Here is a 70628-nt window from a genome sequence, read left to right on the forward strand (position 1 = left end):
AACATCAGAGCTAGAGCTAGGAGGAGGTCATCTGCTGCCCCTAGGCCTCTTGATATCAACAGTGACAACACAGGCTCAGGAAAACAGAACCCTAGATAGAATGAGGCCTCAGCTATAGGCTCAGAAGCAAAAGTTTTTCTCTGACCTTCTCCTGCCCTCCTGTCCCTGCCCGTCATTCTCCTCTGAGGCTAGCCAGAGAAACTAGAATCCCTCTTCCCTTAGGCACGTCATAGAAACCAGAACCCCTTTCCCCCAAATAATTACTCTAACTCCCTGTGCCCCAACACCCGAAAATCCAAAATTCTCCATGCTACCTAACACACCATATGCTATATCGAGGTCAGCTAAATAAGCTGACCCCACCTTTCCTATGTAAAAACACAGAACCCAACACCCCACCTTTTCTCTGTTAAAAACTGGCCACAGGCCAGACATGGTGGTTCACGCCTGTAATCCCAACACTTTGGGAGGCCAAGGCAGGTGGATCACTTGAGGTCAGGAGCTCAAGACCAGCCTGGCCAATGTGATAAAACCCCATCTCTACTGAAAATACAAAAAATTAGCCTGGTGTGGTGGCGCATGCCTGTAATCACAGCTACTCGGGAAGCTGAGGCAGGAGAATTACTTGAACCTGGGAGGTGGTGGTTGCAGTGAGCTGAGATCATGCCACTGCACCCTAGCCTGGGTGGCAGAGCGAGACCCCATCTCAAAAACAAACAAATAAACAAAAAAACTGGCCAAAAAGAAATGTTCTGACCTATCTTGCTTGAGTGTAGTTCATAAGACCCCATTCCAGAGAGGGTCTTGCTCCTTTACCCAGAAGGAAGGAGGCTGCACAGAGCCCAGGAGGAATCTCAACACCAGACCGGCCTTGCTGGCTTCTCCCAGTCAGTTCTTTTTAAAAGACAAAACACAAAGTCATATTTATTAGCGTTGTCCACAGTCAGCAATGGTGACCTTCTTGCTGGTCTTGCCATTTCTGGACCCTTATGCCTTCTTTCATCTTGCCAAAGACCACATGCTCGCCATGCAAACACTGAGTCTCGGCAGTGCAGATGCAAAACTGGGAACCCTACGTGTTGGGTCCAGCATTTGCCTGGGACAACATGCTGGGACCTGTATGCTTCAGGCTACAGTTTTCATCATCAATGCCACCAGTGCCATTACGGCGTGTGAAGCCACCACCCTAACACATAAACCCTGGAATAATCCTGTGAAAGCAGGAAAACTTACGACAAAATCCTTTTCCTCCAGTGCTCAGAGCATGCAAGTGTTCTGCTGTCTTTGGAATCTTGTCTGCAAACAGCTTGAAGGGCCGTTTGATGGCCCCAGGGCTTGCCATTGATGGCCATGTTGAAGAACATGGTGGGATTGACCATGGCTGGTAGCAGGGGGTTCCGGGGGGCGTCAGCATCTGCAAAGTCCCCAGTGAGTTCTGCTAGCATAAGAGCATACCCATTTTCTCCAATCGTATTTCTACATAACTCTCCATACTTTGTTGAACCTAAGCATAAAAATGGACAGTTTTCCCTGTATCTTTGAGTCTTCACGTGTCACGTGAAACTGTGATCAAATAAATTTGTATATCTTTTCTCCTATTAATCTGCCTTTTGTCAGTGATTTTCAGCAAACCATCAGAGGGCTAAGGAGAAGCTTTCCTGTGGCCCCTACAATAATAAACTACAAAAAGGGCGGAAATGGAAGTGTTATCTAGGAGTTTTCATAGCATTTTTTTAAAAGAGTCTACTCTGCAACTGGTTTGTGCCACTTTCAGCAAATTCCATTTAAAAGAAAAATCAGCGGGCTGGGCGCAGTGGCTCACTCCTGTAATCCCAGCACTTTGGGAGGCCGAGGCGGGCGGATCATGAGGTCAGGAGATCGAGACCATCCTGGCTAACACGGTGAAACTCCATCTCTACTAAAAATACAAAAAATTAGCCGGGCGTGGTGGCGGGTGCCTCTATTCCTAGCTACTTGGGAGGCTGAGGCAGGAGAATGGCATGAACCTGGGAGGCGGAGCTTGCGGTGAGCCGAGATTGCGCTACTGCACTCCAGTCTGGGTGACAGAGCAAGACTCCATTTCAAAAAATAAAATAAAATAAAATAAAAAATAAAAGAAAAATCAGCATTTATAAAACAGCCACATTTGAGGGGTGATTACTGCTTTTTTTTTTTGAAAAGGATTCACTATAGCACATTTCCCCTGTGCAATACAATTTCATTATTTTTTAAATGTCAAAAGCAGTCCATGCTATTGGAAAACAAGCAAATAACACAAAGAAGTGTGTAAGTCAAAGTGAAGGGCCTCCCTTTAGCTCTCCTCTGTTTCTGCTCTCTGGAGGCAAGCTCTGATAATAATTTGGGGAGCATCCTTCTGGAGACTCTTTTCTATGCACCATTCACTGATATAGTTATATGTTTTATTTACATTCAATTCCACTTAAAAGTGATAATCACAGGCCGGGCACAGTGGCTCACGCCTGCAATCCCAGCACTTTGGGAAGCCAAGGCGGGCGGATCACCTGAGGTCAGGAGTTCGAGACTAGCCTGACCAACATGGAGAAACCCTGTGTCTACTAAAAATACAAAATTAGGTGGGCGTGGTGGCGCACACCTGTAATCCCAGCTACTTGGGAGGCTGAGGCAGGAGAATCGCTTGAACCCGGGAGGCGGAGGTTGCGGTGAGCCGACATCACGACATTGCACTCCAGCCTGGCCAACAGGAGCAAAACTCCATTTCAAAGAAAGAAAGGAAAAGAAAAAAAATGATAACCAGAATGTGTATCTTGTTTTATGACATGGTATCTTTTTCTTTTTTTTGACATGGTGTCTTTTTTCCTTCCTATTGCATTCGTTTCATAGTAAACTTTAAAGTCTTATTTACATTGTTTTTAACTAAACTTTTTAGTTTAAAACAACTATAGATTCACATGCAGTTGTAAGAAATAATACAGATCCTGTGTACACTTTCTTCCAATGACAACACCTTGCAAAACTGTAATACTACAACCAGGATGTTGATATTTATAAACAATCCACTGATCATTTTCAGATTTTCCCAGTTTTACTTGTACTCGTGCACGCGTGCATGCGTGTGTGTGTGTGTGTGTGTGTGTAGTTTGTTTTTGTTTTTGTTTTTGTTTTTGAGACAGGGTCTTGCTCTGTCGCCCAGGTTAGTGGGCAGTAGCAGTGGCAGGATCATGGTTCACTGCAGCCTCCAACTCCCAGGCTCAAGTGATCTTCTCACCTCAGCCTCTCACCTACCTGGGACCACAGGTGTGAGCCACCATGCCTGATTCATTTTTTTTTTTTTTTTTTTTTTTTTTGTAGAGACTGGGTCTTCCTATGTTGCCTCGCTGGTCTCCAACTCCTCGGCTCAAGTGATCCTCCTGCCTGGGGTTTCCAAATTGTTGGGATTACAGGTGTGAGTCAGAGCGCCCAGCCAAGTTCTATACAATTTTGTCATGTTTAGTTTGTGTTCCCACCACCACAGGCAAGATACGAAATGCTTCCTCATCATTCTCCTGTTGCATTTTAAATAACACAATTTACCGTGTTCAATACCATGTATTTCTCCAGGTGAGGTATACATGTGACAGGCTCCAAAAGGCCACTTTTAATCACCACAGTAGTGCTGCCCAAGAAAATTCAAGGGCCACGAATGCAAGTTGCCTATTAAATTAGACATTTCTCAGGAGCCAAAGGTAAAAGAGGCCAATTTAAATAATATATTTCAGAAAACCCAATATATCCAAATATCCTCATTTCAACATGTAATCAATGTAAAAAGTATGAATGATATGCTACTTTTCTCGTATGAAGTCTTTGCAATCCAGTGAGCCTGGTCCTCTGGCAGCTGTTAGCACGGAGTGAGCATCTCCTATGTGTCTGACTCCTGCCCTTTAAGAACACAGGCCAATGGAGGACAAGCACAGTTCTAGAACAGAAGACAGGCCACGGTAGAAGCAAGCAAAGGGGGCCTGGGAACACCTGGCTAGTAGGGAAGGCTCTGTGGGGGCTTGGCCTCAAAGCCCAGGGACAGCAGGGGGACCAACCAGAAGGAGCCCCAAGTGTCTGGGTGGGAGCGATGGTGTTCCCTGAGATGGGAACCAAGAGGAGAGGCACTTTGGAGGGAAGGCCCAGTGTGGTTTGGGGATATCCAATAAAAGATAGCCCCTCCTCAAAGTTAATGGATGCTAGGCTCTGGGGTGCAGGGGAGGGTTCTGGGCTTGCTATTGAGGTTTCCCTGGAGGTTGATGTCACTGGGGGCATGGAGATTACTCAGGCCAGAAAGTGCGTGGGAAGCATGGGGAGTGGGGTACAGAGTACACCACATGGAGAGCCAACATCAGGGCGATTCCCAAGGGAGAAAGACAAGCCAGGGATCACCCAAGGAGGCCAGGTGGGAGGAGTGCAGGGATCTTGGAGCCAGGCCCCCAACCCAGTGGACCCACCCAGCCCCTTCTGTTCTGAGGTTACAATGGGTGATGGCTCGGTGGGGCTGCAATGAGCGGTGGCACGCGCGGAGGGCCAGGGGAGGAGGGACGCGCTGTAGGCTCCGGGTTCAGGTCCCTGGACTGAATTGGAAGCACCGTGTCTGTGTTGAAGTTCAAGATCTACCACTTCTGTTCCCAGACCTCCCTGTTCTTCCTCACCTTTATGCAATTTCATTTTTGATAATTTCAGCTTCCTAAATGTACACATCTGACTTCACTTTTCACTCACATGTCTCACCCCCACCCCTCCACCGGCCCCTTCTCACTATTACAGACCCAGGAGACACAGGAAGTGCAAGGAAGGCCTGGAGCCCCAAAAGCCAGGAGCCTCAGGAGTCAGGTGTCCTGACAGACAGGAATCCTGACACCCAGGAACCCCAAGAGCCAGAAGCCTCTACCACCAGGAGCCCTGACAGCAAGGAATCTACTACAGCCAGAAGCCCTTATAACCGGGAACCTCCATAGCCAGGATCCCCTACAGCCAGGGAGCCCCGACAGCCATGAACCCCGGGAGCCAGGAGGCCCGCAGCGGAGTGCCCAGACTTGGCAGAGTCGGAACCCCCCGGCGGGATCCGGGATCCCGAGCCCACCTCCGCGGCCCCTTCTGCGATTTCTCAGGCTCTGCTGCCTCAGCACAGGCAGAGGCGGGGCTTTCCCTCGCGCAGCCGCTCAGCTCTCCGCGGCCCCGCCCACATCCGGCCGCCGGCACTGGATTGCTCCTGTCTGGCGGCGGCAGCATGGCGGCGGGGGCGGCTGAGGCAGCTGTAGCGGCCGTGGAGGAGGTCGGCTCAGCCGGGCAGTTTGAGGAGCTGCTGCGCCTCAAAGCCAAGTAAGCGGGGCGGCCAGCGGCAGGAGTGAGGAGCCGGAACGGAAGCGGCCGCGAGACCGGGCCGGTGTGGGGCGGCGGGTGGCCCAGCCTGGCTCTTTGGCGCCCGGCTCCCTTCGGCCTCGGGGGACCGGGCCCGGCGCCACCGGTAGACTCCCCCGAGCCTCCGCGTGAGTGGCCCGAGCCGCGGGTTCCCAGCCCCGGAACAGCGAGCAGGGCGCGAGGCTCGCCTCGCAGCCCCGGCCCCAGCCCTGGCTCCGACCCCGACGGCTGTCCAAGCCCGGGGGACGCGACCTTCCCGGCCTCTGGCCGGGGCGGCCCCGCCGCAGGACGGAGGCGGTGGTGACTCAGCCGTGCCGCAGTGGCGGGGCGGGGGACGGGGCGGCGCGGAGACCCCGGCCCTCCGCGCCACGGAGCGGGGACCCACGGCTGCGGGCTCCACCTTTCCTGTGCCCGCCGGGAGGGAGCGGCAGGCTCGGCGTCGGCCCATTGCTCTTCAGCCTCCCTTCAGGAACGCCCCTGTCACAGGAAGAGCGGCCGGGGAAGGCCCCGCTGCATTAGCTAGGCCTGGCTGCATTTTGAAGTCAGCCTTTAAAGTTTGTTGGTCAGCAGGTAGCCTCAGTCTTCAGACTTAACCTGTTGCCGGAGACAGAGATTTCCTGTTCCGTGAACTGGTGTAGTGAGAGTCTGTTCAGATTTGGCGCCGGTGTCAAGTCTTCAATCCCTGGGAGGACTACAAAAGGAGATCCATAGGAATGCATAGAAAACGTTTTCTGGGTGGACTAGAAGCTCTGAACTGCAAGCATGCTTACGAGTAAATGCTTACTAGCCTGCGTGCCTTCAGGGAAAGGTCTGCACGTGGACTCTCCGTGATAATACCGCCTCACATTGTAGACTACTCCAAGGACTGAGTTGTTCTCTTAGTTGTATTGTTAGCGGTTGTTATGGGAACTCTTACGTCGGGTTGCCTGGGATCCAGTCCCACCGCAGCCACTCACTAGCCATGTAACCCCTGGGCACGTTTCATACCCAAGCCTCAGTTTCCCAACGGTGACATAGATTAGCACCTGTTAGTACCTCAGGGTTGTTGTGAGGGTTAAATGAGATGACGTATGTAAAATACAATTAATACAATGCCTAGTATGCAGGAAGCACTCAGTAGATGTTGGCCCTTAGTATTTCAGTAGGAAGTAGAATGGTTCATGGAATTCACAGGCAAAAAGCTTTGTTTTGTTTTGTTTTTGAGACAGGGTCTGGCTCTGTCACCCAGGCTGCAGTGTAGTGAAGCGATCACGATCACGGCTCCCTGCAGCCTCCGCCTCCCAGGCTCAAGTGATTCACCCACCTCATCCTCCCGGGTAGCTGGGACCACAGGTGCTCACCACCACGTCCGGCTAATTTTTATATTTTTTTATAGAGACGAGGTCTCGCCGTGTTGCCCAGCCTCGTCTCGACCTTCTGGACTCAAGCGATCTGCCCTCCTCAGCCTCCCAAAGGGTGTTGGGATTACAGGTGTGAGCTACCACGTCCGGCCAAAAATGCTTATTGATCTAAATTTTGTTTTGTTTGTTTTCGAGACAGGCTGTTGCTCCGTTGCCCAGGCTGAGTGCAGTGGCGTGATCTCGGCTCACTGCAGCCTCTACCTCCTGGGTTCAAGCGATCCTCCCACCTCAGTCTCCTGAGTATCTGGGACTACACGTGCGGTCCACCACGCTGGGCTAATTTGTGTATTTTTCGTAGAGGCAGGGTTTCCTCATGTTGCCCAGGCTGGTCTCTGGAACTCCTGAGCTCAAGTGATTCGCCTGCCCCGGCCTTGTAAAGTATCGGGATTACGGTCTTGAGCCCCTGTGACCTTCCCTGTTGATCTAAATTGAGTGAAATTTTGCTGACTGAATTTGAATTAGAGGCAAGTAGTACTCTGACTTTGCAATGGAGAGTGCAGGTGAGATGGGGTGTTGCTTTTGGAAATGGGGAGGGGTGAGAGTTACTGACTAATGGTTAGAAATGCTTTATGGGGGTGATGAAATTAAAGTGTTATTTAAACAGCTCTTTAGGCATTTCAGGTTTACCTGGGAAATTGTTAAGGAAAAAAGCGGGGGTTGGGATGGGACATGTGACATTTATTCGCTGATGGAAGCTGAGCTCTGACTCATCCAGTACAGATCAGCACAATCACGGGAGTCACCAGAAGTGGCCTCTTGAAATGAGCAGGTCTTGTGTGGACCTGCCCTAAGTAAACGTTTTGCAATTTACCATCACCTGAAAAGACTGTTTTGTCTATGTGTTTTATATGTTTGTTTTAAATGCTTCATGTTTTAAAAAGTCTTTAAACTATCAAAATGAATAAAGTTTTTTTTTTTTGGAGACAGAGTTTCTCTCTGTTGCCCAGGCTGGAGTGGAGTGCAGTGGCACAGTCTTGACTCACTGCAACCTCCGCCTCACGGGTTCACATGATTCTCCTGCCTCAGCCTTCCGAGTAGCTGGGATTACAGGTGCCCACCACGACGCCTGGCTAATTTTTGCATTTTTAGTAGAGATGGGTTTCACCATGTTGGCCAGGCTGGTCTCCAACTCCTGACCTCAGGTGATGGGCCCGCTTCCCAGCGTGCTGGGATTACAGGCATGAGCCACTGCGCCCGGCCAAAATGGATAAAAGTTTAAATGTAAATACCATTTGGATGTATCTTTGCCACTGGCCTGTACTTGAAATGACCCAGGAAACAATGTACACTTTCCTTAGTGACTAGTTTAAACGGACACATGATAAATGATGTGTGGCATCTGGGGAAGGAGCAAATTTCTGCAGCTTTTTTGGTGAAGATGGAGACATTGAAGGATATTATGGTGGCTCACACCAGCAAACCCAGCACTTTGGGAGGATGGCTTGAGGCCAGGAGTTTGAGACTAGCTTGAACAACATAGTGAGAACCCATCTCTACAAAAAATAAAAAAAGTAGCCAGGCATGGTGATGCATACCTGTAGTCCCCAGCTACTCAGGAGGCTGAGGTGGGAGGATTGTTTGAGCCCAGGAGTTCCAAGCTGCGGTGAGCTATGATCCTGCCACTGTACTCCAGCCTGGGTGACAGAGTGAGACCCTGTCTCAAAAAACAAACAAAAAGTGCCCGAATTTTAGTACTTGTGTTGATGTAATAATTATAAATCTACTTTCCAAATCATGGCTTCTCCAATTTTAAAATTTGACATAAATTGAAATTTTTTTCTTTTAAGTAGTTGAATCAGATATTTACATAAGTTGCTGAAATCTCAGCTGGTTTGTACAATGGGGTTATTAATATCCATTTGCAGAGTAATTAAGCAGGTTTAGTATATGATATGTTTAATAAGCAGTAGCTGGTATTATCTGCAGATGAATGTAGCAGAATACTATAGTAATTGAAAAACAACTATTTGCTGATGAAGAGCTGAAGTTTATTACATTGTCTAAAGTTACATTACTCAGGATTTGAATGTGGTTTTTGTCTGATGGTTTTTCTCCAACAATGCTCCAGGCATATGGGGCTATCCATTAAGATGGAAAGAATACTGTAACGTATAATCCAAAAGGGGATAACGTTTATATTTGTTTCAGATATAGTATGTCCTTATAATATTGGACATTATGTGCTTAATTGAGAAATGGAAGGTAAGCATTAAATAGGAGAATATTGTGGATAATTTCAGTTAACTAACAATATCATGTTGTAATGTTTTCGAATGTTGTATATTTTTGTTTCATCTTCTCGGCATCCCGGAGTGTTGGTCGTTGCTATTTTACGGATGTAGAAGTTAAATTACTCTTCAAAGCCGTGTTGGTAATAATGGAACTGAGATGAGTTCAGTTTCTATGGCATATACTTTCTTTTCTTTTTTACTTATTTGGGCTCATACTGTTATAAAGTTTGGTAACCTACTTTGATTTTTGAAAAACGTAGTTATATTAGTATTTTCCTGTGGCATTGAAAGTTCTTCGAAAATTTGATTTGTAATGGCTTTATAATATTTTCTTATGACCATTTAAAAACTATTATTGAGCATCAGAAATTTTTCTGATTTGCTATGTAAAATAGTGGGAAAATATCCATATACAGAAAATCTTTGTCTCTTAATTACTTCCTTAGGATTCATACTTATGTGTAAGAAATTTCTGAAAGGTCCCAATTTAATTTTTACCAGCAGGACATGAAAGTACTTCTCGTCATCCTTTTTATCATTGAATATTATGATTTAAACAGTCCTTTTGTTGGCTGGGCACGGTGGCTCATGCCTGTAATCCCAGCACTTTGAGAGGCGAATGCAGGCAGATTGATTGCTTGAGCCCAGGAGTTTGAGACCAGCCTGGGCATTGGCCAAAGCCCAACTTTACAAAGAACAAAGTATGCCTGTAGTCTGGGAGGCTGAGGTGGGAAGATCACCTGAGCCCAGGAAGTCGAGGCTGCACTTGCCTCGCACTCCAGACTGGGCATTAGAGTAAGACCCTGTCTCAAAAAAAGAAAAAAAAAATTTTTTTGGGTCAATTTGGTGGAAAATGGTATCCCAGCTTTAAAAACAAATTGAAGTATTACATACAGTAACAAAATGCACAGATCTTAATTGTCAGATGTGGTGAATTTTCACAATTGTATACACACCAATAACCACCATTCACAGGAAGACTATAGAACCCAGGAAGTTTTCTATCCCCTTTAGCCAAACGACTGATTTCTTACTGTCACTGTAGATGAGTTTTCCCTGCTCTTGGACTTTGTGTGAGTGCAATCATGCAGTTCTTTGTCTGTGACATCTTTTGCTCACATATTTTTGAGCTTCATCTGTGTCATTGCTTGTGTCTGTAGTTGGTTCCTTTTTACTGCTAAGTTACATTCCATTGTATGAATGTCTATCACTTTCTCCTATTGGCGGACATTTGGCTAATTTCCAGTTTTGAGTTATTATGTATAGGGCTGCTGTGAGCATTCTTGCATGAGGCCTCTGTGAACCTCTGTTTTGTTCTTGCCGTCCTTAGGCAATGGACAAAAAAGCCTCCCTGGATCCTCTTCATTGCTGGAGGCTATGGTGGGCAGAGGCTCCTGAGGGAGAGTTTTGAGGGGTCAGGCCTGTGGTCTAGTTTTAGGGCCAGAATTCAGTTCCAGGGCCCCAGACAACTGCAAGGAAGACTGAAAAATGTAATCTAGCTGAATGCACAGGAGGAAGATGAAACAGTGCTTGATTGAAACAGCACAGTCTCTGCCGTGGATCTGAGGCCCCACCTACTCAACCATTGAAGCTGCTGAGTTGTGCTAGATGCAAATTAACACCCAGTGACTAGGAGCTCCTACAATGTGTCCTTCCCTGCCTTAGGTGGGTCTTTATTTGGAGCTTCCTGCTTTCCTTTTGTGTGCCTGTAGACACTCTCCCTTCATCAGTCCTACCAGTGGTCTCTGCCCTCTGTTTTCCTATGCTTTGATAAAATGACCTTGCTTCCCACCTGAGAGAAAACAGGATTTCAAGTAGCATCTCCCCGAGCCCTCCTTCCACTCCCACCTCTCCCAACACCATTTATTTGTAGCCTTACCCATTCTTAATTCCTTGGCTCCTGACTCAGAGGAGACTGCCTTCTTCTTCAAGGTAAGCTCTTCTCTGCTCTGCATTTCCCCTCTCCTGCCTCTTCTGAGTCCTTGCATCCTCACCTATCTTGTGTCTACGGCCCTTCTTCTCCATTTGCACTATCCCCTGGTAAAGTAAACATATGAGGATTTTCTTGTATTAAAAAAGCCCATCCCTTGATTTTGTCTTTTCCTCTGCCTGTATAGATCTCTTAGAGTAGATCTCTGCTTCCTCATCTTCACTTCAGTCCTCAGTGGACTGCAGTCTGACCTGCGCTTCTGCTATTCCATTGAAGGTACTCTCTCTGTTAGTTGCCCTTTCCCGCTGCGTTGTATGATTGTCACTTCCTCTTGACACTCTTCTCTTGACTTCTGTGCTACCCTTTAATCTTCCAGTACCGCCCTAGGACCCCTTCTCTGCTTTACTACATGAGTTCCTTCTCCTCCATCTGTTGTAACTTAATGTTGATAAGCCCCCTGAGGCGCTGACCTTGGGTCTCCTCTGTGTCCCTCTGTATCCCTTTGCGGTGTGCTGGCACTGTTCCTTTCTTGATTCCCAAATCTGTATATCGAGTGCAGACTTCTTCTCCGAGCTCTAGACATCATACTAACAACCCATTACACTTCTTTCCTCAGGTTGGCAGCTTCTGCCCTATGATTTGAGGCACAGTGCCACCACTGGCCATCAGTCTCTAAGCCGGAACTTGAGCCAGCTGTAGACGGCCTTATCTGTCACCAAATCCTGCCCCTTCTACCTTCGAAATCCTCATGCTGCTCTTTGCTTCTGCTTTCCTGACACTTTATTGTAGGCTTATTCTCTTCTCGCTGGTATTATTTGATCAGTTTTTACAGTTTGTTATTCCTTTCTTTACCCATAGGTTAGTTGTCCTTGGTTCTTTTTGCCATGGAACATATTTCTGTTCGTGATTTTTCATATTTTTTTGGGAGGTGGTGTTATACTTGAACAGAATTCCATAAAACTGAAGGATTTTTCAGTTGGATATGACCATAGATATCTTTGCCAAGATAATTTTGTATGAAAACTAGCTAAAATAGATACTGAGTTATTAATATATTCTGTGTGTTCATACTATAAATGTTTAGAATTTTTTTTTTTTAAATGGGTCTTGCTCTGTTGCCCACACTGGAGTGTAGTGGTATGATCATGGCTCACTGCAGCCTCGACCCCCTGGGCTCCAGTAATCCTTCTACCTTAGTCTGCCAAAATGCTGAGTACAGGCATGAGCCACCTTGCCTAGAAAAATCCTTTTTTTTTTTGAGACAGAGTCTTGCTCTGCCACCCAGGCTGCAGTGCAGTGGTGAGATCTCAGCTCACCGTAACCTCTGCTTCCTGGGTTCAAACAATTCTTCTGCCTCAGCCTCCTGAGTAGCTGGGATTACAGGCATGCACCAACACACCCGGCTAATTTTTTGTATTTTTAGTAGAGATGGGGTTTCACCACGTTAGCCAGGCTGGTCTCAAACTGCCGACCTCAAGTGATCTGCCTGCCTTGGCCTCCCAAAGTGCTGGGATTACAGGTGTGAGCCACTGCGCCGGGCCTAGAAAGATATTTTGTAGCATAATATTAAAAAGTATAAAAGAATGTCTTCGTGAAAAGCAGTTCTGTTCTTTTCCTTGTTTTCCACTGGCATGCCTTCATTTTCAACACTTATTGCTGTTTCTATGGTCACGGTTATGTCTCTTCATCACTATACCACATTTAAAAAGTCAATAATGATATTATTAGTAATGTGTCTACAACCATTTTTCACAAACATTGTGCCGTTAGTACAGAAGTTCAGTTTCCACTTTGCCCAGGGGTCTGAAAATATGGTTGATTTGCCTGGCTGTTTTTTGTTTTTTTCGTTTAAGTTCTGGGATACACGTGCAGGACGTGCAGGTTTCTTACCTAGGTATGCATGTGCCATGGTGGTGTGCTGCTCCTATCAACCCATCATCTAGGTTTTAAGCCCTGCATGCGTTAGGTATTTGTCCTAATGCTCTCCCTCCCCTTGCCGCCCACCCCCTGACAGGCCCTGGTGTGTGATATTCCCCTCCCTGTGTCCATGTGTTCTCATTGTTCACCTCCCACTTACGAATGAGAACATGCAGTGTTTGTTTTTCTGTTCCTGTGTTAGTTTACTGAGAATGGTGGCTTCCAGCTTCATCCATGTCCCTGCAAGGGACATGAACTCATTCCTTTTTATGACTGCATAGTATTCCGTGGTACATATGTGCCACATTTTCTTTATCTAGTCTGTCATTGACGGGCATTTGGGTTGGTTCCAAGTCTTTGATATTGTAAATAGTGCTGCAATAACATAATGTGTGACGTGTCTTTATAGTAGAATGATTTATAATCTTTTGGGTATATAACCAGTAATGGGATTGCTGGGTCAAATGGTATTTCTGGTTCTAGATCCTTGAGGAATTGCCACACTGTCTTCCACAATGGTTGAACTAATTTACACTTCCACCAACAGTGATTTACGTGACTTTTAATTGAGGTGGATGAATATTCAGATCTACTTCAAATGGGCTTCACTCGAAATATCGACTTGAAAATTTATCTGAAAGAGTCTCAAGACCTTGCAGAGTGCTTTTATATTCCAGTGTTGTATACAACAAAATTCTAGCAATATGAAAAACTTCAGACGGTTTCTTTTTTTCCTTTTTGGTAATTTATATCAGTATTTGTTTATTTCCAAAATTGGTATGATTTTAAATAAATGCGTTTAATTGATTTACAGGTCCCTCCTTGTGGTCCATTTCTGGGCACCATGGGCTCCACAGTGTGCACAGATGAACGAAGTTATGGCAGAGTTAGCTAAAGAACTCCCTCAAGTTTCATTTGTGAAGGTATTTATCTTTCCATGTCATGTCTTTTGTGAATTTAATTCTGATTTATGGGTTAGATTAGGGCTGTGTGCGGTAGCTCACGCCTGTAATCCCAGCACTTTGGGAGGCTGAGGCGGGCAGATCACCTGAGTTCAGGAGTTTGAGACCAGCCCGGCCAACATAATGAAACCCTGTCTCTACTAAAATACAAAAATTAGCTGGGCGTGGTGGCGGGTGCCTATAATCCTAGCTGTGCAGGAGGCTGAGGCAGGAGAATCTTTTGAACTCGGGAGGCAGAGGTTGCAGTGAGCCGAGATTGTGCCACTGCACTCCAGCCTGGGTGACAGAGCGAGACGCCGTCTCTAAATAAATAAATAAATAAATAATTAGATTTTATTAACTAATATAAAGATGGAGTGGTGTGGAATTCCAAATATCTATAATTGGTGTGGGATCTGTTATTTTTGCACATTATTCTTAAAAATCTTAAAATAATTTTGCTTTTTTTTATTATTATTATTTTTTATTTATTTATTTATTTATTTTTTTTTGAGACGGAGTCTCATTCTGTCGCCCAGGCTGGAGTGCACTGGCACTATCTCGGCTCACTGCAACCTCTGCCTCCCCGGTTTAAGCGATTTTCCTGCCTCAGTCTCCCATGTAGCTGGGACTACAGGCACATGCCACCACACCCAGCTAATTTTTTGTATTTTTAGTAGAGACGAGGTTTCACTACCTTAGCCAGGATGGTCTTGGTCTCCTGACCTCGTGATCTGCCCGCCTTGGCCTCCCAAAGTACTGTGATTAGGCGTGAGCCACCGCGCCCGGCCAAATGTACACTTTTCCTTGATCATCCTCGGGTGTGGGGCATGACTACCAAATGTCAAGGTGGCTGTCGGCTGGAGTTTTGGAGAGCACAGGCAGACAAGTTAGTTCCCTGTGGGTAACTGTGGTTTTAAGGCATTTAAAATAGTAACACAGATTATGTCATTGAAAAGCTAGGTGTGCTGTGGAAAATAATTCAGGAAAGGGTATGTAAACGCTGCTAGGGACCAGGGAACAGGAAGTTGCTATCTTAGTTTAGATGAAGGCAGACTTACAGGAGAAGGTGAAAGTCTTTCTAACCTGTTCAGAATGCAGAGGAAGATGGAAGCCAGTCAGTCTCTTCCTTGCCTCTTTTGTTTTTCACTCTGGTTTTGTGTGCTCCTACATTCCTCCTGTCTCTCTTGAGTGGATGAGTGCTAGGAAAGCCGCAGTGTTGACTGTGGATTAACTCAATTGGTTTAGCACATTAAAGATATTATTCAGGGTTTAGTATTGGTTTAGGCAGTACTGGTTTAGGGCCAAAATATGTGTTGAGAGTCTTAGAAATGAATTATCAGGAGGGGAGGTGCACCTTGTATTCCAAAGCCTGAATCCTTAAGATTTAAAAATCAAATGAAAAACCAAAGTCTTATTTTTTAAAACAAGAATCTGTGAGTTCAGAGTACATGTTACCCAATATACTCATATATGGGGTTAAAAATAACATCAACTGTATTGGTCTCTTTTTATGTAAACTGAAAACACAGAATTCTGACAGGATAATTCATTCGTATAGTAGGTGATAAAATTTTCAGGAGGCTTCTGTATAAATAAGTTTGCTTTGAATAGGTATTATACTCAGATGGCTCAAAATTCCAAACAGTATAGAAAAGTGTCCGTTGAGAAGGCTCACCCCGTTCCTCCGTTGTCACCCTTGTGTCCCACCACATAAGTAACTGCTTGTATTAATTTTGTATGAATCCTTCTAGTGTTTCTTTATGCAAATAGGGCAGATGTGAATATAGTGATTAGCTTTTTAAAATTTAAGGACTTATTTAAAATTCCAATGAAATGTATAATGTAACTTTAGAGTGTAACCCTAAAATGTCCAATATAAATAATAGAAGGGGCATTAAAACTGCATGTTTGGTCAGTGATAAAAGATAATGATTACAAGTGAAATGAATGATTAAACATTTCAATCATAAGATTAATCAAGATGATGTAATTGTTCTAAGTCTGCTTTTATGTGTATCATGTTACTGGTTTAGGTAACACATTGTTCTTAGCTGCTGTCTGAATGATTTATTTAAAGTGACTATAGAATTACTTCTCACATTGGTACCAGACTTGGCAGTGAGATTTTAAGTTGTTCAAGTGCTTAAGTATCTCTGTGAGCCAAAGGTTGGAGGAGACCTCAGCGATTTTGGGTTGTGGGGGATACCTGAGCCTGACTGCACCTGCCACTCATGAGGATGATGACAGCGTAAGATTGGTCATTCTTCCAGGAGTCATCACTTTCCAGAAATTCACTCTATAACACAGTTTTTCTTTGATTAGCCATCATTAAGGGCAAAGGTACTTCGCATGGCATTTATAAGGCAGCTAATTAAAAGGCACTTGCCAGTCAATAGTAAGCAAAAGAGAAGCGGAATGAGAGATCATTGTTCTTTCCCAGTAAGAGAGGCATGCAGGCTGGGCGCCATGGCTCACACCTGTAATCCCAACACCTCTTGAGGCTGAGGTGGGAGGATTGCTTGAGGCCAGGAATTCAAAACCAGCCTGATGCACATAGCAAAACCATCTCTACAAAAGAAAAACTAAAAAAGTTAGCTGTGCATGTTGGTGTGCACCTTGTAGTCCCAGTTACTTGGGAGGATAAGGCAGAGGATTCCTTGAGCCCAGGAGGTCTCAAGGCGGTCACACCACTGGGTGACATAGAGTGATACCATGTCTCAAAAAAAAAGGAATGTAGTTCATTTTAAAACAGCTTTCTTTTTGTTAATGAGAGTTTTTGGAAAATTCTAGAGTATGAACTAATGTTCTTCTGTTTCATCTTGTGTCTATTTGATTTCTTAGTCTTTTTTTTGGAGACAAGGTCTCACTCTTATTGCCCAGGCTGTAGTGCAGTGATCTTGGCTCACTGCATCCTCTACCTCCCAGGCTCAAACAATTTCCCCACCTTAGCCTCCCGAATAGCTGGGACTATAGGTGCGCACCCCCTGCCCAGCTAATTTTTGTATTTTTTATAGCGATACGGTTTCGCCATGTTGCTCAGGCTGGTCTTGAACTCATGGGCTCAAGCAGTCTTCCTACCTTGGCCTCCCAAAGTGCTTGGATTATAGATGTGAGCCACTTTGCCCTTCAGTCTTTTTTTTTTTTTTTAAAATGATAAAATAGTTTGGCATTTTTGGCTTGTGAAGTAAAGGGATCAGTTCGTTTTTGTGACTGGGATTTATAAAATCGTTTAAATAAGTGATCATAAACTAGATATTTTTAAACATTGTAAACTTTTGTGACTACCAACAATTTCTTATTTTGTAGGAGCTGGTAAAATAGAAGAGTTAGTCACCCATTTTTGGTCAGAGTAGTTAGTTTGTGCTCATTGGAATTGAATGCTGAAAGACAAGGTTTTCATATTTGTTGCATCTGAATCCCTCATTCTCTGTATTGATAAAGGTCATAAAGTGTATTTGGGGTGGGGCACAGTGGCTCACACCTGTAATCCCAGCACTTTGGGAGGTGTGAGTGGGAGGATTGTTCAAGGACAGGAGTTCGAGACCAGCCTGGGCAACATAGCGAGACTTCGTCTCTACAGAATAAAAATTTAAAAAACTAGTTGTGTACACCTGTTGCCCCAGCTGTTTGGGAGGCTGGGGTGGGAGGATTGCTTAAGTCTAGGAGTTAGAGGCTGCAGTGAGCTATGACGGTGCCACTACACTCCAGCTTGGGTGACAGAGTGAGACCTTGTCTCTTAAAAAAAAAATTAAAAAGTGCATCTGTACTCCTTTTGGGTGCTGTGTTTATAATGGGTAGTGTTCCATTTACCTGAGTCACTGCCATGTCTAGTGGGCTCTTCTGGGCTCCATCCTGAGGCTGTCACACCTCCAAGGGCACAGAGGAGATGATGTGGTATTTCTGTCACTAAAAGGAGTTCAAGACCAGCTTGAGTAACATGGTGAAACCCTGTCTCTACTAAAAATACAAAATTTAGCCAGGCATGATGGCGCACGCCTGTAATCCCAGCTACTCGGGAGGCCGAGGCAGGAGAATCACTTCAACCCAGGAGGTGGAGGTTGCAGTGACCCAAGATCGCGCTGCTGCACTCCAGCCTGCATGACAGAACAAGATTCCGTCTCCAAAACAAAACAAAACAAAACAAAAACAGAAAAAGTCTCAGAGAAACCTTGTGTTTATTCAGAATAAAATGAAATAGTTAAAATGCTTTAGTGCCTTTTATTTTCAAATTACATAGTCAGTATCTTCTCTCATACTGATCCTTGTTTGTGTCTTTACCTAAAATAGGAGTACACCTTTGTCATTTAATTAATTGTTTGATAGAATCTTCCAAAATATGGTATCTGGCAGAAGGGGGTGGGAGAGAGGAAGAATACCACAAGGCTTTGTTGGGTGCCTGTTGCTGGTTGTATTTGAGATCCAAATCAACTATTTTGTATGAAATCATAGCTATTTTTTCCTGTAGCTTTTTTTTTTTTTTTTGTCTCTGAACTTAGTCTGTGCCATTGGTTGCTTGGATCAGGAAATGCCCTATATTTTTGTCTGTATTGTCATTTAATTCCCCTTTTCATTGCCTCCTTGACTAGATGGTGAGATACTTGAGATGGGGACCTTTACCTTATCAGGTTTTCATTAGTGAAAAAAAAAAAAAAAAAAAATAGGGCCGGGTGTGGTGGCTCACGTCTGTAATCCCAGCACTTTGGGAGGCCAAGGCGGGTGGATCACGAGGTTAGGAGATCGAGACCATCCTGGCTAACACGGTGAAACCCTATCTGTACTCAAAATACAAAAAAAATCAGCCAGGTGTGGTGGCACATGCCTCTATTCCCAGCTACTCGGGAGGCTGAGGCAGGAGAACTGCTTGAACCCAGGAGGCGGAGGTTGCAGTGAGTTGAGACCACACCACTGCATTCCAGCCTGGGTAACAGAGCAAGACTCCATCTCAAAAAAAAAAAAAAAGAAAAAAATGACTTTCCTTTGTTCGAATGGCTCCTGCTTTCCATGCAAGCCTCCCCGATCCCACTTCCAGCTTAGTACTCCCATCCTGCTAGGCCATAGTATACTCATTTTACCATATCATATGCTTCAGTGCAAACATTCTCAAAGTCAGACTTACCAGCTAGCTGGTTGGTGAGATTTTATACTATTGTATATCATTTGACATTAATTTTGTTTATATAGTAGCTGCTGTACTTGCATTTTATTTTCATTGTAATTTAAAATATACGATCAAGGGTATGGAGGAGTTATGTATTTAAAGGTATTTTTGCTTCTTAAAAAACAAGAATCTTTATAGTTTATTCTTATTTTGAAAGTGCGACTATCTTAAAGATACAGATTGCACTGTTGAATTTCTAAAGATCTGTATAATCATTATAAATGTAAATGTAGTTTATGTTTAATTTCTGAGTGTATAATTACTGTATGTAAACAGATAGTGTTGGGCAATCTTCTGAAAGGGTACCAACTAACTATATAACCAGGGGCACGCTAACTAGTGGAATTAAAATTTTTCAGTGTCAGAGAATGTTGGCCAATTTATTTGGCATCTTAAGAGAGCATATGTTGGATTTCATACTACAGGACAGAACTCTAAAAATGCTTCTCAGATAATTCTGGTAGAATTTTTTTTTTTTTTGAGACTGAGTCTCACTGTGTTGCCCAGGCTCAGAATTCCCGGGTTCAAGGAATTCTTCTGCCTCAGCCTCCTGAGTAGCTGGGATTACAGGTGTGTGCCACCACTCCCGGATAATTTTTATATTTTTAGTAGAGACGGGGTTTCACCATGTTGGCCAGGCTGGTTTCGAACTCCTGACCTTGTGATCCGCCCACCTCAGCCTCCCAAAGTGCTGGGATTACAGGCATGAGCCACCGTGCCCAGCTCTAGTAGAATTGTTAAATCTTAAAAAGACTGTAGGTTTTTATCTGTGCTATCTTGGTAATTAAAAAAACCCCAAATTAGCATGGTTTTATTAGCTGTTTCTGGGCTAAGTTTGGTAAGTCTTTAAAGAAGTTATCAAAACTTTTTTTTTTTTTAATTATTATTATACTCTAAGTTCTAGGGTACATGTGTACAATGTGCAGGTTCGTTACATAGGTATACATGTGCCATGTTGATTTGCTGTACCCATCAACTCATCATTTACATTAGGTATTTCTCCTAACGCTATCCCTCCTTCAGCCCCCCACCCTCCAACAGGCCCCGGTGTGTGATGTTCCCCTCCCTGTGTCCATGTGTTCTCATTGTTCAGCTCCCACTTATGAGTGAGAACATGTGGTGTTTGGTTTTCTGTCCTTATGATTGTTTGCTGAAAATGATGGTTTCCAGCTTCATCCATGTCCCTGTAAAGGACATGAACTCATCCTCTTTTTGTGGCTGCATAGTATTCCATGGTGTATATGTGCCACATTTTCTTTATCCAGTCTATTATTGTTGGTTTAAAGTCTGTTTTATCAGAGACCAGGATTGCAATGCCTGCTTTTTTTGCTTTCCATTTGCTTGGTAGATCTTCCTCCATCCCTTTATTTTGAGCCTACGTTTGTCTTTGCACATGAGATGGGTCTCCTGAATACAGCACACCGATGGGTCTTGACTCTGTCCAATTTGCCAGGCTGTGTCTTTTAGTCTTTTAATTGGGGCATTTAGCCCACTTACATTTAAGGTTAATTTTGTTATATGTGAATTTTTTTTTTTTTTTTTGAGACGGAGTCTCACTCTGTTGCCCAGGCTGGAATGCAGTGATGCGATCGGCTCACTGCAACCTCTGCCTTCCAGGTTCAAGCGATTCTCCTGCCTCAGCCTCCTGAGTAGCTGGGATTACAGGTACGTGCCACCACGCCCAGCTAATTTTTGTATTTTTAGTAGAGACAGGGTTTCACCATGTTGGCCAGGCTGGTCTCGAACTCCTGACCTCAAATAATCCACCTGCCTCAGCCTCCCGAAGTGCTGGAATTACAAGCATGAGCCACCACGCCCAGCCTTTTACGTGTGAATTTGATTCTGTCATTATGATGCTAGCTGGTAATTTTGCCCGTTCATTAATGCAGTTTCTTCATAGTGTTGATGGTCTTTTACCATTTGGCCTGTTTTTGCAGTGGCTGGTACTGGTTGTTCCTTTCCATGTTTAGTGCTTCCTTCAGGAGCTCTTGTAAGGCAGGCTTGGTGGTGACAAAATCTCTCAGCATTTTCTTGTCTTTAAATGATTTTATTTCTCCTTCACTTATGAAGCTTAGTTTGGCTGGATATGAAATTCTGGGTTGAAAATTCTTTAAGAATGTTGAATATTGGCCCCCACTCTCTTCTGGCTTGTAGGGTTTCTGCCAAGAGATCTGCTGTTAGTCTGATGTCCTTCCCTTTGTAGGTAACCCAACCTTTCTCTCTGGCTGCCCTTAACATTTTTTCCTTAATTTCAACCTTGGTGAATCTGACAGTTATATGTCTTGGGGTTGCTCTTCTCGAGGAGTATATTTGTGGTGGTCTGTGTATTTCCTGAATTTGAATGTTGGCCTGCCTTGCTAGGTTGGGTAAGTTTTCCTGGATAATATCCTGAAGAGTGTTTCCTAACTTGGTTCCATTCTCCCTGTCACTTTCAGGTACACCAATCAAACATAGATTTGGTCTTTTCACATAGTCTTATATTTCTTGGAGGCTTTGTTCATTTCTTTTCACTCTTTTTTGCTCTAATCTTGTCTTCTCACTTTATTTCATTAATTTGATCTTCAATCACTGATATCCTTTCTTCCGCTTGATCGAATCGGCTATTGAAGCTTGTGTATGCTTCACGCAGTTCTCATACTGTGGTTTTCAGCTCCATCAGTTCCTTTAAGCTCTTCTCTACATTGATTATTCTAGTTAGCCACTTGTCTAACCTTTTTTCAAGGTTTTTAGCTTCTTGCAATGGGTTAGAACATGTTCCTTTAGCTGGGAGAAGTTTGTTATTACCTACCTTCTGAATCCTACTTCTGTCAACTTGTCGAACTCATTCTCTGTCCAGTTTTTATTCCCTTGCTGGCAAGGAGTTGTGTTCCTTTGGAGGAGAAGAGACGTTCTGGTTTTTGGAATTTTCAGCCTTTCTGCTTTGGTTTCTCCCCATCTTTGTGGTTTTATCTACCTTTGGTCTTTGATATTGGTGACCTTTGGATAGGGTTTCTGTGTGGATATCCTTTTTGTTGATGTTGATGCTATTCCTTTCTGTTTGTTAGTTTTCCTTCTAACAGGTCCCTCAGCTGCAGGTCTGTTGGAGTTTGCTGGAGGTCCACTCCAGACCCTGTTTGTCTGGGTATCACCAGCGGAGGCTGCAGAACAGCAAATATTGCTGCCTGATCCTTCCTCCGGAAGCTTTGTTCCAGTGGGGCACCTGTCTGTATGAGGTGCCTCCCTCTCACTGGGAGGTGTCTCCCAGTGAGGCTATACGGGGGTCAGGGACCCACTTGAGGAGGCAGTTTGTCTGTTATCGGATCTTGAACGCCATGCTGAGAGAACCACCTGCTCTCTTCAGAGCTGTCAGGCAGGGACGTTTAAGTCTGTAGAAGCCTTTTGTTCAGATATACCCTGCCCCCAGAGTGGAATCTAGAGAGGCAGCAGGCCTTGCTGAGCTGTGGTGGGCTCCACCCAGTTCGAGCTTCCCTGCCACTTTGTTTACACTGTGAGCATAGAACTGCCTACTCAAGCCTCAGCAATGGCCTACTCAACCTCAGCAATGGCGGACGCCCCTCCCCTAGCCAAGCTTCAGCGTCCTAGGTCAATCTCAGACTGCTGCATTGGCAGCGAGCAAGGCTCCATGGGTGTGGGACTCACCGAGCCAGGCACGGGAGGGAATCTGCTGGTCTGCCAGTTGCAAAGACCGTGGATAAAGCGCACTATTTGGGCAGAAGTGTACCATTCCTTCAGGTACAGTCACTCATGGCTTCCCTTGGCTAGGAAAGGGAAATCCCCCAACCCCTTGCGCTTCCTGGGTGAGGTGATGCTCTGCCCTGCTTTGGCTCGCCCTCCATGGGCTGCACCCACTATCCAACCAGTCCCTATAAGGTGAACCCTGTACCTCAATTGGAAATGGAGAAATCACTCATCTTCTGCATTGATTTTGCTGGGAGCTGCAGACTGGAGCTGTTCCTATTTGGCCATCTTGGAAGTGATCTCTGCCTAAGCTATCAAAACTGTTAATTTAAATTTCTGTTTTGAAATTTATATTTGGCTGTTTGACAAATATTTTGATTTTGAAATTCTATTTTTTTTTTTTTTTTAAATATCACACATCACAGAGTAGAAGGAAGCCTCTTTTGGAGGTTTAACCAAATGTTCCTGAATAGCAGGTTTAAGTGTTCTCTCCTTACTCTTGCAGCTCAGTGCCATCATTGGCAAGTGGCCATCCCCATTCTTGGCTTAGGTATAGTGACCACCTTTGTTTAATATTCTGTCAAAATTTATCAAACACTAAATGCCACACAGTAGTCTAGGCACTGAGGATACAGAACATCACACTAAGGGTCACAGACAACAAATAGTAGACATACATGTTATCAAGGTAATTTTAGGTAGTAATAAGTTCTGCAAAAGAAAGAAATAGGCTATGAAAAATGGGAACTGGGATAGGTGGGATACTTTATTTAGATTGGGCTGGAAGGGTGTATCTAAGGAAGAGAGATCTTTTTTAAAGAGATAAGGTCTCGCTCTGTCACCCAGGCCAGGGTGCGGTGGCGTGATCATAGCTCGCTGCAACCTCAAACTTCCGAGCTCAAGCATTCCTCCCGCCTTGGCCTCCCAAAGTGCTGGGATTACAGGTGTGAGCCACTGTGCCGGCAGGGATTACAGGTGTGAGCCACTGTGCCGGCAGGGATTACAGGTGTGAGCCACTGTGCCGGCAGGGATTACAGGTGTGAGCCACTGGGCCGGCAGGGATTACAGGTGTGAGCCACTGGGCCGGCAGGGATTACAGGTGTGAGCCACTGGGCCGGCAGGGATTACAGGTGTGAGCCACTGGGCCGGCAGGGATTACAGGTGTGAGCCACTGGGCCGGCAGGGATTACAGGTGTGAGCCACTGGGCCGGCAGGGATTACAGGTGTGAGCCACTGGGCCGGCAGGGATTACAGGTGTGAGCCACTGGGCCGGCAGGGCCATTTGAAAAATGGAAAGGAGCCAGCCATTGGGGGAGCGAGGAAGAGCTTTTAACCAAAGTGCAGAGTGTCAAAGCAGAAGGCTAGTGGGGCTGGAGGGTGGCGAGAGTGTGACATGAGGTTGGAGTGGCAGGCTGGGGTCAGTGACCTTGTGGGGAACGATAACATTCAGGTCTTATTCCAAGTGCAATAGCGATGACACAGTTCCATTCCTGTCATAAGTCAGTTACTCTGGCTGCTGGGTGGAGAATGGCTTGAAGGGGGAAGGGTGCAGAATAGAAGCAGGTACCCCAGTTAGGAGGCTCCTAGGCCACGTGAGAGATGAAATGATGTCATGGTCTGAGTGGGATTATATTTTGGAGGGGAGCCCAGAACACCTGTTGATGGAGTAGGTGTGAGAGTGAGAGGAATGGATTAATCAAGGTTGTCTCCTTTTTGATTTTAGGAACTGGATGGATTTTGTGAGATAGAGATGCCTTGTGGGAGGAGCAGGTTTAGTGAGAGGTGTTTGATAGAGCTTTGAGTGCAGATGTTGAGTGTATAGTCCGGAGGTGAGGGGAGAGGCCTGGGCTGGGAAGAAGTTGGGAGTTGTAATAGCAGCATCATTTAGAGCCATAGGATTGGATGAGCCCACTCCAGGAGAATGAGTGTGGATAGGCATAGAAGAGGACTCAGAACCAAGGCTGGCACATGCCGGTGTTCAGAGGCTGCCAGAGATGACAGAAGCAGACACTGAGTCTGAGCAGTTAGGGAGGGCAGAGGAAACATGGAGAGCCAAGTGGAAGGTGTTGCAGGAAGGCGGTTGTGGTCACTGTTACTGAAGGGTACTGAAGGGTCAGTGGAATGAGGACAGGGCAGCAGCCATGAAGTGGAGCATGGTGTAGGGAGGCGCTTGGCTCCAGAGACACACTGTCTGCTTACATCACTCAACAGGTTTGTAATTGTCCTAGTCCATTTGTGCTACTATAACGGAATACCTTAGACTGAGTAATTTTTAAGCAACAGATTTATTGCTCACAGTTCTAGAGGCTGGGAAATCCAAGATCAAAGCACCAGCAGATTCAGTGTCTGGCAAGGGCTTGCTCTCTGTTCCCAAGATGACACTTTGTTGCTGTGTCCTCACTTGGCAGCAGGAGAAGAAGGGCAAAAACGGACTAGCCAGCCTCAAACTCTTTTATAATGGCACTGTTCCCATCCATGAGGGCAGAGCCCTCTTGGCCTACTCACCTCCCGAAGGCCCCTCTTAATTGCTGTCACCTTTGATGTTAATTTCCAGCATATGAATTTAGGAGGGACATATACATTCAAATCATGGCAGTGATCTAGGTCAAGTTATGGAACCTCTTTAAGTTCCAGTTTCTTCTGTAAAATGGATGTTAAAGACAGTACCTGTTATTGTGAGGATTAAGTGAGTCCATACGTGAAGCACGCTTAGAATAGTATCTGGCCCGGAATAAATTGTAGCTATTCGCCGTTACTATCACAGTGGCCTCTGATGACCCCTGCTCAATAAAAGTAGAATAGAGAGAGGATTCCCCATCTCTGGATTTACCTGATGCCCCTTGTGCTTTCTTTCCTTCTCCATAGACACATAGCAGGTGGGACTGGTCCCAAGGTTTGGATTCTTGGTATAGGAAGCAAGTGGTTCCCACTTGAGGCATTTTGCCTGGATTCTGTTTTGGAAATGTTCATGTTTGATTGGTCCTGAAGTCATGTATAAATCCTACTTTGACATGTAATCTTTCTTTTTGATTGTAGTAGTAGAAAAAATTAACCATAGGATAGTGAAAAAAGCACAGGTTTTATAGTCAAACAAACTTGGATTGTTTCTCAGCTCTGCCATTTATTGGCCATGTATCTTTGGGCAAGTTACCCAAGTTATCTCCTGTGTTAGTTAGGGTTCTCTAGAGAAACAGAACTAACTAATAGGATAGGTACAGATAGATGAGAGGGGATTTAGGAGGCTGAGAAGTCTCACCATCTGCCCTCCACATGCTAGAGAACTAGGGAAGCTGGTGGCGTAGCTCAGTCCAAGTCTGAAGGCCTGACAACCTGGGGGCTGCTGGTGCAAGTCCTGCAGTCTAACGGCTGGAGAATCTAGAGCTGTGATGTCCAAAGACAGGAGAAGGTGGATATCTCAGCTCCAGGAGGGAGGGATGGGGCAGGAGGGGTGGGGGATGGGGATGTGCGGAGGAGAGGGAGGGAGAGAGAGAAAGGGAGAAAGACAGGATTTGCTTTTTTGCTTTTCCTCTGCATTTTTTTTTCCTAGTTCTTTTCAGGCCTTCAACCTATTGGATGGTGCCCCCTCCCCCCTCCCCCACATTGGGTGAGAATGGATCTTCCTTACTCAGTCTACTGATTCAAATGCCAGTCTCTTCCCAAAACACCCTCACAGCCATGCCCAGAAGTAATGTTTTTACAGCTGTCTGGGTATCTCTTAACCCAGTCAAGCTGAAACCTTAAACCAACCATTGTACCTCCTCTTTAACTACTTATTAAGTTGAAATGATAACATGCTAAAATTTTGCACCTTTCGAAATTGTCTGTAGGCTAGGCTGTTTTATGTTAAGGCCTTCTCATGGTTTATGGCACAGAGTAGGTCGCCCATGAATGATAGCTATTTCTGATAATCTTTGAGCTCTTCTGAATGCAGATCCTTTAAAAATATTTATATATTTATTTTCTATTTTCATTGTTAAAACTGTTACATTAAATCCAACAAAAATATTTCTAACGAATTTTAGTGCTGCAAGGGTTTTAGGACTTCAGATGCCCTTGATGTTCTGGAGAACTCTTTTGCCTTAAATGATATTCCTGTTCCCTTCTTCTTAAGATTTGTCTGTTACCATTGTGTCTGTGTTATGAGGATCTCTTCTTCTGGGAGCTGACTGAGTGGAGGCAGTTGTGGTAGTTCTCAGCCTTCAGCGGGAATTGTAAGAGGTCATTTGCTTCCCAGAAGAATTGTTACTCCACTGGAAACCAGCAGGAATATAAGAATGTAAGAAGAAATCAGATTTTTTTTTTTTTTTGGAGACGGAGTTTTGCTTTGTCACCCAGGCTGGAGTGCAATAGTGCGATCTTGGCTCACTGCAACCTCTGCCTTCCGGGTTCAAGCGATTCTCCCACCTCAGCATCCCGAGTAGCCAGGATTACAGGCACCTGCCATCATGCCTGGCTAAGAAATCAGATTTTAAAAGAAGATAGGAATTTGTTTTTATGAGTCAGGGTGCTGCCTGTTTTGTTCTGGTTTAAGATCACATTACCTTATTTCTACTTAGTATTGCCTTTTTTTTGGATTTGTATTACTTTTTGGTTAGAATTCAGTAGTACTAAAGGACGGGCCCTTTTGTGATCCTTGCTCAATGCCCAGTGCGTAGTGGGCACTCCATAGATGTTAGTTGAAAGACAGAAAATAATGAGCTGGAGGATGGTAGTGTAGGCATGCCCTAGTCATCAACTTTTCTGGTCATCTTTCATCTGAGTGTGCTGTTGTGTATGTGAAAGAAAATAACACAAACGTCTTTAAAACTTTTGAGAGTCTGTTCTAAATAGCTGTCTCGAATGCCTTATCTTTTTCTTTTTTCAGATTATTAGACTATTGTTGATTTTATAGAATTTTCATATAAGTACATTTTAAAAATGGAAATAATTATTAAAAATATTGTTGCAAAAGGGTTTTCTAAAAGAATAAAAATTAAGGTAGTAAAAGAGCACCCAAGAATGTAGGAGATAGAAGATAAAAGCCAAATACATAGGACTCTGCTTCCCACTTTCTCTGCAAGCTTTACTTGGGTAGATATAACCTGATTGGGTAAGGCTCTAAATAAAAATAGTATTTTAAGCCCAGTGGAAATCTTTTACTCTTGGAAAAATACAGTGTATATATTTTAAAAACTTTTAACAATATAATTTATCAATAAATTTTATTTCCTACAGGTATAATGTGAATACAGATTTTTATTGGTTTCAAAAGTTTATATTAAATTGACAGTCCTATGAGGGAAGGATATATCTTGGTATTTCTCAAAGTGTATCATTTATAAAGACCTACATAAATAGCTTACAGTAATTGTGCCCTAATTATTTAGAAATTATTACTAAATATATTTTAAATTCATGCATCAGATATCACATCTTGTCTTGTTCAGGGGCTTCAAGGAAATTATCAAACACAATGCAGTCATCTTATTTAAAAGGTATTTACATTGTAAATAGACCGGAAGCAAGTAACCTAGCAAGATATCTGCCTAGTGTCCAGCAGCCTTGCAGGAGTTAAAAGCAAAATTTATCAGACATCAATAGTTTATTGAAGAAATAGTCCTTTTTGCTTCATAATTTGCAGAAGGCTGCAACTGTCAGTCATGATGTACTGCCTCTTGAAATTAGTCAATAGAGCAAACAGCAAGAATTGCTGTGGGCAGAAAATAAGCACTGTAATCATGACATAACTGGGGTCAGTGATTTATGGATTTCAATATAGTAGTAGCTGCATATGATTGAAAATTTACTAGGTCACTAGTGCACCAAAAATTTTATTCACAGCCTCCAGGCATCTTTTGAAATGTGCAACAAAATAAAAACCTCTGAACCTGTTTTGACACTGCAAACTCAGTGGATGACATGCCAGCCCAGTGAGTCTCATTTAAATGTAAATGTGTCATCAACTTTTGTACCATGCTCTTTAAAAATGCCAGCTACTTGAAGGGATAATGCATGTGAAACTGATTTACATATTAAAGTAGTGAAAAAGGATCTTGTAATAATCAAGTTTGAATTTTTTTATTTTAAAGTTGGAAGCTGAAGGTGTTCCTGAAGTATCTGAAAAATATGAAATTAGCTCTGTTCCCACTTTTCTGTTTTTCAAGGTAAGGATAAAGGTGGTACAAAAGATTATCCATTTGTAGGGTGCCATGGTGCTACCTATTTTGTTTCTTTACCCTCTCTCTAATCCCCAAATATTAGGTGTTTGGCTGTTTCTAGCCCTCCACCTTTCTTCTGATAGTCTCATTTTTGCACCGATGCTGAGAAAGAAGACCATGCCAGCTGCTTGCCAACATCTTAGAAAAGTGGCATGGACTGTGTAGGGCCAGCAGCCAGAATCAAAGCTTCTTGATCAAAATTCAGATATGTGGCTGTGGAACCCCAGTTGGTTAAATTGGTTGTTTAGAGCATGTGCCTGGACATAATGGAACCTCTGGCTGGTTCTGGTTTGATGAATGACTTTTAGGAAGCAGGCGCGCACCTGTGCTTCCAGGCACCCATGGGTGTCATCGTAGTTCCCCAAGTACCTCATTTATACTTAATAATAGTTTCATTCCAGCCAACGTGGGGGCAGTCTTTTTTGTATTATATTAGACTGACCTGATTTGACTTTGAGATGTTGCAGTGTTTTCTCAGTGTGTTTCCAAGAAAAGAAAAAAATTATTATGTATTTCTAAAATTCAGATGCAGTGCAGGCAACTGGCAATGAGGGTTTCTTTTTTTACATCTCCGGTAATACTGTTGTCCCCTTTAACAATTTGCTATAACAGTGTCATTATTATGGAATGCTGCATGTATTCTAAATAACTTTTTAAACTTTAGAATTCTCAGAAAATCGACCGATTAGATGGTGCACATGCCCCAGAGTTGACCAAAAAAGTTCAGCGACATGCATCTAGTGGCTCCTTCCTACCCAGCGCTAATGAACATCTTAAAGAAGATCTCAACCTTCGCTTGAAGAAATTGACTCATGCTGCCCCCTGCATGCTGTTCATGAAAGGAACTCCTCAGGAACCACGCTGTGGTAAGAAGCTGCCTTTAAGATAATATAAACAAAATGGGTGCTTTCCCAGAATGGGGTATGGTTGAGATGGGCATCCTGTTTCCAGGCTATACCATACATCTTATACTTGTGTTCACATACTTTTAGAAAATCAAAAAGGTTATAATTCCCAATGACACTATATAAGAATTAGTTTGCATTATGGACTCAGCATGTTGGAACCAAAAGCGGTCTCAGAACTCATCTAATTCAGATTTTTGTTTTATACTTAAGTCCTCAGACTCAAAGATAGAGGTGACTTGCCCAAGGTCACCTGGCAAGCAGAGTTAGGATTAGGTTCCAACTACCATATTGCTGTCTCTTTTGCCTGTTTAGCTACTTTTGCTGTTAACAGTTACTTTTTTCTTTCTTGGCAGCCTCCTGTTTTTCACCTAGTTCAGATTCAGCAATTAAAAAATTTGCGGAATTTTTTAGTGTTTTTGTGTCCACCCTGTGTGCTTTTGCCTCCCCTCTGTCATCACTGTCTAATGATTCTCTTCCCGCATTGCTGTCATTTCCAGTTTATAGCTGCTAGTAATGGAAAGATTCTGAATTCTTGGCTTGTAGTCACTCTTATTTTCTGTACACACGGATGCTTATAATTTTGTCCTTAAGTAAGTTTTAGAGTTATTTGACCCCTCTGGTACTGGGTTTATGTTATTTTCTTTTTACTGTGCCTAGTACAACATTAGTATGCTGCATAATTGAGCATTTAATGCCATTTGATGATGCTGTTGAGACTTAGTCTAAGAGTATTTGTATCAACTACACAGGAGGGACTTTATTAAGATAGGGGCAGTAACATTGAGTATGCTCTTGATATGATTACAGCATGTCCAGAGTGACTTTATAAAGATAACCAAGCTTCCAGTGTGAATTTGATTCTAAATTCTTCCCTGTAGGGTTATTAAATTACGTATTAGGTTATGATAATGTCTAGTTTTAAAAATAAAGTTTCATGATGAATTCTTATTTTTTCGAGATGGAGTTTCACTCTTGTTGCCCAGGTTGGAGTGCAATGGCGCAGTCTTGGTGTGTCTGAACCTCTGTCTCCTAGGAGTCAAGTGATTCTCCTGTCTCAGCTTCCCGAGTAGCTGGGATTGCAGGTGTCTACCACCATGCCCGGCTAATTTTTTTGTATTGTTAGTAGAGACGGGGTTTGTCCATGTTGGTCAGGCTGGTGTCGAACTCCTGACCTCAGGTGATACGCCTGCCTTGGCCTCCCAAAGTGCTGCTGGGATTATAGGCGTGAGCCACCTTGAATTCTGTCTTAAAAGTATCTCTTAGTTCTGCCTAAAAAATTTTCCTGCCAGTATTTATGTGTCAGATAATGCCTGCTATATATGTATTGCAAAGCTAACTTAGTCTGTACTAAATTAAAGGTAGCAACAGATAGTCTCTGTTGTGTTTGTTATTTTGTTTTTAATGGGGGTTGCAAATGGTTCGCATTCACCTTCTTCCATGAAACATGAAAATCATTTCTTGTACTTTATGTGGTAGCCACTAAATGGGAACTTACCACTTCAGTTGAATGGATTGTATTCAGCACCTTCATTCAGATCTCAGGTACAGTAGAACTGGCTGTGAAATGTGGGTGAAGCACACCTACAGTGAAATCTCTGCAGTATTCTCTCCTTTGGGGTTGAACAGCAGCAGTCTCAGTCTTTTCTGAATGATAAACCTAATGAAAAGGCAGGTGGCAACACTGAAGCTTGGGGAAGGAGTGCTCAGAGGAGAAGGATGTCCTGGGAAGTGTGCTGCACTGGATGTCATGCCAGGCGAGCCTCAGGCCCACGCCTGCGGCCTTAGCAACTTTGGGGACAAGTCAGGTACCCTCCTTGTGTCTTTAATTCCTTCTAGTGCTGTTGGGAACAAGATTGGCTGTTGGAGCCAATCTTGGAGGGCCTTTTCAGTGTAGATATTGTATGATTATTCAAGTCAATTAGAGAGAAACTTAGAAATTATAATTTTTCTGCTTACCTTTTACTTTATTAAACTGAATTTAGAATATACTGCTAGCATTTTTATATTTATATTAAACTTATTTAAATTATGTTTATTATAATGGAGTGACATTTGGAAGACTGTACAAATAATAGAATAAAAAAGAAGCTTTGAAATATTTCAGGGCTGGGCGTGGTGGCTCATGCCTGTAATCCCAGCACTTCGGGGGGCTGAGGTGGGCGGATCGCTTGAGGTCAGGAGTTCGAGACCAGCCCGGCCAACATGGCGAAACCTCGTCTCTACTAAAAATACAAAAATTAGCTGGGCATGGTGGCCCCCTGTAATTCCAGCCACTTGGGAGACTGAGGCAGGAGAATTGCTTGAACCTGGGAGGCAGAGGTTGCAGTGAGCCGAGATCGAGCCACTGCACTCCAGTCTGGGTGACAGAGTGAAACTCCATCTCAAAACAAAACAAGACAAAACACATTTCAGAGCCATCTGAAAACATAGTATTATAGATATTTAATTAATAAAAGACAATAAATATTTTGAGATACATATGATTGAACGGTTACAGTTTCTTTTAAAGTACTTCTATATAATTTTTATAACTACATTTTCAATGGGTTTTTCTGTTTCCTGATATTTTCTGTTACATGTCTTTCTGTCATATATAGTAAATAGATCATTTAAGAATGTTGCTGTTCTTTAATAAAATACTTAGGATTAATTGGAAAATATTTTTAAACTGTTTTCTTACGGGAACGTAAGTCACCTTGACCCTCTACTGTTCCTTTCTGAGCCTGCTTAGTGGAGCATTGTTTTTGCTCTTCTGCTGGCATTTTAGAGAAGGATGTAGGCAAAGCTCCCTTTATAAAAGCACTGGCCATCTCATCTTGTGAACACGCACGTGGCTGGTCTTTCCTTATTTTGCACCAAATTAGCTTTGAAAGCGCTACCTCTGCTAATACCACTGGACTCCCACTGTGGAGTATAACGATGTTTGTTTTTTGATTAGTTTGTCCCCACCTTGCTTTCTGCTAATCAGAAAAACATGAATGAATAACATTTAAATTTTATATCTAGAAAACCTTGAAAGCCACTTTTAGGGTCTCTCCTGGAGCCCCACTGGACTCAGCCCAGTCCCTGCACAGGTCGTGTCTCCATCTTCTTATCCTTCACGTGGGCTCTACCTGCAGAATTGTATGGTGTGTTATGAGCCTGGCATGTAGATAGGGTCTCAGTTGAAAAGAATTGGATTGTCCTTACTCTTCTCCTCATGAAGACAGGAAAATGCTTGTTTTAGGAAGAGTTTCCAGAAGCACTGAGGTACATGTCATCTTAAACAGAATCTTAAATCCTTGAGCAGGTTAATTATTTGGGAATTCTTGTAACTATTTCAGTTAACAAAGCTTTTAGCAAAGCAAAAGGTATTTGAGGCATAGTCAGATATTACTCCTGCAGTGAGAGTCATCCAGCTGGGCTCTTACTTTTAAATCAGCCACAGAATCAGGTTTCAGAGATGTTTTTTAGGGTTTATTGTTAGGTGGTGATGAGATGCGGTGTTAGGCACCTATTCATGTCATGAGTAGAAATGACTGGGGGTGGAAATGGGAATTCTGTGGCAGTTAAACATTACTTTTCTACATTTAAATATTTTTATTGCATGCATGCATTTTTCTTAAAAAAAGTGTGTAAATATTTTGTTACTAGAATAAAGCCTTCTTGCCATCTTATCCTTAAGCGTAACATTTCTAGTCTGCCACTTTAACCCTTAAAAATGAAACACTACCAATCAATCTTTCTAGTCTGCATGTAATTGCCTAAAGCTAAAATAAAGCTTTTTCTCAGCCAGTTACAGTAAAAATGAGTTAATATATTGGCAACAGAATAACCATCAGCAATCAGCTGTTAGCTGTTTACTAATGAACTCCCAGATGAATAAAAAAATTTCAGAATCAGTGTTTTACTTCAGGCTGTACATGAACTTAACACTTCAGATGTAGGAAAAGCAACTTATATGCTGTACAAATAAATACTAGTGCTTCATCTCAATAAACTGCAGATTTGGAAAATGTTTAGAGCTCGCTTGTAGATCCATGTTTTAATAGTAAATATGATTTTGGGTGACATCAGTAAAGCCCATTCTTGCAATTAATCTTACATTTTATGGTTTGATTTTATTTAAAAACAGTTGCTGACACTGCTAAGTCTTATAGAAATTTTGAATCTGAAGAATAGGTTCTTTTCCAGTGAATTACAACTGTGTTTGAGAAGAAGAATGAGGCGTGAAAGAGTACGGCCCTACAAAGTATTGGGAACAATGGAGAAGAATTAGCTTATGGAAAGAAAAATACTTTTTTTTCAGACTAGGCTAATAGGTTTATAAAAGACTGATATTCACACTCCTGTTCTTCAGTTCTAATGTCGTAATAAGATGATGTCAAAAAAGTACAGAATAAAAATGTGTCACAAAAGTATAATAAAATCATGGAACATAAAATTGTCACTATAGTGTAGTAAAAAAATTACATTACATACTTTAGGGAATGTAAATAGTTTTAAAAAAGAAACTGTCAAGTTATGACATGAGATGAGAAAGAATACCGTCAATCTGTTGATGGTTCATATATAACAACAGAGAAGATAGCTTTAAAATTCAATGTACTGTGTGTATTTTAGACTACTGGAGAACACATGCCTTCTTGATTTTTAATTTATCCTACTTAGAGATAGTGAAGATTGAGAACTACTGAAGTGGGAACTCAGGAAGTAGTAAAATGGCAGTAGAAACGAAACAGCATTGGGTTTTCAGTATAGTCAAGTAGTAGTTAAAAATAACAATTGTAGAATTTTTTTCCTCTGCCCAGAATTGATTCTTGTAGATTCACAACAGAAAGGCTGGGAGGGACTGTCAGAGCGTCAGGTCAGTCTCCTGATTACTAGGAAAGTGCTGAGCGGAGGCCACCCATGGCCTCATCATGTGTCACCTTGGTGGGTGGAGGGAGCAGGTGTCGGATTCAGATTTCTTGTTTTTTTTTAAAGACAGGGTCTTGCCCTGTCACTCAAACTGGAGGCTGGAGTGCAGTGACAATCTCATAGGTCGCTGCAGCTTCAGACTTCTGGGCTCAAGTGATCCTCTTGCCTCAGTTTCCCCAGTCTCTGGGATTACAGGTGTGCACCATCACCCCCAGGTCTCTGCTTTTTGGCTAGTGCTATTTCTCCTGTGACAAAAAATGTCCATGATATTGAAGAGTAACTTTAATAAATACACACAGCACTTTTTTTTTAATAGTCACAGTTGTGTCAAAAAGTTAAGTCATATCTGAGTGTGTGATATGGTTCAAGGTCAAATAAAGGGATCCAGGACTTTATTTTCTCTTTGTATATTATTCAGCCATGCTAATTAAATCACCAGCAAAATAAGGCAGGCGTCTATGTCCTTCAGATGATATGTATGCTGAACTAATGTATTATCATGTGTATGTGTTTCGAGAGAGAGAAGTTAAGTGCTTTATTTTCTTTTTTTGTGTACAGGTTTCAGCAAGCAGATGGTGGAAATTCTTCACAAACATAATATTCAGTTTAGCAGTTTTGATATCTTCTCAGATGAAGAGGTTCGACAGGGACTCAAAGCCTATTCCAATTGGCCTACCTATCCTCAGCTCTATGTTTCTGGAGAGCTCATAGGAGGACTTGATATAATTAAGGTTAGAATTGAGAAGTCTGTGCTTTGTAAAGAAATTCCATTTAGAGCATACTTTTTAAAATGTTGTCATAAATCTAAGATCAAATTTCTTATGAATCTATATTTACTAATAAGAACCTGCAGTGAATACACAGTATTTCTGATTAGTTGATTGATCAATAATCTGTGTTATGGTATGATCAAGGAGATTTATGTTATAATAATTTTTTTCCTAAAACTGACATGTGTGCTTATTTTAGGAGCTAGAAGCATCTGAAGAACTAGATACAATTTGTCCCAAAGCTCCCAAATTAGAGGAAAGGTAAGTGTTTTAGAAGGTTTCAAATAGCCTATCATTTAATATGTTAAAAATATTTTAAAGGTCTCAGGTTTTTCATTGCTCTTTCTGTGTAGAAATCAAGGATTTGGTATTTGTGTGCCAGAGGTCATAATTGTTTAGTCACATTAGCCATGCAAACTTTGGCAAATCTAATTTTAGCACCAACTTAGTGATCATGTGGAGGATCTTCTTTGCTTTTATAGAAATGTCATTGTTTCTGTGGAACAACCAAATTTTGCTTACCTCTCTGCATTTCAGAGCCAGGGTCCAGTTGTTTTGTCACTGCTCCTTGGCGTAACCTCAGCACACTCATGTTTTCCTGGGTGCAGCCTTGGTGACTGCTGCGGGTGCTGCCCCAACGCCAGAGCACTGAGTGACTAGTGGTGAGTGTGAAAAGCTCATCACCTCGTAACAAGCTTTGGGCACTTCTCATGGCCTTTCTAGACCACGAGAACTTACACGAACAGATTTTGGAGCTGCGAAACATGTATTTGTTTTATCAAGGATCTCACTTGGCTTTTAGAGAAGTTCTCTTACAGAAATGTTGGACTTTGGTGTGTAAGGCAACTTAATGGGATTTTTATTGCAGTAAATGTGAATTAATATAGAACTTTAAAAAGGAATTTATTATATCAGCAATCAGCCATTCATAGTTGGGGCTGGAGATTGTAAGATAAACCTTCCTTTGGTGATTTTTTTTTTGCCATGTAACATCTTGAGAATTTCTAAAAGTGTTTAATAGTAATGAATACCTCATTTGTCTGTCATTAATTAATAATTTCTATAAAGAGTGTTCATTCCACGTATGTCAGGCTGATCTTTGAGTGCCGCATTCTGTCCTGTGGTTGGTACCATTTCCTGTGTTCTTCATGAGAAAATGATGCTCCTCATCCCTTTGTTGACTCTGGGCGTCTTCATGTGTAGTTCTTGCCTGTAGCCTGGTGATGCCCTTGGCCCATGGAGGCTGTGTGGTCTCCAAAGACAGCTGTGTTTTTTATATGCTTGTATTTGCTGTTCAGTTGATTTTCCTTCTCTGCTGAGTACACTTGCTGCTGTTAATGGCCTTGTCTCCATCAGACCTCCGTTTTCCTAATGTGCTGCTTCTAAATCTGTACTTGCAGACACCAAAAGGTTAACTGGCTAGAATTATGTAGGAAGTAAAATTCAGCATATTTTGAGTAATAATTTAAAGGACTCCTAGTGAGCAGAGTTCAGGAAGTGGAGTTCATGGACTTGTGACATGTATTTTGGCAGTACATTGTGAGCTGTGGTTCCCTGTATCCAGGTGGCTGGGTTAGTTAGTTGGGTTGTCAGGGTCAGCATCATATTCCTATATCTGTTCATATTTTTCTGAACTTGAGCTAATCCCACTCGGTTGGCAATGTAAGTGATACAGCTTTGTGCATGATTTATGCATTTCATTTGGGATGAGTTTATAAGGAGATTTTTGAGCTGTGAATTGGGAGAACATGGTGGTGTGACCTAAGCCATGGGGCTTAGGTTCTTTTGTGACCCGTTGTCCCAACACTGACTTTTCTTGAGATTTGTGACTAAACTTGTGGCTGTATACAGCTAATTAAAATTCCTGACAGCATGTTAGATTATGATGTTTGAAAGACTATATAAAATATAAAACATAATGTTAAGATGAGAGAATTTGATTTTAGTATCTGGCATTAGTTGATGTTCTGAGGTTTAATGCTGTCACCCTGCAGTCCGACCTTGTGAGCTTTACACGTGTACAGTGGTATGCAGCATCATGATGGAAGATGGTGCACACAAGATCTAGTTCTGGAAGTTTTGGATGGGCTTAATATATAGGCCCCTTATTGAACAATTCCTTACTGAATTGGTTATTATTATTATTGTTTTATTACTGTGAGTTGATGGGCTTAAATTGCAACTTGAAGGAACATTCGTTGCCTTAAAAGCCATATTGTGTTTTACAGTGGCTTAGGGAGAGAATGAAATCAAGGAAAATGTCAACGCATTTGCTTGTTTAGTACCACTCAAAGCTGTGAACTGTCATCCTGCCATCCCTCAAATATGCATGTTACTCACGAAGCGGAGGAAAAGTGGTGTTGCATAATTGAGCTGAGCCGTTTTATATCAATTTTCTCTCTTTAGGCTCAAAGTGCTGACAAATAAAGCTTCTGTGATGCTCTTTATGAAAGGAAACAAACAGGTAAAGAACTCAAAAATGGTTTTATTTGTAATTTCTTTTGATGTTAAGATCTGCAACAAGGGGACAGTTAAATCTCTTTTTCCTAGCTTTAGCTAATGAAGCTGTAGCAGTATCAGGAAGTTATCCAGGCCTTAATTGGTGCTTATGGAGATCAAACAAAGTAATCTACATTTTGCTTGACTTTATCATCAACATCTCAGTGGGGTGCATTTCTTTCTGCTGCCAAACTTTGTCAGCTAACGTGGTCAACACTGTTAACACTTTACTGGTTGTATGAGTTGTTATTTCATTATCCTTTGTTTGAGTTTGTGGACTGCTGGAGTGTGCAGCTGAGTCACTGGACTTCCTGAATGCAGGGAACCTGGTTGTGCTTGGGTTTGCACCCCTAGATTGTCCTTTTGTGACAGTGGAGGAGCAAACCCTGGCTGTAGCAGGTGTGCTCTGTGTGTGTTTGATGAATGAGTGCAATGGTCAGCAATTCTCATTTGTAATGGGATGGTTCTTGTAGCTTTTTGATGCAAGTACATATTGATTGTGCGTCATTTTGAATATCAAGTTTGATAGATTACTTCCACCAATAGTTTGAGCAGAACTAATTTTCTTTCAGATTGAGATCAGAGGTAATTTCCAGAAACCAGCCATACACATTTATATCATATTTTGTAGTTTTCATAGCAATTGAACCTCTACTTAATTCTCAATCAGTTGTTGAAGTGGGCAGGGTTGGACAGACTTTGGCCTATTTTAGAGATAAAGAAACCAAAGCTTTGAAAGGTGAGGCTGTTGGAATAAAGAAACTGCCTCATTTGTTAGCAAGATGCACTGGGCAAGTGACACGGAGAACCACTTTGCTCATTGGGAAAGGGTCACAATACTTCACAGGGCAGACTCTGGTTGCCATAACTAGTGTATAAGTTAACATAACTAGTATAATGAAGGTAATTAGTTAACATAACTAGTTAATATAATTAGGTAATAATGAAAGTAACAGTAACAAATAAAATGTTAATATAAATTTCAGCATGTTGGAAACATTAGGTTACGGCCTAAATTCTTTGATTTTGGTTCAGTGTATCGAAACAATAGAGGAAGTTAATAATTCCTAGTAATGATAAAGTGACATTTTTTCTTATTCTCGGTAATTGTTTAAGTGGATATTTATTCTCAAAACTATTTTTTTCCTGGAAACCCAGAAAGTATTAATACATTTTGAAAACAATGTTATTAGGGCTATTAAAATGTTTACATGGTACCATATGTTTTCCACAAGATTGCTGGAATTTGGAGTCCTGTGGCATGAAAAAAGCTTAAGATTCTCATAAACTCAAAAAAGTGTTAGTATTCTGTAATGTAAAAATAAATGAGGCTGGATGCGGTAGCTCATGCCTGTAATCCCAGCACTTTGGGAGGCCAAGGCAGGTGGAGCCCGAGGTCAAGAGATCAAGACCATCCTGGCTAACATGGTGAAATCCCATCTTTACTAAAAATACAAAAAGTTTGCTGGGCGTGGTGGCGCGCGCCTATAGTCCCAGCTACTTGGGAAGCTGAGGCAGGAGAATCGCTTGAACCTGGGAGGTGGACGTTGCAGTGAGCCGAGATTGCACTCCAGCCTGGGGACAGAGTGAGACTCCGTCTCAAAAAAAATAAAAATAAAAATAAATAAATAAATAAATAAAAGAAAAAGAAAAATGGGAGTTAGAATCCAGTTGGAAATGGGAAAATAATTGTCATAATCATTGCAGAAAGAAAGACTAAGTGAGTTAAGATCATTTTGCATGAGTGAATTAAAGAATGAACTGCAATCTCTGTAGAAAATCTAGGTTTCACTTAGAGGAACTTGTTGACCACAGAGATTATAAGCTGTTGGAACACACGTCATCTCAAGTGGTTACAAACCAAAGGAAGTCTGTGGGTCACGTGTGCCTGGGTTGATGTGTAGATGGGTTCGTACTTGAAGAGGGATGAGCAGAAGCTCTGGGAGCTGAGTGAAAGTAGTGGCAGCTATGCTGGACAAGTGCTGTGCTGGTTGACAAGAGTATTAGGTACAACCATGCTGCTTGGGTCATATAAAAATTGTAATCTTTGCAAATTTTTTTTCATTTAGGAAGCAAAATGTGGATTCAGCAAACAAATTCTGGAAATACTAAATAGTACTGGGTATGTAAATGTTGTTTTCAAATGGTGTATTAAAAAAATTCCAACCTGGCCAGGCGTAGTGGCTCACGTCTATAATCCTAGCACTTCGAGAGGCTGAGGCAGGGATATTGCTTGAGCCCAGGTGTTCGAGACCAGCCTGGACAACATAGTGAGACCCCCATCTCCACAAAAAAATAAAACAATTAGCCAGGTATGGTCACATACATCTGTGGTCCCAGCTACTTGAGAGACTGAGGTGGGAGGATCACTGGAGTCTTGGAGGGTGAGGCTGTAGTGAGCTGTGATTGCACCACTGCACTCAGCCTGGGTGACAGAACAAGACCCTGTCTCAAAAAAAAAAAAAAAAAAAAATTTCAACTTTTCAGTGCTGCCACTGATGCTTTTCAGTTGTAATGTCTATATCCATAAATATCTGTATCTCTCTTTATTTTTTGCTGTATTGTGTGAATGCCTTAACTTAGATCAAAATAGTATTTTCTGGCCAGTGTCAACCTATTAGTAACATAAAGGAGGTCCTTAGGCAACCTTTGGAATAACTATTTGTCTGCTTTCCCAGAGGAAAGTGTATAACTGAGTCCTCACCACGCATAAAGATATTTCGGGGGAATATATTATAGGTAGTTTTAAATTTTTCTCAAATATCCTAGTTGCTAAACAATACAGAAAGCTGAGGGGCGCATATTAAGGTCGATTACCTGGATCTGAGAAGTAGCGGAAGTTAAATTGCAGTGCTCCTAGTTTTGATGTGCTCAGTGGTGAAGCTGTCGGGTAAGAACATTGCCATTGATTTTTGTGGTTAAAAACAAAAGCACTTATTTGGGGATATACAGCACATGTTCTGTAGGGTTTGTCAGATATTTTTGTTTATTTCTCATTTCATGATTGCATCTTTTAAAAATCATGTATTCTAACTGTAGCTTTAAATAAATTACTTTCAAGTAATCTTTGATATACTTCAAAGATCTGTTGAAAATAGTTGAATAGCATAGGTTGAATACAATTTCAGGGACATAAAAAGAATATGGGGCCAGGCACAGTGGCTCACACCTGTAATCCCAGCACTTTGGGAGGCCGAGGTGGGTGGATCACTTGAGGTCAGGAGTTCGAGACCAGCTTGGTGAACATGGTGAAACCCTGCCTCTACTAAAAATACAAAAATTAGCTGGGTGTGGTGGCGCATGCCTATAATCCCAGCCACTCAGGAGGCTGAGGCCTGGAGTATCACTTGAGCCCAGGAGGTGGAGATTTCAGCTCACTGAAACCACACCACTGTACTCCAACCTGGGTGACAGTGAGACTGTGTCTCAAAAAAAAGATGTGATTGTTTTCTTTAGATTATTATGACATTTTATAGAGGCAAATATAGTCAGTTTATTGTAATTGTAACTTCAAGCCTGTTCCTTTCTTCACCCCTGCCCTGGGCCATACAGTGGGGGCTGGCTTGTTTTTGGTCATTTTTGATTTTCCCCTTTCTTTGTCGACCTTCTGCTGCAGCTCCACAGTGAGACACACACAGTCCATCCCTCTCTAGCAGCACCAGGTTCCTCAGGTGTCTTCTGAGCCGACACACTGGGCCTGACCCAGCTCATGTCTTTGGTGGAACATCTTGGTAACTTGGCTTTCTGTCCCATATCTGTCTAATCTCCATTGTATTGAAAGCACCCTGTTGTCGCAGAGAGCAGGAGGATGCTTTGGGAGAGAATGACCTCCCAGCTCCGGACTTGCTAAGCATGATTGGCCCTAGGATGAGTGAGGCCATCCAGGACCTCAGCTTCTTTTAACGTGAACAGACCATGCTCTTGCTGGGAGTCAAAAGTATGTGGAGAAAACTCCTTTTTACTTTTTCTCATTTCTTATCTTTTCCTTTAGTAGCCAAAATACACATGCATGAGTGTCTGAGAACCAAGTGTATATTGAGGTTTGAAAGGTACCCTTTATGAATAACTTTTAGGAAGTGTATTGGCTGTTAGGACTCCACATAGATACACTTGGGCCCAGTGCTTCCTGGATCCTTTATGAATAGTTATATAACTCATTGTTTTTATCACAGTATTAAGAGATCTGCCACCTTTAGTTAGTTCAACTTGAACAAAGACTTACATTGGGGTTTTTAAAAAGCATTAGGTTTACATTGGGGTCTTTTTTTGTTCTTCTTTCAAACATTCCTTTTTTGGTAATTGCTTCTGATTTATCCCGTCATTTAGTTTTTTTGACTGTTCCCTGCACCATAGACAGTTTCCTTGGGAACTTGTTTACTAAATAAACAAGATTTCCCTATGATGGTTTCAGTTTTATGGAAAGTCTAGGTTTTTTTACATGTAGCGTTTTCTTTGGCCACCTTTGGGAATTGCACCTGTACCCTCAGGCACCCTGCAGGGATTTAGGCACACATGCTTGCGAATACCTGACCACCTAACGGTGAAATCGCTCTGAGTAGATACAGTTGGATATTCATGCAGTGATTTTTCATTCTTTGTACAAGTAATGTTCATTGTACAGTATAAAGCCACAAAGCTTTCATTGGCCTTTTGTACATTAAAAACAGCACCCTCTCTGAAATAAGTTTAGTGTGGAAAGCATGTCTCTTGCTAAGGTGGAGGGAGCTGGCAGCGTGGTTGTCATCTGGCTGCTGAGCCCTCCAGCCTCCGTCCACGAGTGCTACTACATTCTGCTCCACGGGCAGCTTCCAGGAGGTTAAGAAGCAGCAGCCTGGGGTGGGTTAGATATTAGAAGTGGGTGAGAGTGTTCAGTTAATGAAGGCTCGTGCAGATGGGGGTGTGGGTCTGACCCAGGGGTTGGCAAGTTGCAGCTGGCTGCCCATTTTTGTAAATAAAGTTATATTGGCACATAGCCACATCCCTTCATTTATACGTTGTCTGTGGCTGCTTTTATGCTGCCCAGCAGAACTGAGCAGTTGCAGCAGATACTGTCTGGCCTGTAAAGCCTGAAGTGTTTACTGTCTCACTCTTTAAAAAGAAGTTTGCCCACCCCTGCTCTAACCCAATATTGTCCGGAGAAAAATCCAGATATGTTGGAATGACTAATTCTGTGTAGTACCAGACAGATTAAGAAGTAAAATCATTTCCATTGGTCTGTAGTACATTTTGTTAGCAATGAAACAGTTTTCTTGATTATTTTAAAAACATCAAATGCATAGAGGTTTTACAATTTGATTTAACTGTATTTCCAGTTAAAATGTCTTCTCTTTTTTGCAGTGTTGAATATGAAACATTCGATATATTGGAGGATGAAGAAGTAAGTTCTGTGTTTGATGTTTTACCCTTGTCTTAGCTTTAATCATAAGGGCCTGATAGGATGGTTTCAGGATTCCTGTTGTTTCTTTAGGTTCGGCAAGGATTAAAAGCTTACTCAAATTGGCCAACATACCCTCAGCTGTATGTGAAAGGGGAGCTGGTGGGAGGATTGGATATTGTGAAGGTAAGGCCAGTTCTGCTGCTGTTCTAAAGAACGGAAAAGATTTTGGTATGTTTAAAAATGATTTCATATTGAATGGAAACTTGAGAGTTGTTTTTGACTCCTGTTTCCAGCCTGACTGTCAGACATTTCTAGACCAGTATCACCGTTTCTGTGTGCATGAGTACCCTGCCATTCTCACTGTCCCCACGTGGCAGCCTGTTCTTACTTCCACACCTGAACTAACCATTGCATCTCCTTTCTGTGGGGTGATCTTCCCTGTCACTCAGAGTCCTTATTAGATCCTGCTTCAGCTCCCAGCCAACAAATTATTTTTTCTTGCCTTACTCACCTGCCCTTGGGTGCATGGAGTGACAGCAGTGTGAGGCCTGTGGCCCAGTGCCGCCCATCCTTGCCACAGAGGCTGAAGATCACTGCCCCTGGTCCCCCGAAAGAAAAAATGTAGGTCCGTTTTTGGTTTTCAGATGCTTGGAAATCCGTTATCTGTTAGATTGTGTTTTAGATAAGACAACATTTCTTATGTATCTTGAGTCCTTCCTGATGCTTTGTGTATTTTAGGAGGTCAGTAAATGGTTGTTGGATGGATAAGTGACTTTACTTCTTGATTGAGTTTTAAATGGATGTTACTTTGCATGTATTTAATGTCTAGAATTTAGGGCAGGCCCACCAACTAGCATCTGTGTGCTCCGTAGCTCTTTGATTAGCCCAAAACAATAAACAGAAGCTGTAGCTTTAATATCTACACACAGGCCCCACTGCACCCCAGGCCCACTGTGGGCATGGTGGCATCGAGGAGGGTGGTAGCTGGTTGGGTATAGAGAAGAGCTAGACAGGAATGCTGGGCAGGAATGCCAGGTTCTGCTCAGGGACATGAACAAAACTGCCCCGAAAAGTGGGCTGCTGACTGCCCTCAGGCCTTCCTCTTGCCTCAATCCATTAGAGAATTTTCTCTGAGGTCAGATCTTCGACTTTTTATGTGGAAAACAAATAGCAAGTAGTACTACTTCTAGTTATGTTGTACAATAAAAGTTGTTTTTTTAAAAAATATTTTTTTGAGAGAGAGTTTCGCTCTTGTTCCCCGCTGGAGTGCAATGGTGCAATCTCGGCTCACTGCAGCCTCTGCCTCCCAGGTTCATGTGATTCTCCTGCCTCAGCCTCCTGAGTAGCTGGGATTACAGGCACCCGCCACCACGCCCCACTAATTTTTGTATTTTTAGTAGAGATGGGGTTTCACCATGCTGGCCAGGCTGATCTTGAACTGCTGACCTCAGGTGATCCGCCTGCCTTGGCCTCCCAAAGTGCTGGGATTACAGGCATGATCCACCGTGCCCGGCCAAAATAAAAATTTTTAACATGTGCTTTTGTAAAGTGAAGCACCAGCTTACCACTGAAATGACATCAGCATTTTGGACCAATATGTTTTATAAAAACAAAGCTTGAGTTCCATTGATGCAGAGGCTGTTTTTGTCCTTTGGTGGCCTCTGTGTAGGTTGTTTCCTGTGGAGTTCCAGGTTTGATATCATACTTCTTAAACAAGCCAGTGAGACATTTTTCTTGGGAAATGGTCTCACTCCTGGAGGAAAAAATTTTTAAGACTATAGCTCCTGAATAGCCCTGAAGCAGCAAAAACAGATCTGCATCTGTTTCTTCCCTCCCTCCCTCCTTCCCTCCCTCCCTCCCTCTCTCTCTTTCTCGCTCTCTCTCTCTCTCTATATATATATATATAATCTTATTTTTGTAAGACACAAACAGTACTCAAACCCCAAATACTCCTGAGCCTGTTCTTGTCTGAATGTTTTATAGCCTGTACCTTAGCCATTGGTAACTCTTGGGAAGATACAATCAATAAATCTCATTTAATTCTAAAGCTAAGCTGTGTGGGTAACTTCTTTTTAGTTATATAACAGAGTGTTATATGATTTTTTATGTTCACCTGCTAAGAACATATACATTTGAAATGTGTGATATTGTTAACGTTTTTCCTTGAGAAGATACATGGAGTAGCTCTTACGATGCCATTTTGATCTGTTTCTTGCAGAATGCAGTTCTTCATGTTCAGTTCAATTAAAAGATGTTTGAAATGGTCTAATCTGGCTGGCCTCTTTGGAGCAATGAGCGTTTGTTTTGTTGAATGAGGGACTGAATAATGATTTAGTTACTCAGCCAATCTAGTGTCCTGAGAAAATTGTGAGTTGTTATTGCCTCTGAAGAGTAAACGGTTCACTACTGCTGTTGCAGAATGTTTGGACTTAAGACAGTTTGTTGAGAGAGATTTAGAAGATTTGGTTAGGTTTAGACTTTCCACCTGCCGGCTCACATTAACAGCAGTGAGGATGGTGAGGACTGCCTTATTTGGCGCACTCCCAATGTTCCAGGCACACTGCTTTGGTGCTTTAAGAGGCTGCTTCACGTAATCTCCCAAGCAGCCTCAGAGAGCAGAATTCTTCTCAGTCATTAGATGAGGAAACAGAGACATGGAGAGGTCAGGTGAATTGTCCACCATCCCATAACTAGTAAGCCATTGAGTGCAGATTCCACCTGAGGGCCACCTGCCCTTGCCCACTCAGCTGCGTGGTCCTCTCTGTGCCTTCTTGAGTGTGTGCTCAGAAAAGTCCTGCTGGGTCCCTTGGAGGGGCAGGGTGTCTGCTCGTTGAATAGGTAGGAGGAGATCCCTAGACATGACTGAAAGCCGTCTGGGTTTTGTGTGACAGCATCATTCCTATTTGAATTTCATCCAGAGAGGAGGTCATACGGATTTTAATGGTTTTATTGATTGATGTTTATGCTGTTCAGTGATAACCTGAAATGTTATATCATATTAAATGTTTCTTTAAACCAGAAAATCTTATTTATCACGTCTCTCCTTTCAAACTTGGTGTCTATAGTACAGATTTTAAATCTGAAAAACAGGCACAAGGAGCATGGCACCTATACTGCCGTTCCAGTCAACCTAGTGGTAGCTCTTTTGATGCCATGTCTGTTTCTGAATTGTTAGGTCTTTTTAATGGTTTCTGCCTTTCCCTGTTACTGGTACTCTAGCTTTTCCTGAGGCAGAGTTGTATTCCCAGGTTGGGTTTCAATAGCAAAGCCTGATTCCTCTCTGTGAGTGGAAGAACGGGAGGGGAACAAGCATCATATTTGAGTAGACTTTTAACGTCACACTGCTTTTTTTTTTTCTTTTTTTTTGAGACAGAGTCTCACTCTGTCACCCAGGCTGGAGTACAGTGGTGCATTCTTGGCTCTTGGGTCACTGCACCCTCCACCTTCTGGGTTCAAGCAATTTTCATGCCTCAGCCTCTTAAGTAGCTAGAATTACAGGCACATGCCACCACGCCCACCTGGCTATTTTTTTTTAATAGAGATGGGTTTTGTCATGTTGGCCAGGCTGGCCTTGAACTCCTGACTTCAAGTGATCTGCCCCCTCGGCCTCTTAAAGTGCTGGGATTATAGGTGTGAGCCCCTGCGCCCAGCCACATTACTTCATTCTTCAACCTTGAAAGTCACTGGATTTATTTTCCTTATTTATTGCTGTAGTTTAAATAGGGGGCTTCATTGGCTCCAGTTGCTGCGTTTCCTAATACTAAACAATCTGTTGGTTTTAGGGTACCTTAACTTCATTTATTTATTTATGAATGAATGAATGAGATGGAGTCTCGCTCTAGCCCAGGCTGGAGTGCAATGGCACGATCTTGGCTCACTACAACCTCCACCTCCCGGGTTCAAGAGATTCTCCCTGTCTCAGCCTCCTGAGTAGCTGGGATTACAGGTGCCCGCCACCATGCCCAGCTGATTTTTGTATTTTTAGTAGAGACAGGGTTTCACCATGTTGGCCAGGCTGTTCTCCAACTCCTGACCTCAGGTTATCTGCCCTCCTCGGCCTCCCAAAGTGCTGGGATTACAGGCATGAGCCACTGCACCCAGCCTTATTTATTTATTTTTTAAGAGACAGATTTCACCATGTTGGTCAGGCTGGTCTTGAACTCCTGGCCTCAAGTGATCTGCCCGCCTCGGCCTCCCAAAGTGCTGGGATTACATTTGTGAGCCACCACACCTGGCCAAGAATACCTTGTTAATTTTTTAACCTGATAGTGTATTCAGGGTTTATGGTTCATTTAGTTTGAGAGTGTTAAGAGACTGGAGTTTTAATCCAATAGGTATTTCTTTTGGTTCTCAGATACACATACAAGCTGTGATTGTTTAGATGTTTCCATCTTTTTATATATGCATATACATATTATTATTGTTGTTTTTTATTTTTAGGAACTGAAAGAAAATGGTGAATTGCTGCCTATACTGAGAGGAGAAAATTAATAAATCTTAAACTTGGTGCCCAACTATTGTAAGAAATATTTAATTACATTGGGAGCAGTTCATGATTTAGTCCTCAGAAATGGACTAGGAATAGAAAATTCCTGCTTACTCAGTTACATGTTTTGTGTATTTCACAATGTCATGCTAAATAAATGTATGTTACATTTTTTCCCACCAAAAATAGAATGCAATAAACATCTTCAAATTATTAACAATAATTGTATGAAAAAAGTGTATCTTTACAGCAATATTAAACATACAGCTACTATAATTAACCCACCTTAAATCTCTTTTTCTTAGTACATGAGTATCTTCTAGCAGTTAAGAAAGGCAGTCTTCAGAAAATGGAGAACTGTGGCGGAATACAACAGTATTTAGGACAACTCCTTTGCCAACACAGTGGCTCCCCTTGCTGGTGAAAGATCTCTTTACAGCTTAGGGAAAACAACGGAAATTAGTTTCTGATGTCATTGCTGAGCTCGGCACTGCTTAAATTGCAGAGGCAGTGTAGGACGTGTGCAGGTTTAGAGACTCATTTCACAAGGCACCAGTAGTGAATTATCAAGAAACATTTAAGAGGAAAATGATTTCTCATTGAATATGGTACAACAAGCACTTTTTTCATAAGGTCTAGAAGAATGGGTAGTCATGACAAAGAATGGAAAAGTATTGTCGTTTATTGTATGCATCACTACTTTTTTTTTTTTTTTTCAGACGGGGTCTGGCTCTGTCACCCAGGCTGGAGTGTGGTGGCATGATTATGGCTCACTGCAGCCTTGACTTCTCGGGGCCAAGCGATCCTCCTGCCTCAGCCTTCTGAGTAGCTGGGACCACAGGCCTGCACCACCATGCCCACCTAATTTTTTTATTTCTTGTAGAGATGAGGTCTCCTGCCTCAGCCTCCCAAAGTGCTGGAATTTACAGGTAGGACCACCACACTTGGTCCACTTACTTATAATAAACATTGATTTGGTCCTTCAAGTTCCTTTGGTCCTCCTATTGAGGACAGTTTGAAGTCCATGAAAATTTTAACAATATTTTTGATCCTGAATCTAACATACTTGAAAAATGGTTGCTCCACTAGGCTTCCACAGTGCAGGCTTCAAGTGGGATGGCTAAATTCACCTCATGGTTCTTAGTATTTTTTGTACTTGTGGCACATTCTCTTCATATATTACCCCACCCTGTTTGTTTGGGCAGTTAAGACGCTGGCACTGTCTGGTGGTGATAAGGAAAGGGAAACAGAAGTCAGTAATTCAGACAAGAATAAACAGGATGAAATGCATCTATTCCTAGGTAAGATTAGCCCACCACCTCCACACTGCTGCTGTCTCTTCAGTTCAGGCTGTTTTTCTCTGTTTTGATTGTGTAAAGAGTAGAGTGCTGATTTGTGTGTTACAGAGGGTGGTCTGTACAAGTCATAAAGCTCGACATGGCCTTGCTTCCTGCTAGGTGTTAGGACACCCATGATGGTGGATTTTCTTGGCATTCTGTGTAATTAGATAAGGCTGTTTGTAGCATTGGTCCATGAGAACTTCCTTGTTTCTATTTAAAGTGAAAATCATTGTATAAGTAAAACTTCTTAAATGCAGCTAGAAATAGAATTTTAACTGAAATTTTATGAAGCTATTGGCTGCAGGGATGTGTGTCATGGAGGAGGGCTCCATACTTTTTTGGTATACTTATCTCAAACTTAAATCATTTGCATACTGCTTTTTCTCTAAGTGCCAACTGTCCTAGTATATTTTCTAAGTCAACTTTTAATTTCACTTTATCCTAAGTAAGAATATCTTTGCCATCACAGATTCAGTAAGCCCGTTTTTTTCTAATGCACATACAAATAAATAAAATGCACAACTTCTAACATAAATGGCTACTTCCAATTTGGGAAATACTGTTCTAGCCAGAGGCCGTTGCTCTGATAACGTCATGTGGTTAGTGCATTTTAGGAAGACCTCCTTTCCCTTTGGTTGACTCCTGCAGGACATAAGATATCAGTGATGTTATTCTTTGTTGAGCCATCCTGGTTCGAGTCAGCATGAGTGTTGAGAGTTTTTGGGGAGTTGCCCCTGTGTCCTATATGAATTTATCCTCTTAAATTCTGGTGGTCATTGGCTCCACTGACTCCAGGTAAGTTGGGGTGACAGTGCAGCGTATTTCTATTTTCTAGTTGTTTCTGGCCAGACATGCGGAAGGTCAAGACATCTTGTTCATGCAAATGGATTGATGGCCATTCCTAATCTGATTTTATTAGTGTGTTTTAGGAAGTAAAGTAAGATTCTTGAGCTCAACTGAACTTCCCCTGTTGAATTTTCTAACAAAAAGAGAGTTTGCGTATGGGTTTATAATTGAGCCTCCTCTTGTAGAAATGTTTTATCAGAATTGAAATCTTCTCTGATCCTCAAATTCTAGAGACAAAGTTGTTTTCTGAATTTGAGAAATCTGTTTAGTTCACAAGGAAAGGTGACAATGTGTCATTTGGATGTTGTCCCACACGTGAGGCCTCGTTGGGTGCTTGTGGTGGGAGGGACCCTCCAGGCAGGTTTTGTATGGAGGGTTTTCATGTCTGGACACATTTCTGTCCCAAGAAGCACTGCTGCGCTTTTGGGAGCGTGGACCCTGGCCAGAGCCTGTGGCCAGCTCTGCCTGCCCTCCCTTTCTTGGCCTGCTCTGTTGAGTATGTAGTGGGGCTTTGTGTGGCATCCTGCCAGGTTAAAGCTGCATGGTGCTTAGGATAGAGCTGGTGCTGTGGGGAGGCTCTCGATGATGGGGGCTGCCATCTATTTGCCTGTTACCTCTTAGAAACCAAACCTCAAATGTCAGAATTTCCTTTCTAGAAGAGGCTGGTTGAATAGGAACCAGAAAGGCCATCATACAGGCAGGGCTGTTCACTCTTCTTGACTTGCGTGTTTGTGCCTTCCTTGTAGGAAGGCTTCTCAGGGAATTGGTATCTGTTTAGGGGAAATAAGCCTGCAGGAATGAACTTTTTTTAAAAAAATAAAAACTCTTGATCAAAAATGGAAAGAAAAACTAAAACCAGTGAAACAGGCTAGGTAGTTTGTGGAATTCTCCTTTGCAGGTGAGGGGAGAAAGCAGCTATCTCAAGGGCGCACAGCTACAGGTTGGGAGCTGGGGCTTCCATCCAGGGTCTGGGACACCCAAACCTTAGGCTTGCCCCTCCTGGGAGGCCTTCCCCTCAAAGCTATGTGGGATGTGTTGCCTTTTTACCTGTGATGAGAAACTGGTGAATTGCCAGGATTCTGGCTCTGGCTTCAGTCTGCGCCTTTCCTGGGGATTAGAGGGCATTAACCCTACTTCCTACAGCCAAGCAGCTCTTCCTGATGACTCTACTTTCTAACTCCAGGGGTTGACTGATTGATTTGAAGACCGCCTTGTTGATGAATGTGTTGAAACTTGCTATCATAATGTAAATGCTCCTTAATAAAATAACAGGACCTGGTGGGTTCAGTTGCCTTGCCCGCGTGTGACGTACATGTTTTTGCCTTTTTTTGTTGAACACTGAGCCTTGCAGAACCAGCAGGAAGTCCACCTTGGTCCCACTGGATTGATCATTAAGAAGGAAGGAAAAAAGTTATTTGCCATTTCCATTCTTTACAAAAATGTCTTAAGTCTACTGAGGAGTAGACTAAAAAATAGCATGTTTTTATAATTAGAAAGCCTCATTTTAATAACTTAAAAAATGTTTAATCTCTGAAACAACTGTAATACATTTTAAGCGCTTGGTAATCATTATCTGCCTTATTGGAAAGAATTATACAAATAAGGCCTATCTTGACAGTCAAAAGTTAAAAGCTTAAGATTGCAGTATGAAACATGATGTCTGGTTTAGTTTTTAAAGTAAAATGAGCTTTCTTTTCCTTTGTTTTTTGAGACAAGGTCTCCTCTGTCACCCAGGCTGGAGTGCAGTGGTGCAATCATGGCTCACGGCATCTTTGACCTCCCAGGCTCAAGATCCTCCCCCCTCAGCCTCCTCAGTAGCTGAGATGACAGGCATGTGCCACCATGCCTGGCTGTGTTTTGATTTTTTTTTGTAGAGATGAAGTCTTACTATGTTGCCCAGGCTGGTCTCAATCTCCTGGGCTCAAGTGATCCTCCCACCTCAGCCTCCCAAAGTGTTGGGATTACAGGCCCGAGCCACCATGCCTGACCTAAGATCAGGTTTCTTAAATTTGACAGTTGCTACTTTTCAAAATTCAAACCTTTCTAAATAAAAGTAAGTTGATTATTTGCAGGTGAATTCTTGTTTGATACACATTTCAGATGTTGAGTTTGAGGACCTAGACCCTTCCCTGTTTGTCTAGTCACATTTCCTCACGGCCATCCACTAATCATTGAATCAGCGTAAACATGGACAGTTTCTCTTGAGTCTTTGGGTCTTCATTTCTGAAGGCTCCTGTGTCACGTAAGACTTAAATAAATCTTATGCTTTTCTCTTGTTAATCTCTTTTTTTATAGGAGTGTCGGCTGTGCCCCTTGTGATGGATGAGGAAAGGTATCTACCTTTCTGAATCAGACACAAGCTGCAGTAGCTTCCTGATGCCTGATTCACCAGGATGGGTAACTTTAAAGACAAGTTTTATAACTGGCATCCCATCTGGTTTCAGAGTCTTGGGGGCTTTTTTCATACAGCTTTGTCTGATAGTTAGAGACATTCAGATTCAGAAGACGTGAGTTCAGTTAGCTCATGGGCCGGGCACATGCACTGACTCACTGAAAGCAGCAGAATATATTGAGGAAGGAGTCTTGGTCTAGGAGCTGGGATTTGAACCAGGATCCGTCAGTGCAGCCCCAGTGCTGTGCTTGAAGCCTCATGCCACACTGGCTTTGAGGTAGCTGCAAGTTAGTGAGTGGAGTTGCCCAGGTCTGGGGCTTCTGAGATGACCTGGTATTTTTACCTTCCTGTTAGAAATGGTGTGGCTTTTACAAATTAAGTGCCAGGCTGGGCACAATGGCTCATGCTTGTAATCCCAGCACTTTGGGAGGCGGAGGCGGGTGGGTTGCTTGAGCTCAGGAGCTTGAGACCAGCCTGAGCAACATGGCGAAAGCTCATATCTACAAAAAATAAAAAATAAACTGGTCATGGTGGTGTGCACCTGTAGTCCCAGCTACTTGGGGAGCTGAGATGGGAGGATTGCTTGAGCCCAGGAGGTCAAGGCTGCAGTGATCGTGCCATTGTACCCCAGCTTGGGTGACAAAATAAGAGCCTGTCTCAGAAAAAAAAAACCAAGAAAACCTAATTGCCAGGACCCACAAATTCTGACTGAAAAAGACCTTCTTGTTCTCCCCACAGTCATTCATCTAAATGGTTGTCAGTGGTACAGTGTTAAACTTTTCTCAAAAAATCAAGTTTTATTTGAGGAGGTTACAGATTTCCATATGAACTCCTAGAGAGAGAGCCTGCCCTTGTTCGGGGTTGCCCGGGGGATGCCTGCCATGTGGTAAGGTAAGGGTTTCTCTGCCCCTCATCTCCCAGCCTGCTGTCCCCAGGAGCGAGTTCCCCAACCCCTAGCCCTGTCGTTGAGCCCAAGCTTGTAACCTGGATATGGGAGCCGTCTATTTAGGAGGAAGGCATGTGTGGTAATTTCTAAAGGAATTAAAATAGATTTTTATGCTCTTGTCCTATGTTTTGTGCTTAAAAGGAAGAGCCCAGATATAATAGAAAAGCCAGAAGGAGCTTGGATGCCCTCAGAGAGCCCCATCATCTGTCTGTAGGGGCAGAAAGGAGGATGCCTTTCCTCACCCATCACAAGGGGCACAGCCAACACTTCTAGAATAGATTACCAAGGAAAAGTATAAAATTTATGTAAAGACTTAGGTGACACAGGAGCCTTCAGAAATAAAGACCCAAGATAAACTGCATGTTCACACTCAGATTCAGCGAAGGGTGGGTGGCCGTGCAGAAATGTGATTTGACAGAAGGGAAGGATCTGATCGTAGACTGGATGGGGAAACCTTGCCCCGTGTGTAGCATTCCTTCCTTCCAGGTACAGGGCAGGGCCCTTCTGGGATGAAGGTCTGGGATCCACTTCCAGATAAAGTAGTGTGGAGGATGTCTTTGTGGCCGGCTCCTGTAGTGGAACTCAGGTCTGGGTGCTCGCCAGTTACAGAGTCCAGTTGACAAGAGCAAGGTCTGGTAGAAAGAAAGTGACTGTTAACCAGAACTAGTCGTGGGGATATGGCTGGATTCCCACCCAAAGTAACTACTTTGAATTTCTGGGGAGAAGGCAAGGGTTTAAAAAAGGGGGGAGTAGGGAACTTGAGATGGGAGGCATGCAGGGATTGTGCTGAGTACAATGTGTGTCTTGTTCCGATGGCTGTCCTGGGCCTCAGTCCACCTGGAGTGTGGGCTGGTGTCATCTCAACAAGTGGCCAGATTTGACTGGTCACCTTGAGGTAAGCTCTGGGATTTTGCAGCTGGGTTTCCACGCTTGGTCTGTCTCAAGATTAGTCCCTAGAACTTTGAAGTAAGCACGTAATTAGAGACTAGCTCACAGACACATGTGAAGAGGGTATATGGTAAGAAAGGGGAGGGTTATGGAGTCTATTTTAAGATTAAGGGAAAAGGCTTCTGCAGTTTGCTCTAAGGTTGCATCTTAGGACTAAAGAAAAAGGAAAAAAAAAAGTCTAAAAATGCATTTTGAAGTTACACTGCTCAGTTACACTCCTACACAAAGGCCAGGGAAGGTTAGAGTCATATTTCTAGTTTTTTTTTTTTTTTCCTTGAGACAGAGTTTTGCTCTTGTCCCCCAGGCTGGAGGGCAGTGGTGCGATCTCGGCTCACTGCAACCTCTGCCTCCTGGGTTCAAGCGATTCTCCTGCCTCAGCCTCCCCAGTAGCTGGGATTACAGGCATGTGCCACCATGCCCGGCTAGTTTTTGTATTTTTAGTAGAGACGGGGTTTCGGCATGTTGGCCAGTTGGGTCTTGGAACTCCTGACCTCAAGTGATCTGTCTGCCTCAGCCTCCCAAGTGCTGGGATTACAGGCTTGAGCCACAGAGCCTGGCCATATTTCTAGGTTTTATGGCTGACCTTGCAGGAGAGGGGTTCTGGTTTTTATGACCTGCATGAGGGAAGAGGCATTCTACTTTCTGTGGCCTACCTTGCCGGGAGGTGGGGTGCGGGCAAGGGAGGGGCCAGAGAGGGTCAGAGAGCCCTTGCTTCTGAGGCCCTTCCGGTGTCCTGCAGTTCCTAGTACTCAATGGGCCAAAACCACAGGCCTTGGGGTATCATTTTCTGAGCCCCAGCATATCCCTCTATTTTGCCTTTAGGTCTGGAGGAAGGTTCCAGGGCATTTGCCCTTGGTGGGTGCGGGTAGGGAAGATCTGAGGGTCTTCCTCATGCCAGGAGTCTTATCCCAGAATCAAAGGCTCCTGGTGGGTAGGAGCGTGTTCCATGCTGCAGCACGCTTGGCTGTCTGAAGTTGCTGATGAGAAGCAGCATAGGATCTGGCAGGGACGTTCCTGAGTGGAGAGGCTGAGATGGGAGGTGGTGGCCCACGGTTAGCGGGCTGGATTTTCCGGGCCAGCCTCCATGCCGGCATTCTGTCTCCATCCCTGAACCCCGTGCACTGAGGTGCAGGAAGCGTGTGTAGTTTCACACACTTAAGTGTAAGAAAGCATGTTCCTGTTGAAAATAACACCCCGCTCGGCATGCTGTGGGGTGACGGCAGGGTTTTGCCCTCCTGCAGCTAAGCCCTGGAGCCCTGGGTTCCCATCGGGGCTGTGGCACTCTGCTGTTTCCCGGGCCACTGTCAGGGAAGGAGCCTCCTATATTGCTGGGCAGGGCCTGCGTGCAGGTCCAGGTTTATAAATTTTAGGACTTTTTCAGAAAGCAGGCAAAAAGTGCCGTTGGAGGTGCTAAGATATAAAGCTTTTTCCCCGGGTGTGTATTATTTGCACTTAATATTCTAAGTAAAGAAAAATGAGAAAGTTAAGTTACTAAGATGAATGTTTCTGCTTTTCTTGACACTGTGCAGTGGCAATTTCAGATGCAAATAGAAGAGCATTTAACTTGTGCATGGGATACTTGAGCTGGCCCATCTATGTCTATCTCAGCTTCTGCCAGGATACTAGAAGCGCTGCACAAAAGGAAATGCTCTTGATCCGTGCACATTCCCTCAGCGAACGCTGCCTTCAGGCTAAGGTTACCACGAGAGAGAAGGAGCTGTGGGTTGCCCTCTCATTGCCTGCCTTCTGTGTCATCTTCAGTGTGAGTAGTTGGCTAGTACAGGCAAGAGACAAGGCGGAGAAGATATGATGGCTTCCTCCGTCATCCGTGTTTCTTAGAATGCAATTGCTCTCTTTCTGGGCTGGAAGCAAGTTCTCGTGTGATTGGAAAGCGTGGTGCCAGGGCTGTCAGCTCCAGCTCTCCTGTCGTAGCTGGTTACATGCTGAGGTTGCCCTCGCCTTGAGTCTTGTCACCTCCAATGCTGGGGCCCACTGGAACGCTGCTTCTGGCGCATCGTGAACCCTGCATGTTCGCCGGGTGGCAAGGAGTAGCCAGTTCTCTGCTCACCCACATGCTCTGTGGTGCCTCTGCACTAACAGCACGAGTTCAGATAAAATTATTAAGAATTTCGAGATGACGATAGCAGAACGTGAAACCAAGTGTAGTCCTTCCGAGTGCAGGGCCCCATGGGACCGCACAGGTGGCAGGCCTGGAAGGCCAGCCCTGCTTCAAGGAGTGTGGCTGAAGGAGGTTGGGGAAGTCAGGCCCTGACTCCAGGGTTCTCCTTTTCTGGAGATTCTGTTAAAGGGCCACTCAGCTTAACCATGATCTTCTCTTTGAACTTGCTCCGAACTGCTCACTAGAGAAACACACACCCGGTCACCTGTGACCCCTTGTCCTATGTGCATTCCTGAAGGGACATACTCTCCACCCGATGCTGAAACCACCACAGCAAACAGGTGCTGTCCTGAATAGTTGACATGTATTAAGTCATTTAATTCTCACCACAACCCTATGAGGTAGGCATCGTCAGCCCCATTTGACAGATGGGGAAACTGAGGCATGGGTGAAGCAAACTGCTCCTGGTCACAGGTACCTGGTGGACCTGGGATTTGACTCTGGGCCTCCTGGCTGCAGTTTGCCCTCTTAACCCCTATGAAGTGTGAGGAGTCAGTGAATTGGCTCCTGTGGCTTGGGAGGGGAGACATGTTCCTCTGGGTGTCCAGGGACAGCACTGAGTGCAGGGTGGGAGTGCTGGGCTGTGGATGGGCCCATACTGGTCCTAATGGTAGGCAGAGAGGGTGAGGAGGTGCCCAGGACCGGCTTTGCCAGAAGGAGAGAGAATGCTGGCACCACAGGAGCAGCCCACCGTGAAGGCCATGCCCTGCCCGAAGCACGGTGCCTATTCAGAACCTGCTGAGGCCCCCCAGCACGATGGCGTTTTTGGTGTTATTTTTGCTGGTGGGGAAACATCAGGAATTTGCCAAAGCTGTTATCCAAGGGGAGAGTGGCTCAGCCAGGGTTCATACCAGGCTCCGGATCCTGCTTCTCCCGGATCACAGCAAGCGCTGTGCTTAGGCCTGGGGCGGGGGGTGGATTCTCCCTGAAGGCAGGTCTGACGTGGGCGGGAGCACCCACCCCGGGCGCGAAGCGTGCTGGGTTCTTACGGCTGATCCGTTACCTGGGTCTCCAGAGGGTGAGGTCGCCCTGGGTACCCTGGGAGCAGCAGTTCAGATAGAAGCCCTCCCACGCCGTGTGCAAACACTAGTTTTTTTTTTGTTTTTGTTTTTGTTTTTTTTCTTCAGACGGAGTCTAGCTCTGTCGCCCAGGCTGGAGTGCAGTGGTGCGATCTCGGCTCACTGCAAGCTCCGCCTCCCGGGTTTACGCCATTCTCCTGCCTCAGCCTCCCGAGTAGCTGAGACTACAGGCGCCCGCCACCACGCCCGGCTAATTTTTTGTATTTTTAGTAGAGACGGGGTTTCACCGTGTTAGCCAGGATGGTCTCGATTTTCTGATCTCGTAATCTGCCCTCGGCCTCCCAAAGTGCTGGGATTACAGGCGTGAGCCACCGCGCCTGGCCGCAAACACTGGAAGTTTTAAGTCAAGCGAACAAACAGTGTTCTGTCCTCTTACCTTGACAAACCTACCAGTGACCGGGAAGGCTGCCTTGTGAATTTAGAAAGTCCTGGGTCTTGGCAGCTTCAGGGGACAGATCGCCCCGGTCACGTGTGCCCCCCTTGCTTCCCACCCTGTTTCTGTCCCCTCCCCCGGGCCCTGGGGCACTCGGGGGTGGGATCGGGGGTCTGGGCCGGGAAGGGCTGCTCAGGCTCCGGGCGCGCGCTCCTGGGGGCGGCCAGTGCACATCCGTTTTGGAAGGGTCTGCCCCACGCATCCGGGGAGGCGCGCAGCCTCTGGTGCCCGGGTCTAGGTGGTGCCACTGGGGAGGGCGCGTGCAGGAACCAGCAGCTCTGGAACCAGACGCCAGGGTAGGAGCCGGTCACGAGCCCTGCCTGGCTGGGTCGGGTCCCTGTCCTGGGTCCCAGAGTGCCCTGGACGTTGGGGCTGCAGGTACACCCCGGGGCCAGCGACGGCAGGTGATGCCCAGGGCCCCGCGCCAACTGGGAGCTTTGCTGCCACTGCGGCCTGGTGTGACTTTGGAGGGACAAGGCCGGGGCGCGAACTGAATCTTCTGTCATATGCGGAGTCAATGCACCATCTCCAGGACCTCCAGAGCCTCAGTTTCCACGTATGCAAAACGGCCCATGGTGCCCTCGTTCCCTGGTCGCTGCTGCACCATCGAGGTCAGCGCGCGGCAAGTCCCAGGTAGGCCACGTCGGCTGCAGACGTCGGCGGCGGGCGGTGGCAACGCGTGTCCACGGGAGGGCGCTGCGCACCGCGCTCCAGCCAGGCCTCGCCGTCTGCAGGGGCGGTCTCCTGGCGCCAGGGGGCGTGCGAGGACCGAGGACCGAGGAGAGCGCACGAGTAAGCTCGCGGATGCCGGAGCACGCGCCCGGCTGTGTGCCGGGTCCAGGGCGCGCGGCCGGCCTGCCCTGACCTCCGCAGACGAAGCGGCCGGAACGTCTCGGGGGCGCGCCAAGCCGGGGGCGCGCCAAGCCGGGGGCGCGCCAAGCCGGGGGCGCGCCAAGCCGGGGGCGCGCCAAGCCGGGGGCGCGCCAAGCCAGAGGCGCGTGCCTGCACACCTGTGCGGGGCTCACCTGGTGCTGCGGCCGGCCCGGGCGTTACCTGCACGCACCGTGCTCTACCTGCGGGAGCAGAGTGGAGTCCGCGGTGCCTGCGTGGCCGGGGCAGGACCCCCAGGGTCCGGCTCAGAGCCCCACCCTGCTGCCTGCGGCTGCCGAGCCTTTCCGAGCTCGAGGGGACCGGGACATTCGGGAAACCAGCGCCTGAGCCTAGGGGGCGGCCGTGCTGGGAGCGGAGGCTGCGGGGAAGCAGGGCGGATCCCCGAACCCCTGGACCCCTGCCCGCTTGTCCCCGGGGACCCGGGGGTCTGTCTGGTTGGGGGCCGAGCGGCCTCGGGGTGGGCGCTGCATCCTGGCCCGGGGTGCGCGGTTGTGCAGGGGACGCACCTGTCCCTTCCTGCACGGGCTGCGACCTGGGCCAGAGAAGGGAGCGGAGCTGGCATAGCCCCAGCCCCAGCCCATCGGGGCGCCTTGTCCGCCTCCCCAAGCCTGGGCCGGCTCGGCCGCTGCAGCCACCGGACCTGGGCCCCAGCACTCGAGCTGCAGGGTGTCGCAGGCCTGGCCTCGCGTCCCCAGCGTCGGCCCTCCCCACGAATTTTTTTGTTCCTTAGCCCTAGTGAACCTTCTGCGTCCCCTTGAAGAGGGGAGCCAAGGGACCTTGGGGACAGTTGAGGTTCAGGTTTTTAAAACACCAAGAGGCTTTATTTTTAGAACAGTTCTACATTTACAGAAAAAATGAGCAGGTAGTCCGGAGTTCTTATCACACCCCCTGCTGCCCACCCCGTGAACATCTTGCACAGACGAGGTACATTTGTTTAATGAATGAACAAATGGTGACACTATTTGTTCATTCATTAAACAAATAGTGTTAATTATTATTAACACTATTAATTAGTTAGTTACTATTAGCTAGAGTCCATACAGCCGAGGTCCCCTATCTGTCCCACGATCCCACCGGGTCGCCGTCTGCTCACGCTCCTTGGCGGCAGCATTTCTCGGACTCTCCTTGTCTCTGGTGACCGTGACAGTGTGAGAGTATTTTGAAGGCTGTTTCTCGACTGGGGTTTTCTCATGGTCAGGTTGGGGCAGCAGTGTTTTGGGAGGAAGCCCGCAGAGGCAAGGCGCCACCCACCTCCTGTCACATCGAGGCTACACGCTGCTGACAGGCCTTCTGGCTGCGGCGCTGACCTTGGTCACCTCCCAGGTCTCCACCCCAGTTCTGCTTTCTCCCTCCTGAAGTCCCTGTGTGCAGCCTACACTGAATGAGTGTCCCTGAGGGGGAGGAGCCCATAAATTGCTGAGTTCTGCATGGAAACTTCTGCATATTCATCTCTTTTCTCCATTTTTTTTTTCTTTTGGAGACAAGGTCTCTCTCTGTCACCCAGGCTGGAGTGCAGTGGGGCGAACACAGCTCATTACAGCCTCGATCTTCTGGGCTCAAGCGATCCTCCCACCTCAGCCTCCTGAGTAGCTGGGACCACAGCCGTCATCACACCTGGCTAATTTCTTTGTATTTTTTTGTACAGACGGGGTTTTGCTATGTTGCCCAGGCTGGTCTTGAACTCCTGATCCTCCCACTTTGGCCTCCCAAAGTGCTGGGATTACAGACATGAGCCACTGCACACAGCCTCCTCTGCATTTACTCATCTATTCGATCATTCTGTCAGTGTAAACTCATAGGTATTGTATACGGGGTTAGGAGGGGTGTGGTTATAGGCTGCTGGTGTACACTTGGGCACTTGTGTGGGTTCCTATGCTTGTCTGTGTTTGAAATGTTTCTAATGAAGTAAAATAAAGATGGGGTTAGGACCACCACTGAGGGGTGAGCCAGGCTGGCAGACAGTCTCTTACCAGAGCCTGCCCCTGTGTCAGGGAGGGCTGGGTCTGGACCGGGCTGTGTTGGGCCTTTGTCCCTGCCTGGTGCCATGTCTGTGCTAATGGCTATGGTCCTAACAGAGGCTCCTGGGGCCCAGGGGTGGTTCCTGTTGGCCTCCAAAACCTGCCCTACTCAGTGACCGAGAGAGCAAGTTGGGACCCACTGGGACTGGGCCCTGCCCTTCAGGTGGCCCTGTGGCCTCTCCGAGTGCATGGCAGTAGAAGTGGTGGGGGACATTGCAACCTACAGAGTGCTGACCTGGAGGCCACTTGCTGAGCCACGCTGTTTCTGGCAGGGACTTTCTGACAGGGCTGATGTGTGTCCTGAATGGGACTCCTGCCTGCGTTTGGGGCTGTCCCTGAAGTGAGAGCACGGGGTGTCTGTGGGGCTGACTCCCCTCTCCTGAGCCCACCCCGGCCTCTGTGGATGGCTGCCCACCTGGGTTGATGGATGTGGGCTCATTATCTTGTCTGTTTTAGGGGAGAGTATTAGCTTGGCAGTTAATGAAAGATTTTAATTAAAGAGGGAAGAATCATTTTGGCAAACTAGCCTTGTTCTCAAACTCAAATGACCTGTCAAAGTTATAAGTTCAGTTAATTTCCACACAAAACCTTGCTATTTTGGGGGAATTCAGCCGGAGTCTGGGGCGACACAGCCCTGGTACTGGGCACCCTGGGTGGAAACCTGTTTCCTTCTCTCTCTTCTTGCCTGTGAAAGCCCCTGGCAGCCACCCTGTCCCTGCTTCTCCGAAGCCCCGCTCCCTCTGCCCATCTGCCCACAGTCCCCATGGGTCCCAGTGTTACCCTTGACCCCTTCTCCACATGCCCTTCCCACCCAGGTCCTGGTCTCCTGCAGAGCTGCCTCCTCTCCAGGCATCCACGTAGGCTGTTACATCTTCTTCTCCATGTGCCAGTGATGGGATGCTTAAAATACATTTTGAGAGTTATGGGTTCACAGGCAATGGCGAGGGATGGTACAGAGAGACCCCGTGTACCCTGCCCTGTTCCCCACAGCAGGAGAATCTTGCAAAATTGGAGTGCAGTAGCACAGCTGGCATATCCCACCAATATACCACGAGCCTTGTTCTAGCTTCAGTTTTGTGTGCACCGGTCTGTGTGTGTGTGTGGGCACGCTGAGTTCTAGACAATTCCACCACAAGCACCCACAGCCAGATGCAGAACAGCCATCACTGAAGGCCCCCTCCTGCCCTTTCACCCACAGCCACCTCCCCTCCCACCCAGCTCTCCCGGGTCGGGGGTGGGTCTTTTTAAACCACACCGCAGGTCACGCCTCCTGCAGCCTGCAGTGGCATCTCCCAGGCCCTCCCAGGCTGGGTCTGCAGGGCTCCTCACCGTGGCGGCAGATGTGGCCCCTGAGTGACAGCAGGTGCACTTGCCCTGCCCGGCTCTCTCAGGACCTCCTCACCCCTGCCTGGATGCTGCCTGGTCTACCCCTTCCACTGCCTCCCTCACACTCCTCCCCCTCCGCAGCCCGCCTTCCCCTACGCTCTCCCTTTGACTAAGGGAAGTTTCTCGGGAGCCTCGCTGCCCCTCTCTCTGTCTCTGTCTCTTTCTCTCTCTCAGTCTCTTTCTGTCTGTGTCTCTCTGTCTCTCTATATCTCTGCCTCAGTGTCTCTATCTCTGTATCACTCTGTTTCTGTCTATATGTCTCTGCCTCACTATCTCTCTGTCTTTTCATGCTACCAGGACGTCTGGCTGCCCTTGCCTCCCTCCTGAATCCCTGGCATGTGGAACGGTGCTCGATGACTCAGATCCCTGCTCCTTACCTTGGTCTTTCCTGAGCCTGCTCAGGGCTGTGCTTGGGGACAGGATGGGGACCTGTGGTTTCTCTCACCTCCTCTCCTGCCCACGCCTGCTGCCCTGCAGGCCCCTGGAGGTCCCAGGCTGGTGACTGGGCATGCAGACGATGGAGGAGCCCCCAGGGATCCTCGAGGCACCCCCTGGAAAGTGGCCAGGTGTTGGTTTGGGCCGAGCCGTGTGTGGGTCTCCTCTGGCCTGGCCACCAGCAGGGACAGAAATGGCAGGGTGATCACTGGATGACCCAGAGATTTTGTCTCCACAGAGCCTTGGCCTTCGTTGACTGTTACCACTGGGCTTTGAGTCAGACGTGGCATGCTGCTAGAGAGTGAGAAAGAGAGAGAGTGAGAGAGAGAGAGAGAGAGAGAGGGAGGGGAGGGGAGGGGAAGGGAGAGGAGAGAAGGAGGGAGAGGGAAGGGGAGGAGGAGGGGGAGGGGGAGGTTCTGAATTCTCTCAGACCTCCCGGCCGGCGCCTCCAGGCCGATGGAATATTTAGTTCTAAATCCTTCCCTGGTTCAGATTTCAAGTGAGGAGGGTGATCTGGGGCTTGTCCATTTGCATCATCTCTCAGGTGTCTGGCAGGCTTGGCCCCTGGCTCCTGGCCATTGTGGGGACACAGAAGGAGAAACAAGGATGTCCCTCGGCCTCAGGGGCTGGGTAGACGCAGGCAGGAGTGAAGATACACGCGGCATGGAAAGGCAGGCATGGCCCTTAGTGACAGTGGCGCTGGGAGCCTGGCTCCCTGGGGGCTGCTGCTGGATGGGTTCAGAGATGAGCAAGGAGCGGTGAGCTGGGAACGCTGTGCCCTCCAGGCCAGGGGGAGCTGGGGATGGGGCTGTGGGGGGGCTCTGCTGGGGTCCCTGAGTCATACCGGCTCCTCTGTGGCACTCCTTGGCTTCAGCACCCCCTCCCCACTCCCTCCTGGGTGCAGGATCCCCTCCTGCGGTGTCGCCTTGCTCCCTAGTGCTGGGTCCATGGAGGCTCCAGACACCGTCTGCTTCTGCACGTCCAGCATCCATGCCGAGTCACTTGGTCACTCGGGGGACACGCATCTGGCACCAGGGGTCTGCAGCGGATGGAGGTCCATCCATAGTAAGTATGGGGCTAGCCCTTGACCCCACAGTGACTGGGAGCCCCTCAGCTCCTGGGCAGGGTAGGGGTGATGGAAGTGGAAATGCTGCTGGAAATACATTGGCCTGGGCCACTGCGGCAGGAGGAACTGTGCAGGGCTGGAAACCCAGGTGCAGGCAGGCTATGTGGGTGGTGGCTGCTGGCCTGGGGACAGAGGCTTCAAGGACTGCAGTCCTAGTGACCCGACACTGACATAGGTGGGACTGGCAGAAGAGGCAAAGGCCAAACCTCGAGAATGAGCCCAGATGGCCGGCTGGACCCGAGGGGTGGTCCTGGAAGCGATTTTTGGCCCAGGGTGCCATGGGTCAGTGCCAGGAGCCCCACAGGCAGCTGCGTCCTGTTTGCATCAGGCCTGAAGGATGGGAACAGGACAGGGAGCCAGGTTCCCATTGCCCATCAGGCCAGGCCTTCTCAGGAGCTCTCTGTGGGCTTCATTAGGCTCCTATTACAAGGCTGCGTGTGGACAGGTGGGGCTTACCTGATTCTCGCAGCATGGATTCTATTTTTTGGAGCAGGGGATCAGGTGGGCACCCTGCACAGCCCGGCCATTTAGTAAGACTCACTTCTTTCTGGGTGTGCTGGGTGTTCACTATGCTTTCATGTCAATAGGAGAGTCACTGTCCCCACCCACTGTATCACGCACCCATTGCCACAGTAACAACAGTCAGAACCCCGACCTCAGTTCTCTGCTCCTGTCTGTTGACAGCTTGGGCTTGTGGACTCTGCTTGGCGGGGCACTCACACACGTGGGGTTGGCTGGGGGCTGGCTACTCTGGGACAACACTGGCTTGACAGCTCAGCTGGGCTCCACTGGGCCTCTCATCCTCCCCACAGCTGGCCTGGGCTTGTCCTGAGGGAGCTCACAGAGTCCAAGATGGCAAGTAGATGTGTGTGAGCCTCTGGAGCCCAGGCTGGAGCTAGTGCCATGCCCAGCGTCCAGGGGTTGGGAGAGGCTTCACCTCTTAGTGGGGGCTGCAAAGGTGCATTGTGGAAGTGTCAGACTGCAGGGAGAGAAGACTGGTGTCCACTTACCTTACCAGCATAGTTAAGCTGTGGGGAGATGACCAGCACTGGTGTGCATGTGTGTGTGTGGGTGCCCGTGCATGTGTGTGGGTGTGTAAACTTGTGGGTGCATGGATGTGTGTGCATGCGCATGGACACGTGCACAAGTGTGTTTATACATGTGTATGTGTTTATACATGTGTATGTGTTTATGCATGTGTATGTGTTTATAGATGTGTATGTGTTTGTGCATGTGTACATGCATGTATATGGGAAGATGCAAGCTCGTTTCCAGTATCCTGCTGGTGACCCCCTAGGACATCTTGTAGAGAGCCAGGATCTGAGCCCAGATGGGCGCCAGGGCAGGAGCTCCAAGCTTGGAGTCTCCAGCCTCCAACAGAGCATGGACTGGCCCTGCTGCCTAGGAGAGACCCCAAGGATGCTCACACAGCACCCTCAGCTGCAGAAGGTTGCAGGGAGCATGTTTGTGCAGCCTCTGCTCTGAAATGGCTGTCCTCCACTACAGAATCCTGTGGGCATCCATGGACACAGCAGGCCACAGTGTGGCGCCAAGGCCTGAGCTCGCCTGCCACAGCCTGTGGTGGGCATCCAGCCTGGCCCCTGCCACCCTATGACGTGCGGGGCATCCCTGCTTTCCTGGTAGCAGCAGCATGGTGTGGGCTGAGCACCAGTCAGGGCTGACAGGCTGCCCCTCTCCAGGTGGAGGGGGTATTCCCTGTCCCCCATATTCCCTGTCTGCCCCAAATCCTCTGGGTCAGCCTGGAATCAGGGGTTCAGTGGAGCATTCTTCTCTAGGCAGGGCCTCATCGCAGTGTGAGCAGAGAGAATCTTTCCTTTATTAGGATACAAACTGGGAACTGATTTCTTCTACTGCTTGTGGCTGAGACCCTTGACATAAAAATTACTCTGTTGAAAGGGGATAATGCTGTTACCAGCTTCAACACTAACAACCGTAACGGGGAATGATCTTCCAGCTCAATTGAGTAGCTGTTCTGCTGAGTAGAAGCCACAGAGGAGCATGGCCTGGTAGGGGCATCACCTGGTGGAGGAGCATCGCCTGGTGGAGGAACATTGGGTGGTGGGGGAGCATCACCTGAGGGAGGAGCAGCACCTGGCAGGGGAGTATCATGTAGTGGAGGAGCATCGCCTGGGGGGAAGCATCACCTTGGGGGGAGCATAACCTTGTGGGCAGCATCACCTGCAGTGGGGGGGAACATAATCTTGTGGGGAGCATCACGTGGTGGGGGGAGCATCACCTGGGGGGAGCATCACCTCGGGGGGAGCATTGCCTGGTGGGAAGCATGGCCAAGGTGCCAGATTTTGTGGCTGTCCTCTAAATCCAAGTGTAGTGGCGTATCCTTCCCCCTAAGCACAAAAGTCAACGACATAGTGACAAGCTGCTCATTAAGAATTTTGCTTCAGGCTGGGCGTGGTCGCTCACGCCTGTAATCCCAGCACTTTGGAAGGCTGAGGCGGGCAGATCACCTGAGGGCAGGAATTCGAGACCAGCCTCGTCAACATAGTGAAAAACCTTCTTTACTAAAATACAAAAATTAGCCAGGTGAGGTGGCGTGTGCCTGTAATCCCAGCTACTTGGGAGGCTGGGGTAGGAGAATCGCTTGAACCCTCCTGGAGGTGGAGGTTGCAGTGAGCCGAGATCACGCTACTGCACTGCAGCCTGGGTGACAGAGCAAGACTCCGTCTAAAAAAAAAAAAAGATTTTTGCTGAGAACGTGTTTGGCTACCTGTGCAAAAATGTGAGTAATTGATTTCAAACATAGCTAAAAATACAAATTGTAAAAAAGACACCAAATTTTTGACCAGTAGAATTTTTGTTTCCCTCAGGAGCTCTTGGATCTCTTTGAGAAATGTATTCTGTTTCAATCCTTAAGCTACAGATACGGAAAGAAAATTTCATCTAGAGGTTTCACAGCACACCTGGATTTATTGTAGCAACTCCCTGCTAAAGAGGAACATCAGTGAAATGATATTCCAGTAAAAAGCTCACTGAGTCTCAGTGAAAAGTCTGAGTTGCAGAACATTGAGGAAGCAATTTGGTTTCATTACTTTTAAGTGCATCGTGCATTACAGAGTTGGGTAGGCATGAGAAGCATGGGGCAAGTTAATGGAAATGCCCTTTTACTAGAGGGACACATTCCATGATGCTCTTTTCATAAACATACATATAAAAATCTTATTACTCCTAAAACATCCTTTAGCTTTTAATCATGAGTTCCTAGAAGCCCAGGCTGCAACCACGCGCTGCTGCCCCAGGACCAGGTTCTGGGATGGGTGTGACGCCACGGTCTCCAGGTGACCCTGGCCGGCCCCTTCCTCTGACCACTGAAGGCCCTCCTTCTCCTGAAAGACCGAATCAAAAGCAGATGGTGGGCTGGGCGTGGTGGCTCACACCTGTAATCCCAGCACTTTGGGAGGCCGAGGCGGGTGGATCACCTGAGGTCAGGAGTTTGAGACCAGCCTGGCCAACATGGCGAAATCCTGTTTCTACTAAAAATACAAAAATTAGCTGGGTGTGGTGGCAAGCGTCTATAATCCCAGCTACTCAGGAGGCTGAGGCGGGAGAATCACTTGAACCCGGGAGGCGGAGATTGCAGTGAGCCGAGATTGTGCCATTGCACTTTAGCCTGGGTGACAGAGGGAGACTCCGTCTCAAAAAAAAAAAAGCAGATGGTGGTTTCAGGTCTTAAAGCTTTGCTTGTAAAAGGCACTGGTTTTTAGCCTCAACTGCACTCAGAAGGGAGACTTTAGAGCTTTATAAAAATCCCTTCCATGCCCAGAGGGCCTTAGAAGGAGTCCCTGAAGGCGGAAAGCAGGAACGCTCTGCTGCGATCACATTTTGCCTGCTTTATACCTAGAGAGTTTGGATTTGAAGGTGTTTGTGTATCTCAGGATGGCTGAGATGCTAACTCATGTACTTACACTCCCTATAGATCCCTTCACCCCATGCCAGCAGATTTCTGCTTTCAGTTGCCCTTAATGCGGAATGGAGGCTCTCACTGGTGTTGGGATGCAGCAATAATAGGAAAGTGGAGCGACAGCTCCTGGGCCGGTGACACCTGGGGGAAGGACGGTGCAGGTGGAGGGTGGTGAGCATGAGCACTGAGCCACAGGGGCTCCTGGAGCACCGGACGGACCCCAAGCAGTGAGGGCAATGAGGGTGAGGCCTGGCCCAAGCCTCAGATTACGCAGAGTGCTGGGTGAGCCCAAGTTCTTAGCGCAGGCAGGTGCACAGTTGCAAGTTCAGGGGAAACAAGAGGACCCCCAGCTATGGCATGGGGACAACTTTTGAATCCTCTGATTCTCTGTCCCCACCCTCCATTTAAAGCTAGCACTCTCCTTGCTTGAAAACCACACGTGGAGGCCCAGCCTGCAGGGCAGCGCAGCCTCCCTCAGAGTTTGGCCTTCCCTCCCCTCCTGAGCCCCCAGGGGCCCTGTACCCCGTGGGCACTGCAGGACCAGCCAGCTTGTGCTGCCAGGAGCTGGGAGAGGCCACATGGGACTGGAACTTGGGGGTGGCATATAGGAAGGTGGGAGAGGAGAATCTGTTGCTATGGGAGCTTTGGGGTATGGGGTCCATGCCCTGGCAGGCCCCAGTGCTCAGAGGGCTCCTGCAGGCTCAGGGGCGATGGCCTGGCTAAGTGAAGAAGCGCCAGAGGGTCCAGAGAGGAGGGGGCCAGAGGCTCAGAGACACGGATGTCCACATGAGGTCACGTGTATGCTCTGCGGGGAGCCTGCTGATGAGGGCTCCAGCGCCCCTGGGGAGCCCAGCGCTGGCCTCTTCTGCAGGCCAAAGCCGTGCCATAGAGCAGGGCTCACCATTTGGGGTGGGCGGGGCAGGATGTCACTGTGATAGGTACACAGAGAAAGGACACGGTTTTGCAATGGGTGGCAGCGAGGCCCTGACCTGTGGGGTACTGTGGGGAGATTTGAAAGGGGGATATGTGGCCCCAGGAGAGAGTGGGCTGCCCCCTGGGCATTGCTCAGTCTCTATGGCCATGAGAAATGAGGAGACTGGGGGTCACCACCAGGACACGGTCACAGTCCTTGGCCACGTTTCTGGGCCTGAGCCAGTTTTCCAGCTGGAACCCACTGTCTGAGGAGGCCTGGTCTGCAGGAGGGGAGATGTCCCGCTTGGCTTACACCCCTAGCCTGGGCTTAGAGAACAAGGGGGCCTGGCCCAGGACAGAACCTTGGGGAGCCCCTGGGCTGAGCTGGGAGTTTGCATAGCAGCCCCATGGATGTCCGCGGGGGCCTCAAGGTCCTTCATGAGCTGGCTCTGGTCAGTGGACGGGGCACATGGTGAGTACCCGGAGGGAAGGAGCCAGGGCCTCCATGGCTGGGGAGACTCAGGTTGTCTTTTCTTATCTGGGAACACCAATACCAGGGGGAGAGGAGGGCACAGGCTCCAGGAGCAGCCCAGAGGGAGGCCAAATGTGAGCCAAGGGCAGTGGCTGTGATACGGACTGCAGCGGGTTGCTGCCTCAGGCCTGGGGGACACATGGAGAGGAGTCTGTGGGGTGATGACCAGTTCTGAGGAAGAAGGCCCAGTGAATAGAGGGACCCACTGTCCCAGTGTGCCGAGACCAAGGAAGTGCCTGAGACATGGGAATGTTAGTCCTCAAGCCAGGAAAGTCCTGGGTAAGACAGGCCCAGTGGGTCACCTAGTTGGGGAAGAGGGGGAAATGGAAGTGAGGAGGGACCTGAGGAGGAGAGGAGGGATCTGAGGAAGTGAGGGGAGATCTGGGGAGTTGACGGGGGATGTGGGGAGGTGAGGAGGGATCTAAGGAGGTTAGGAGGTGAGGAGGGACCTGAGGAAGAGAGGAGGGATCTGAGGAAGTGAGGGGAGATCTGGGGAGCTGACGGGGTATGTGGGGAGGTGAGGAGGGATCTAAGGAGGTTAGCAGGTGAGGAGGGATCAGGGGAGCTGAGGGGGGATCTGAGGAGGTGAGGAGGTGAGGAGGTGAGGATCTGAGGAGGTGAGAGGGGATCTGAGGAGGTGAGGGGGATCTGAGGAGGTGAGGGATCTGGGGAGGTGAGGGGGGATCTGAGGAGGTGAGGGGGGATCTGAGGAGGCGAGGGGGATCTGAGGAGGCGAGGGGGGATCTGAGGAGGTGAGAGGGGATCTGGGGAGGTGAGCGGGGATCTGAGGAGGTGAGGAGGGATCTGAGGAGGCGAGGGGGATCTGAGGAGGCGAGGGGGGATCTGAGGAGGCGAGGGGGGATCTGAGGATGTGAGGGGAGATCTGAGGAGGTGAGGGGGATCTGAGGAGGTGAGGAGGGATCTGAGGGGGTGAGGGGGGATCTGAGGAGGTGAGGGGGGATCTGAGGAGGTGAGGGGTATCTTAGGAGGTGAGGAGGGATCTGAGGGGGTGAGGAGGGATCTGAGGAGGTGAGGGGGGATCTGAGGAGGTGAGGGGGATCTGAGGAGGTGAGGGGGGATCTGGGGAGGTGAGGGGTGATCTGAGGAGGCGAGGGGAGATCTGAGGAGGTGAGGGGGATCTGAGGAGGTGAGGGGGATCTTAGGAGGTAGGGGAAGATCTGGGGAGATGAGGGTGAATTTGAGGAGGAGAGGATGGATCTGAGGAGGTGAGGGGAGATCTGAGGAGGTGAGGGGGATCTGAGGAGGTGAGGGGAGATCTGAGGAGGTGAGGGGAGATCTGAGGAGGTGAGGGGGATCTGAGGAGGTGAGGGGAGATCTGAGGAGGTGAGGGGAGATCTGAGGAGGTGAGGGGGATCTGAGGAGGTGAGGGGGGATCTGAGGAGGTATGGGAAGATCTGGGGAGGTGAGGGTGAATTTGAGGAGGAGAGGGTGGATCTGAGGAGGTGAGGA

The 70628-nt window shown here is 46.1% G+C and overlaps 2 protein-coding genes across 3 annotated transcripts; one reads left to right on the forward strand and one right to left on the reverse strand.

Moving 5' to 3' along the window:
* Positions 1-3326: 3326 nt before the first annotated feature.
* LOC129045167 (OTU domain-containing protein 5-like) lies at positions 3327-6242 on the reverse strand. Its single transcript, XM_054503525.1, has 2 exons — positions 6149-6242; positions 3327-6055 (listed from the first exon to the last, which is right to left on the reverse strand). The coding sequence occupies exon 2, from the start codon at positions 5810-5812 to the stop codon at positions 5285-5287; it is 528 nt and encodes a 175-aa protein (XP_054359500.1). The 5' UTR covers positions 5813-6055; positions 6149-6242; the 3' UTR covers positions 3327-5284.
* GLRX3 (glutaredoxin 3) lies at positions 3333-47978 on the forward strand. 2 transcript variants are annotated; one of them, XM_054503522.2, is made up of 11 exons: positions 3333-5325; positions 13657-13765; positions 28691-28765; positions 29484-29685; positions 35185-35357; positions 35596-35657; positions 37803-37860; positions 39965-40017; positions 43233-43272; positions 43363-43455; positions 47713-47978. In XM_054503522.2, exons 1-11 carry the CDS (start codon positions 4997-4999, stop codon positions 47761-47763), a joined length of 1245 nt encoding a protein of 414 aa, XP_054359497.1. In that variant the 5' UTR covers positions 3333-4996; the 3' UTR covers positions 47764-47978. The 2 variants fall into 2 exon arrangements, with proteins under 2 accessions (XP_054359497.1, XP_054359499.1); XM_054503524.2 differs by lacking the exons at positions 43233-43272; positions 43363-43455.
* Positions 47979-70628: the final 22650 nt, after the last annotated feature.

This window comes from Pongo pygmaeus, chromosome 8, assembly GCF_028885625.2.
Source record: "Pongo pygmaeus isolate AG05252 chromosome 8, NHGRI_mPonPyg2-v2.0_pri, whole genome shotgun sequence".
NCBI lineage: Eukaryota > Metazoa > Chordata > Mammalia > Primates > Hominidae > Pongo > Pongo pygmaeus.

Excerpts from the sequence above, each read along its gene's own strand:
- GLRX3 (XM_054503522.2), top strand. The coding sequence starts at position 4,997 with ATGAACCCCGGGAGCCAGGAGGCCCGCAGCGGAGTGCCCAGACTTGGC. Across the intron at positions 35,358-35,595 it reads GAGGACTTGATATAATTAAG|GAGCTAGAAGCATCTGAAGA; the intron begins GTTAGAATTGAG and ends TGCTTATTTTAG. Across the intron at positions 40,018-43,232 it reads GAAATACTAAATAGTACTGG|TGTTGAATATGAAACATTCG; the intron begins GTATGTAAATGT and ends TCTTTTTTGCAG.
- LOC129045167 (XM_054503525.1), bottom strand. The coding sequence starts at position 5,812 with ATGGGCCGACGCCGAGCCTGCCGCTCCCTCCCGGCGGGCACAGGAAAG.